The sequence below is a fragment of the Balearica regulorum genome, chromosome 19 (assembly GCF_011004875.1).
Source record: "Balearica regulorum gibbericeps isolate bBalReg1 chromosome 19, bBalReg1.pri, whole genome shotgun sequence".
Lineage (NCBI taxonomy): Eukaryota > Metazoa > Chordata > Aves > Gruiformes > Gruidae > Balearica > Balearica regulorum.
The window spans coordinates 10,173,860-10,245,948 of record NC_046202.1 but is presented as its reverse complement, the minus strand read 5'-3'; the positions used below and the strand labels follow the sequence as shown (position 1 = coordinate 10,245,948).

The window sequence follows — 72,089 nt, the reverse complement described above, 5'->3', positions numbered from 1 at the left end:
GGCTGCATCCCCAGCAGCGTGACCAGCAGGTCGAGGGAGGGGATTCTGCCCCTCTACTCCACTCTGGTGAGACCCCCCTGCAGTACTGCATCCAGCTCTGGGGGCCCCAGCACAAGAAGGACATGGACCTGTTGGAGCGAGTCCAGAGGAGGCCACAGAGATGATCCGAGGGCTGGAGCACCTCTGCTATGGAGACAGGCTGAGAGAGTTGGGGTGGTTCAGCCTGGAGAAGAAAAGGCTCTGGGGAGACCTTAGAGCACCTTCCAGTCCCTGAAGGGGTTACAGGAAAGCTGGAGAGGGGCTGGTGACAAGGGCAGGGAGTGACAGGACAAGGGGAACGGCCTGAAGCTGAAGGAGGGGAGATTCAGATGAGATCTGAGGAAGAAATTCTTCCCTGTGAGGGTGGTGAGGCCCTGGCACAGGTTGCCCAGAGAAGCTGTGGCTGCCCCTGGCTCCCTGGCAGTGTTCAAGGCCAGGCTGGATGGGGCTTTGGGCAACCTGGGCTAGTGGAGAGTGTCCCTGCCCATGGCAGGGGAGTGGAACTAGATGGGCTTTGGGGTCCCTTCCAACCCAAACCATTCTAGGATTCTACGAATATGAAAATTAAAATTTACAGCAAAATTAAGTACTTGGAAGACAGTAACTGTTCCTGCATAACTCTGGTATATCTAATTACTGTTGTAATAAAACCTCAGTAACAACCTGCACTTTCCAGGCCAGCCCTAACCCAACCCCAAACACCTCTTTCTTGCTGCAGTCCCCAACCTGGCCCTCATCCCTGTGAGATGATGCTCCCCATCCCTCCCCACTATGTTCACTCATCACACTCCTGTGCAGCCACCAAATTTAAGAACTTTTAAGATGTTATGACAGGCTAGTCCCCTTTCTTGCTGTTCGTGCATGCAAAGATTTTATAGCATGGCTTACAACGCAGAGATCAAAAATAGACACAGGCTTGCTCAAAACCGATACAGATCTCTCAAATTCAGGTTTTCTGCCAACAGACTGTCAAAGTTCTGTACCTGACACAGGAGGAAAGGAAACCCTCTAAAACCTGTCCATGACCTTGGGGTTTCATTTCTCTGAAGCTTGGTTCATAAAATATCTACTTTGCCAATCCAGACAATTATTCAGGGTTTGTATAATACTTTGAAGGCACAAGCTATATCCTAGAGTTAAAATATTCTCACGAACAGGGTTCAGATCTTTTCCAGCCTTAACTCAGCAGGAGTTTAAATACTATTTGCACTAACATTATTGTGACAATAGCCTCTCAGACTAGATCATCAGCAATGTCCAAACTTTCCACCCATGGCATGCAGCATAAAAGTCATCTACTTGAAATAAGCTGGCAGAATTAGAACTATCTTCTATATTTTCCATTACCAAGGCACCAGACAATTTTTACAAACATCCTTTCAGCAAGGGACTATGTCAGTTTACTGATACAATAATCAACATAAATCTGCAAAACTCTTTTGCTGACATTGTTGATAGGGAACAAAACACAGTGTTAAACACACTCAGCCCTCATTCCCCCAGTGCAGCTTATCTGGAGCTGCTGTGTAGAGAGGATGTTGTGATTTTATGCTGGTGTATCCAATTTTATATTGAAACCTGCTGTGTATGAGTGGAGCTATAACTGTGTTGTGCCCAAGAGCTATCCTTACTATGCACTGACTATGCTGTAACTACCTCCATCGTATACTTATAAATGGTTCCAAGCAGCGAAATAACATCTGTATTGATCTAAAGAACATTTTATTGATTAAAGACTGCAGAAGAAACCATGTGAAATGCAGGCCCATTATTTAACAATGTCTTTCCAGCACCTGTGTTAGAAATATAGGAACATGAGGCTGTTAAATTTTTTATCAAATGGCTCCCAGTGAGATTGCTGTAATGATGCAAAGTCAAATTGCTAAGCTTTGCGTTTGCTTTTGGTTCTCCCCCCCCACTTCTACTCTCTTCTGTAGGGGGAAAGGAAAGATTTACAGAGGAAAAAATGCTTCTGGATATTGACATTAAAAGGATAAGACAGGATTAAAGTGCATGTCCATACTTTCTACTGCAAGATGGTACATGGGTCTAGGACAGCAGATCAGCATGATTGAGCAACCTTTTGGGGAGAACAGCTTATACAGATCTCCACTGGCCTACACTAACACCTTTCACCGTGTTTAATGTCAAATTAAAAAGATATTGTGTCATGTTGAAGGGCCATCCATCTTCAAGGCCTTATACTTATCCTTGCACGTAGAGCAGGTAGAATGGCACATGAGGGGCAATTATCTGATTTTAAAGAAACCCCATTGACAAGCATACCCGAGTGTTTTCAGGTATAGCACAGAGCTGGAAAAGCTTGGCATTACAGGCACAGAGAGCAGCACAAGGCTGCCTTCTGGCAGCAGCTAACAATTTACCATACCTTTTAGTTCACGTCTTACATTCCTGTTTTGTTCCTGAAGATAAATTCAGAAAACACCAACTGACATCTCTGCCAGGAAATGGGAAATGTAAGTAAAACCCAACAGCCTCTTGGGAAATCCAAATTCAAAGGCTTTCAGACTCAATCTCCACACAGCTCTGAACTCCCCAAGATTGTGGGACTATGTTCTTGTATGAGAAATCCAGTATCAATTGTTTTACCATTGATGTTGTGAGGGGAAAGATACCACAAGAAGGTGATGAAAATCTAAGTCAGGAAATAGGATGAAATCAATGCTTGGGGGAACAGAAAGGAAAGACTGTGATATGATCCAGGATTCTGACATTGTTCAATGAAGGTTTGGCAAGCTATTATGTTATGGACACATTTTGAACATTTCTAGTTGTATTTATTGTAAGCAGAGAAAAACCTAGTGATTTTGATATCACAGGAATGCTAATATAGATTTATTTATATAACAGTTGGGAAAGAAACTCATTGTACAGGAACCTGAGGAATAACAGCCTTGGTAAAATTAGTAAAGTCAGCTCCATAAAGATAACTTCCCTTTTTGTTTTTGTTTGTCTGTTTTTCCCTATTTCCCTTCTGTAGCCTTTTGAAGAAATTAAGATGAATTATGCCAGAATGAGTGAACCCAAGCTAGACAGTCAACTGAAGAAACTATTTTCTGTTCTGGCATTTTTCTATACTAGAAATCAATACCACTTGCCAAATGATATCTTCTAAAATACCTCTTGCCAAGGGGAGACAGAGGAAGCCTGTGTCACAGCACACAGCAGGTAAAAGGAAAGGACCTGAACTGCAGCACCTCTACCTCTAAAGGCTCATTATAGTCTTGGTAAGTCCCTTCACATCTCTTTCCATACCAGCATTGTGTATTTAATTCAGAATGGGAGACTCAGCCCTAGCTGAGTTAGAAGGCCTGTTTTGAAGATTAAAAGTATTATCAAAATACCGTTACCAGAGCTGGAAAGGAATTTGTTTTCCCAGGCTGTATATTGTCATTTCAATCTTATCCCAAAGCACAGTTGGGGTTTGTTGTTGATGGTTTTGGGTTTTTTTGGGGTTTTTTTGAATACACATATCTATTTAGCCTTTCTTGCACACACCCTGCCCAGTTTTGGATTGCATTAATAGCCATATCGAACCTTTAAAAACAACAATCTTTTTCAGCCACTGTTTTTGAGTTATGCAATTTAAATTTTGTAATAGTTTCATATTGGTATTTTCAGGAAGTAGAAACACTTCATAAAAATTACTTCCCAGACTACTTACAAATTAATGCATTCTTGCAACTACCAAAAAGACCCTCCACTTTTTCAGGATAATAAATGGTAGGGCACATTTTTTAGAAGGGATTTTGCCCTTTAGAAATAATAGCATATGCAACTGGAAATTTAAGAACACTTTGTTCTATGCGTGAAAAAAAAACATATGGTGATTTGTAAGGATAAGTTTGAGCATTCTCTCAAGTAACAGGTTAAGCGTACAGCCTGGATTCAATCTGGACTCCTCCTCAGGGGAGGCTGGAGGTCCTCTTCTGACTAAGGCACTGAATTAGGGCCCAGTTCAGCTGGGCGTAGTTCCTAGCTAGACTTCAGATATCCTAAATAATTTTGAACAAATCATTTCCCACCTGCTTTATCTGTGATGGAGGGATAACAAGACATCTATCTCTACCTTCTATAATGGAATTAGGACCTTAGAGATTCATGGTTTCTGGGGTATATGGTACTCAGCATAAGAAGTTATACTTAGAATAAATTCTGGGCCAGCCTGACAGGTAGTACTGCAGACAATGTGGGATCTTGTATTGGGTCTGGCTGAGATGGAGTTAATTTTCCCCAGAGCGGCCCTCACAGTGCTGTGCTGTGTATTGGTAGCAGCAAGGTGCTGATAACACACCAGTGTTTTGGCTATTACTGAGCAGCACTGGCATTGCAGCAAGGCGCTCTCCAACATTTCTCCCACCACCATTGGTAAGCCAGGGTGGGCAAGATCTTGGGAGGGGACACAGCCAGGACAGCTGACCCAAACTGACCAAAGGGATATGCCATACCATATCACATCTGCTCAGCAATAAAAAGTTAAGAGAAAGGAGAAAAGGGGGCAGGTGGCATTCATTATTTACAACTTTTGTCTTCTAAAGCAACCACTATGCATACTGAAACCCTGCTTCTGGGGAAGTGGCCAGACATTGCCTGCTGATGGGAAGTAGAGAATAAATTTTTTGGTTCTCCTTTGCTTCCATGCACAGCCTTTTGCTTTATTAAACTGCCTTTACCTTGACCTATGAGGGGTTTTTTCCCCTTATTTTTCTCCCCTCCCATCCTGCTGAGGAGGGGAGTGATAGAGCAGCTTGCTGGACACTTGGTGTCCAGCCAAGGTCAACCCACCACCAATCTGTAAACTCTGAAAGAAGTCTGAAGGACAGTGAATGTTCTAACCTCAGCAATTTTGCCCCAGAAAGTGTATTGCTCAATCCCAGTTATGGCCTGAGCTGCTTCTGCAATGGCTGAATCAAACCAAAGGACTCAGAAGGAAGACCCTGTAGATCGAAATCTTTCAGTGACACACAGCCACCAAGGAAATGGCTGAGTCTGGTAGTGAAAATGCAATAAAACTGCAGAGATTCACCTAAGTAAAATAGAGCAGAGGTATATTTACAGCTAGACATGAGGTCTTCCCCCTTGTGGCTCTCCTTGGAATGTTTCAAGGACCTGGAAATCAAAGTCAGAGTCAAGGATAGTACTGGAATGTGCTCTGGCTATTCAGCCTGGCAAATATGCCCAGAACCCCTTAGGAACGTTTAGACAATTTAATGGTGGAGGGTAATGCAAATGGTGTGTTCAGAGCATTTACAAAACAAACTGATTCTCTCTTACTGTTTTGCTACTGGAAGGAGACTTTTTCAGTTACAGTTCATTAACTGCTACTATTGAACGGTTCTTATTTTAATTTCTTTGATCTAATTCAGACAGGTTTTTTCTTTTTCAGCATTCAGCCAGAGTGTAAGTTTTGGGTTAGTTAATGAAATACATAGCTAATTTACATTTATGACTATTACAGGACACCTAGAAACATACAGACAGTCCAACCACTCAACAGGCTGAACACAGTAATCTCATCTCTTTGATGAGAAATGCTTCCTCGTGCAATGGGAAAGCTAATAGCCCACTTCTTTGGAAAGAGCTTTGAAACACCTGAAACAAAACCCAAACAAAACTGAAACAAATACGTGGTTTTGGAAGAACTATGGGGACACTTAACAAACATGCAGAGGTTCAGCAGAGCCATGTAAAAGGAAACTATGGTGATCTCAGATAGGAAAAGCAATTTCCAGTCTGGCCTCAGATCCTGTGAGAGCTTCCAGTAGTCGGGACCTAAAGATCCACATCTGAAAATCTTAGAGACACCCAAGTGTTTCCAAGTCTGAGATCTGGGGTACTTGAATCTAATAGGCTGAAGTGAAGACAACTTTGGAAAGAGACTGAGTCCTTTGCTAACTTAGATTTAATTCAGTGTTTTATCACAAAGGTATTATCTACACAGTGTATGTTCTCACAAGATCCAGAGAGATCTTGTGTCATTTTCCTGTCTTAGGATTTGAACAGTCTGCAGGAAAAGTTAGCTGCATTACCAGAGAAAGCAGACTCCAGAGTGGAATAAAATGTTCAGACACTTGAGGAATAAATATATTAGTGATATTCACTCTCGTACCACACTACATACCAAGTATGGCCCTATGCAGAGCTAAGTGATGGATGGAAGTCCTCTGACAGACAGTGATTATTGTGTAAGAAAGAGGCAGGAATCAGAGCCATGCCCACATTTTTCTTCTTTTTTACTTGAAGGATCAAAATCTCTGAACCAAACTTACAACCAGTAGTGCCATGAGTCAGATGTAATAAATTGATGGCTTCTATTAACTAAACAGAAGTTAGCTGCATAAAAAAGTAACAGCTCTTCTTATCTTTAGTATCTCCTGATGCTTCCTCATGATTGAAAGGCAACTTTAAAATCTTTGTATTAGAAAGCATGAAGAATGTTCTCCTTGTTCAGAAGGAGGACTCAGGTTAGTACAGGGAAACAAACACACAGAAAACCCCAGGAATCCCAAGGCAAACTTGCTGCTTTCCTCTTGTCCATCACAGGAGGTACACGGTTACACAACAGAACAAACCTGAAATAAGTAAAACTGATCAGGGAAAACCACATGTCATTGCAAACACTGAGAAAGACAAGGTTTCTATTCAAGTTTATGGCACAAGCCTGACACTACTTCAGTTCAATTTTCTGTAATAGAGGCAGACGGTCTCTGAAAGGGCAACAGCAATAAATATTGATGGACAAAATTTGTACATTGAAACTTTTTCCTAACAAGATCTCAGATCCCGGCTCCAGGCACAATTCTGGGATGAGGGATCATGCTGCAGGGTAGAGCATTATCTACACATAGTACAGCTGCAATAAAGAAAAATATCGAGAGTATGAAAAGCCTTTGGAGTTCACATTTTTAGGGGGGCAGTTTATAAATAAAGCCACAAATGCTTCCAGTCAAATTCCTGTTGGTTTATATATGAATAGGGGAAGTGAAATAATTGTGGGAAAGGTGGAGTCTAAGGCAGAACAATTGTTTTTATTATTTCAACTGCAACCACTCCAAACTAGTTTCCAGCTAATTTCATTGCAACTAAGCATCTGGGATTTTATTATCATTTTTAGTAGTCAAAAAACTCTTTTTCTATCCCACTGAAGCTTCTCCTCTGCCTCTTGATCTCCCAGAGCATTGTAAATGTGGGACAATGTAACATAAGCCTCAAAATAGTCCATTACTTAAACAAACGGATGGGGTTATTTTCATTTATTTCATGGCAGCCATCCTCCACCCTTTGCTTTCCTTTGAGGTCATTTTTTGATTGTCTTGTTTTGAAGCCAGGCAATTTGTCCCACACTCACTGCTGTTCCTGGGCTAATTAGAATTTTAAAAGTAATTTAAACACCCTTTGCAGCGTGCTGTTAATTCCCTCCAGATTGCTAGGAACATTAGCTTCAGTGTTTGTTTATTTTAACTGACTCTAAAATATCAAACACATTAGAGGTTGTACCAGATTTGGGATAATTCACCTTTAACAATAAATTCATTACAGAAGTAAGCATCCTATTCAATTAGCACTGGCTGGTGCTCATGGAAAGCTCCACACCCCAAGAAAACTGTGTGGCTGAAGCACGTGGTGGCAGACCTCCTTGCAGCAAGAGGCCAAGCTGAGGAGGCACAGCCTTGGCAGCCTGTAGTGACCAACACAGGGTTGCACGGGGCATCTGCAGAGTTTGCCTCCTCATCACTAGCACAGGCTGGAGTCACAGCTTCTGGGACAACCCTGCTGCTGTCACCTGTGCTGGCTGGACTGTCACTAGCATATGTGGGCCACCTCACACAACAGGCACACCTTGGTCTTTCTTTCCTCTTACTCCTTCAGGCCCAAGCAGCTGGAACTAAGTGTTAGTTTCATACAGGAACTTTCCCTGGCAGAAGTCAAACCCTGACCTGAGCCCACAGACAAGTCCAGAAGAACCACAGCCCCATCAAGCCTAAGGTACACCTGCTGTCCTGCACTGTGACTCAGGGGGGACCCCAGAGGGGCCATCCCCTTCCCTGTGCCAGCTGTCTGGGCTGCAGGCAGTGCCAGCAGGCACGTGGAGCTCTGAGCACTCCTCCAGGCTCCAGTTAGCCGGCGCCTTTAACAGAGGCACTAACAGGGACAGTGTAGCATGGTACAAGAAACCCTGAATCAGATAAAATATGGAAATATTCTAACCACCTTTACATCGATACCTTTAACTGACAATTACTATATGCAAATTGTGTAAACAATTAATTGTATAAGAAATAATTATGATATAGCAAGGACTAGTGCCAGATATTTGGGAAAGAATTAAGTGGAAAAAAATTAGCAGCAGTTTACAAAAAAGAATTAATACTATAATATATTCACAGTCCGTAGAGTCATTTATCTACTTCAACATATATCTCTGAAAAGAGAAACAATTCTATGAAAAAAATCACTACTACACAGTCCTGCACTTTGCAAATACCCTATTATTTGCGCAAACAAAAGTTAGTGTATAATTCTCAGTAAAGATTTGACACCACTTTCCACAATGAGCATTATTATAAGCAATTAAAACTGAACTACACTTGTCAGAGAAGTGCCTACAGTACATATCGGTGAGCATTAACAACCACTTCTATCCGGCATGTTTGCTTATGCTTTAATACTCCGATTAAGCCAGCTAAGAACATGAAAGCAGCTGTACCTGGGTTCACCTAGCCAAGTACCCTCTCTTCAACAAGGCCCATAAGTTGACACCTAGAGATGCGTAAGAACTGTGCAAATGTATATGGCACTTCCCAAGTACTCTCACAGCCTCTGATGCTTTCAACTTCAGGAATTTCTTGAATCTAACATTATTTGTCTTCTAGTAACACTCGAATGCTGTGTAGGCTCTGTCCCCCACATACTCTTTTTGCAAATACAACAGTCTTTGGAAAAAGAGTTTCACAGACCTACTAACACTTCTTCTGTCTTGAACACAGTTGCTACAATTTTTAATGACATAATTTTATTTTCCATCTATTCCTTTCCTAAAAACTCTTAATGTTTTTGTTATTATTTCCTTTTCTGGCAGCTATAGAGTAACGAGCTGATGTTTTCATGGAATTCAAGTGTGCTCCAAATTGCAGCACACATTTTTTGTACAGCTATACTACTCCAGAAATGAACAGTTTGACTTCCTAATGTGGTTACCAGTACACCATTGTAGCTTTAAAGAGACCAAATACTTTTATACCAGTGTAACCATATCTGTACTTGAGGCTGCTCTAATTGGATTGCATGTTAGTATGCCAGTTTTAAACTGAAATACTTAGCAAGGCACAAGCCAGCACAGAGACAAGCCAAAACCAAACTATCATTTTACTGCCTAAGAAACACTGGCTTGGAGCAGCAGCATGAGTCCATCAGTACTGCTTCATCAGAGCCAGTGCACCCAGCTCTGCTGACAAAAAACACTCCCTTACGTCTCCTTTTTATTAATAGTCTGTGCTTTTGTTTACCTCCAAAAGAGCTTGTATACACTACTCAGTCTAACACATCAAAGTATTAATGGAGAGTTTTTAAACCATCAGGCTGGCATTGAAAGTTGAGAAAGAGAGCTTCTCCCTTAGGTTTCCATGGTTACTGCATCTCCAAAGTGCAAATCAAGTCACTTATGTCATAATTTGCTCCAGGTAGCTTCCTGAGCTGTCACCAAGGTATCATCCTGCTTTGTATTAGTAACTGTACAGCAGGGACAGCTAGTATAACCCTAATCCTTCTCACTGGTGTTCCCAGGCAGCATCTCAGGGGTGGCCGAAAGGTGTCCCAAGCACGTCTTGCAGTGGAGTGAGCTGAATTCTTCTGGGGTACAGCCAACAATAGCTGTTGCCATTGAGTTCAACAGGACCCACGTGGGCTTTTGCAGATTTTAGGTCAGGTGTGTTCAAGATTCAAACTTGGTCTGGCAGGAGGGCAATGAGATTTTGTCTATAGCTGAATCAGCTTTCAACTAAGACATATTTATTGAAGGCTTTTGTAAATCTGGCATTTTTTAAGAGAAAGCACATGGCAGTGGATAGCACCGCGGGCCCAGGTCGGTGACCTCTCAGGACTGTATTTGACACGCTTAAAGGCCTTCAGGGCATCATTGTACTTCTCCAAATCCAATGCTAAAGCTCCAGAGAGCCTGACAGACTAAAGCCCATGAGAACCCACTTAAAAAGCTGCATAAAGAAACATGAGAAACCACACAGCAGCTTGTAAAATGCACATTTATAAGCATAGCTGGCAGATAACAGAATAATAAGACAACAATAACTACATATAAAAAAGTCCTTAGAGCAGCTGAGATTACAGGCCTAACATATTTTCTAGCTACCCAGTCCCATGGATAATCCTGCAGTAACAGAAATCACCAAGGAGACAATTCAGGCCCATGGGATAGCAGCCTGTGTAGCGGAGATGCAGAAGGCAGTGCATTACAGACTAAAGCTTACAGGAATCATTTCATTTAAATAACGTGCAGGCAGCGGGGCACCATGGTTCAAAATGCGTAACATGTTTCAGGTTCAATCATGAGATGGAAAGCAAGAGCTTCAGCAGATCAGTCTACAAGAAACAGATCTAAACACCCATGATGAAGAACGTGAAAATTCTGTTAAGTATTCAAGGCAATAGTCTGCCATCCCACCCCTCCCAGCACAAGGTGTCCTGTTGCAGGAATGGAAGTGCACTATCCAAAGTAGATGATCTCCTTATGAAGAACAATCACACACAATCAAACCAAATAGTCCTTAAGTGAGATGTAATTTCAAGTTTCCTAGATTCAGGTATCTTGAAAGGCCAATTGCCAAGCTGCTGTCAGCTGAGAACAAGCCCTGCTCAATCATCTGAAAGGCTAGAGGGTGAGGTAGTCTTTATACATTTTGAAGGATCATGGCTTAAAGAATTAATTCAGACTGAAGTACACTACCAAAGAAGAAATACAGGGAGGGAAAACCACCATGATTAATAAACAAAGAAAATAATGTGAAATTTACTTCCTCCAAGCACTTTACTACAGTTAAAAATGTTTTAAGTTCTGATCAGCCTAGCTATGTTTATCTACAAACATATAAAATGATATTATATGTCCCTTCTGGTGGATAAAATGGCAAATAGTTAACAGCGTGCAAAAATAATCAGGGCAGCAAGCAGAAAAAAGCTCTTTTCTACTAGAATTTACACATGGAACCTAGAAAGAGAGACTAATTGCTCCCTGGGACCCTCTGATTAGCTAAATCTGACTTGTAAACAGCTGCAAGATCATGATATCAAGGAGTGGGTACCTCTGTTTTCTGTCTCACTGGCTGCCTATGACACATTTTTCCCCTGATTTGAGCTGATTGGGTCTCTCATTTACCAATTAGGGGATGAGACTGAACAGGGAGGAACTGAGAATGATTAAAAATCTGCTCTTTGCTATTTCTGCAACAACTGTGGACCATTCTCTTCCAAATTAAATCTGGCTTCTGGCTGACAAGCTAACTGGCAAATGCAATATCATTCCCTGAGTGCCAGAGTGCATCAGCTGTACATGTGCCATTTGTGGTCCATCTGCAGGAAACATGACATGCCAATTGCTTTCGGGTGGGCTGGGAGAGGGATGAAGCACCATCAAGAAGCATGTCACTGAGCTCTCCTACTCATCCCACCCAAGCAGATAAGGTTTGGGAATCTTGTGAGACTATGCTTTAAAACAACTTTGGCAATTCACACTGTTTCCAAATGCCAGCTTTTGTCAACAGGTCTGGTTATTAAAGTATCATTCTTTAAACAGGAAAACAGTGGCAATGAAATCTTTCCATTGTTTAAAAATAATTATAATGCAATCTAGGAGTTCTGGCAGGTGATGTTGTGGGAAGTTTGTTTTCTGTTTGTTCACTCTACCTCTTGGGCTAGGGAAGGGTGTAAATGAACTGAACCCACCCTCAGAAAAAAAGTCCAAACACAGCTATTTAAAATTTACTCTCAGCCAGATGGGAAGTAAAACATACATTCATAGGAAACCCATATTCTCCATAGGATAATTCTTGGGCACAGGCCTCCCGCAGGAAGGCTTTAGGCCAATTTCATAACCTTTATAATTTTATAATCTCTATCTTGGGAGGGAAGTAGTACTCTGAGGAGAGCTCTCTTCAGAATAACATGGGTTTCTTTCTGACTAATTGTTAACTCTTTTTCCAGAGGGAGAGAAATGTCATATTATATTTTATGATGTCACAGATTTTTTCAGCATGAGAGAATACTTTAGACAAACAACAGCACAGAGGAAGCAATGCCAAACAGAATTACAGCTCACTTCTCTAGCTCTGACTCAATGAATAAGTGAGCTGAACAGCCTTACTGCAGTAACTGAGACCCATTTGTCCCTTTCTAATTTGTCCTACTAATTGTCAAAACTGGCAAATTCAGTTCAGGAGAGATTCAGGAGGAAAACTGTTCATAGTCACCAGGGCAGATTAAAGCGAGCTGCCAGAGTTGCAAGGGGAAGCTAACAAGGCACCTGACTGTATTATGCTTGGAGTAAACTGGAGCTGTCAGTCTTGCACTCTTGAGTACTCTCATTTGAGCAAAGCACAAGATCTCGAGTGCCTCTTGTCCTCTGTGATTGCATCTGCACTCTAGTGCTGCCATCCTCTTGGAGTTTGACTAAGCCTCATGATCACTGAGAGCTTGTTTGCTGTTTTTTCAGCATACACAGGGTCGATCCATTTCTTTTTTTTTTATGCCCTTGTTTGCCTTGCCACAGCTGAAAGCAGATGCACACAGACACTGCCTGACATTGTCAATGGGGAAATTATGTCAAACACTGGTATCCATAATGTTGACTGCAGCTTAAGCCAAAAACTGCAGCAAGTGGCCTGACTGCACAGCACTGAATTAAAATGTTGTGCTTATTCATAAGCTTCTTTGACATTAATATGAATAAAATGGCAATAAGCCTGTATTTTATATTCTGTCATTTCACTCTGCATGACTAGTACTGTAACTTTGTATGCTCCCACTACACTCATACAGATTACACTTACAAATTGCCCCTCTGAATAGAGAGCACTGCACAAGGATGACAAGTATTGATTTTCAATCTCCTTCCAAAATGACTCTATCATTGCAAGTAAGTCAGGCAATTTGCCTCACTTTACACTTCAGGCTATAGGCCTCAGATCACATTGACAGGCCTGATCCTTCAGGAGATGTTTAATTAGAAAAGAAATGAAAGGAATTACTGTAAATCAGCACTTAGTCAACGGTGCTACAGAATTTTTAAAGCTCCTTCCCCCCCCCGCCCAATTTATTCTCTAATCCTCACCAGGAAGTTTTGAGGTGGTTGTTTCACATAATTAGAATTGCTGCCTTTTCTCTAGGAAATACCTCAGCATGGTCTACCGTGCTTTTTACTCTTCATTGCTCACTCCTCTACAGCAGCACTCACCGGGGCTGACACGGGCCCACCTTCCCTGCTATCAAGATTGACAGGGCCGTGCAGTTGCCTGGCACTTTTGCTTTCAGAGCTATGTTTAAACCTAATTACGACTAACATGCAGTAAAAACACATCTTACTGGAGGGGAATTTGAATACTGTTAAGCGCCTTGCACACTGAGAAAGCCACTGCATGCTCCTCTTGTATCCCTGCCCAAAAGCACCCCTTGCAGCACTGCTCTGGGATGAAGGCTCCCTCCAGCCCCAGGACCTAGATGAAGCCGCTGGTTAAATAAATATCTTCCAACAACAACTGGAGTTTTTGACACTTTGTATCATGGCGATTTGGGGGGGCGGGAGTTGTTTTGTTTTTGGTTTTTTTTTTTTTTTTAGCAAACCTTGAGTTTATAGGCTTCTTTACCCCACACTTACTCCTTTCTCTTTCACACACAGACCCACAGGTTTGCCCCTCTGGGAAAGGCAGCGCTCCCGGAGCCCCGCGTTTCTCCCCAAGCCCCGCGGCAGAGCAGACACCCGAGTCCCGCCGCTGCCTGACTGACTGAACGCCGACCCGGCCGCACGCGAGGGCACGCAGCCGCGCGCGCCAGTCCTTCCCGCCCGCCGAGGCCCCACGGCCCTGCTGCCACCGCGGACGACGGCCTGGGAATGGCCGAAACGCTGCGGGTTCGTTCCCGCCCGAACCCTCTCCGCCCTCGGCCCGCTTTGAGTGGGGTGCGCACGCTAAGAAGAAGCTTTCAGCGACAGGGGAAAAAGGGCGCTAAAAGCCCCGAATACCTCTAGCGGGGGAAGGGGAGGCGAGCGGCGGAACTGTGGGTGGCGCCGAGGGGAGAGCGGGACGCGCCCAGGACCCACCACACCGCTAAGGGGAGAGCCCAACCGTGGAAGAAACGCGCTCACCTCCCGGACCAGCCCTCCCGAGGCCCAGCCGCTGTCGAAGCCTTCCTGCCTGTGCCCGGCTCCGTCAGTGGCGGACCGACGAGCTGCTGCCCGGCCGGCCCCTGAGGAAAGCCGCGGGGCGCCGTGCGATCAGGCAGGTGAGGGGGCCGCTCGGTGTGGTATTAACCCGCTCGGAGGGGACCTTTTAGACCTCACACCACTATAAAACCTCTGTTCTCCTCACCAGTACCAACAGGCTTTAACGGGACACCTTAACGCCGCGGTGCTTGCGGCACAGGTGGGCAGCCATGAGCGGTACGGCCCTCCACCCCCTTAAAAACCCCTAGGAGAGACTCCTCCGCCCTCTGAAGTGGGGCCTGCCCCCAGGTGGGGGGACCGGGGGCTTTTCACTTGGGCCCCGTGAAGGCTCTGTCCCCTGCTGAGGTAATTTAATAGCATGAACCGAGTTGTGCTCCTGTTGTGGGAGTGCACCTCACACATCCTAATGCAGCCCCAGTACAGGTGAATGCAATTTATGTATTGACTGAAGCTGCATAACTCCGGTTCCCCATAGCTAGCACTGCTGCACATCCATCCCAGGCAGCTCAGGCAAATGCGTGCAGATCCCATGGTTATGCATCCACCAGAAAGCAGGTACCTCCTGGAAACGATAATCGTGCCACACGGCAGTGCACAAGGTGTGCGCTTGGTCCTGGGATCGCAGGACTTTTGTCTGCTGCTCCACTGCATGTCAGGCTCTCAGCAAAAAAAAAAAACAACCAGGCAGCCTTGAGTCCAAAAGTCCCCCAAAGCATGGTGGAAGTTCTTGAAACGTGTCCATGCAGGTGTCTGCAGGACAACAGATGGCACAGTGTGGGAAATCCTGGATGTGTGGTAGTTTCACCATAGTGTTTTTCATAGCAAGTCAGTTCGTAGTTGTGTGAATGACATATCAACCTTACAATCTGAAAGGGCTACAGGAATAACCTCTGTGCCTTTTAAGTACTTGTTAAAAAAGGAATATCTCTAAGCTCAAGAGAAGGATGTAACACCTGTGACTGTGAAAGAGGTTTTAAAAAATTGCCTGCTGTTGGAATGCGGTAGGGAGGAAAAACCCTCCTACAATTTTATTAAAACATGTTACAAATGGTGAGTGCAATCATCCATCACCTTGTATAGATTACCTTTTCTTCTCTTTAGTGTGAGAAATGAAACCATTTGTTTACTGTAGCAGTAACACACACAGAACTACTTTCAAAGCTCCCAGCTGTGCCCCGTCTGCCACTCACTATGGAAAGGACCAAAAAAATCAACAAAAAAAAAGCAAGCCAACCATGGTCTGATAGTAGGCTGCACCTGATTGGTCTTGCTTGTGTAGTACAGAAGTACTTGAAGGAGGGGAGTGTTGTGTGAGCAGTTTTCAGCCTCACTGACACAGGTTCCTTGGTCATCTTGGGGTGGATGTGGCAGTGGAGGGCCATGGGGCTCCTCTGTGAGTGGTGGTAAAGACTGTTCTGTGACGTGAAGAGGAAGCATGCTTCTCTTTGAGTCAAGGACAGCAAAACCCTACAAAACACTTCAGATTAATTTCTATTATTTCTGCAAAAAGTGAGGAAAAGGTAATTTTATTTTTATAAACGCATAGAAAATGTGTGGAATCTTCAGTATTTCTTTGAACACAATGTTGTTAGTGTAAGCTCAGTCAAGCCTATGAACTTTAACTAGTGCTTTGCTATTAATTGGGGTCACTGAGGTCACCCAGATGACTTGGACTTCTTCCTTTGGTGTTGTGAAGAATTCTGGCTGCAGAACAGCCTACTTGCTATTGATGGATATGGCTTGCCAGCTGACTATGTACAAAGGCTTTTAATAAATAGATTGAGTCTCATTCTAAAGCATGTGATAGTTCAGCCCTGAATTGTTGCAGTCAGTGGAGGAAATACTCGCTGGATTATTTTTTTTTCCCTGAATGGTTCCAGGAGCTGAGAGTAGAGAAATCCTTGTACTAAATAATAATAAAAATACAACACTATGAACTACTTTAAAAATACTTCATGATTACAATATACTTTTCTACTCAGAATTCATTAGAACAAGAACCAAACACATAGAGTGAACCTTCTGTGCTTTATTACTACCACCATTAATATTTTCAGAAATTTCCAACTGCTTCAACCATTTGTTCTGGCACTAAAAAGGAAAGCTTTGATTTCTAGTGGTCTCAGCTAAAAACACCAAGTTGTTCTGTGAACAACAGAGCTAATGGAGTCGAGCTTCCTATGAAGTCGAGCTTTTTGTTCCTTTTTTTTCTTTCTCTTTCCACACAGAGTAACTGCAGCCTCCTTATGTGTCCTTTGTGAGAGGCACACTTAGCAAGACAGGCCAGACAGTGACCCCCACACAGAATATCTAACAACTGAAAGCCGCTCGCCTTTTCGCTGGCAGAGGTGCTCATTTGGGTCCCTATTCTAGCTAGATACTAATTGCCATAAAATTTGTAGGAATGTAATTATCTTTGAATTGTCTATTCCTGTGTAAAGTGTTGTTAAAATAGACTACCAGGTTCATAAGTTTCGGGGGGGTGGGGGGGTGGGTTGGTTTGGCTGTTTTGGAGGTAGATTGACAATGTGGTCACAAAGGCTTGTTTTCTTCAGGAGATCAGGTCACTGAATTTAAACAGCTCAAGTTTCTAGTCATTATCCTGGGAACTTCAATTATATTTTCAGGACATTCAGGAATGAATAATGCTTCCTCACTATCAAACAGTGACTTTACACATGGGGTTTAAAGAAGCGTAATGCACTGAAGGGAGCCCACAGTGTAGCATAACGGAATGATCAAGCGTACACAAGAATTTTACAGCCTGGGGTAAGAGGACAATGTACTTGATCTAAGACTCTTTCCACAGCTGTGGAGGGCTGCTGAGGTAGCTAGTACTCGCCGTCTACTTCTAAAGGGATTTGAAGTCTCTAGGACTGCACTGTCTCTCCCACAGGTAGTTGTGGCTTTGTGCTGGGTAGGGAGCTCCTGCACTCAGCGTCATCCTCAGCCCCAGCTTGCTGGAGATTGTTATTGCTGCAGAAGCTATGATAGCATCAAGCTTGCAGCTGATGGAGGGGATGTTTCTTGCTGCAGCTTCTACTAATGTTTTAGCTCTTTTGGAAAAGTATCAGCAGCCTAAAAGTTCCTTCATAAGTCTCTATAACCAAAACAAACTAGTTCTCTATGGGTCTCTTTCATGGTATGTCGGCAGTCTGCCATCTCTGACAGAGGGGCCGCGCTAGCCAGGTAACATAAACTTAGTTCTCCTGTCCAGACTTTCCCAAGCACCGGTGCAAATACTATTTTAAAGTTGCAGAGAACATATAATTCTTATAAAAATATCACTGCTTCTTTCATGCAGATGAGACCTGAGTGGTCCAGCCAAGTACCCTTCCTCACTTACACTCCCTTTCCTACTGGGCTGCTGCCATGGGACGGTTCTCCTCCCTATCCACTGGCAAGTACCAACAGAGACCTTCCCTTCTGCTCCCTGTTCTCAGGATTTCGGCTTTCCAACATTACAAGAACATGCAAGGAATAAAAGAATAATAAAATCTTGGCACCTCCTTAGGATTGTTTTTCAACAGATCTCTGCTGTGTTATGTGCAGCCTGTGATTGTAAAGTCATTTTGCATTTACAAATATTTTCTGTTAGAAAACAATGCTTTAGCGTTTTTCAAGTGTTCTGTAATTTTTTATACTTTTTTATTTAAAAAATATATCTATTGATCTAAATATGCCAGAATACAGGGCTGAATTTTCAGTGCGTAAGTTATTTATATATGCTGCAAAAGAGATTAGAATCATGCTTAATATAAATCCCTTTTTCCTTTTAAAGCTCTTACGACGTAGGTACAAGCTGTACTACACAAATGGGGAAAATGAGGACATGGGGAAAGTAAATTACTGAAGACCATGCAAAATTAGCAATAGTACTGATTATCACTAAGTATTCTGTTGCTGTTATCTCTGGAAGGAGGGGGAAATAGAAAGTGTATATTCATTTCAAAAGCTTCAGATCAGGAAGATTTTCTTCAGGAAAATGCTTTCTGATTGCCTGGCAGGAAAGACTGTTGGAGGGCATCACTGTGACTCCTTTGTTGTGCGATGGTTCTTAAATTCCATTACTCATGCTGCTATTTTGGTTATTTCTTGCCTAAATGCAGGCCCTAGCCCTCGATTCACTTTGGTGGATCACTAATACATGGGGTGTTGTGGGGCACTGTCTGCCCAGGGGCCTCCTGACTACGTGGGACGGCTTTTGGGGCTGAGCCATTTGGAGCAAGGGCAGCCGATTTTATTTCCCTGGACAGCACCATGCACAGTCCTGCCCACTACCATCAGCCAGCACCTTCACTTCCTCTGCTCTAAATTGGGAAGACTGAAAAATGGCCCAACCTTTCCCCCCCACCTGTTCCCCATCTCTGTCCCTTCCGTACCAAAATAACTAATAATCCCCAGTCCCATTTCAAAGGGATATACACCTCCTTGTGCTACTGCCTTACTTACTGAGATAACTTCTGAAGGAAACCTTTTCATTAAACCAATTTCAGCATGCTCTATTTAGTTTTTCAGAGATTCTGTGTGAGAGAGGGAGATAAGTGACACAGGCTATTTATTGAACCAGTTCAAAATACTGCAGTTTACTTAGAATTAAGTACTGAAAATGTTAACTTAATTGAAAGGATTAATTAGGTCTTTGTTCCTACTGAATAATGCATGTGACACGAGGGGAAAGAGGCAAGTATTTGGATGATGGAAGAATAGCTGGTTACTAGTTGCTCACCATCTGGTCAGAGTAAGTGCTGACCTTGACTTGCACCAGTTCCCTTCCCTCAGAAAGATCCTACTTCTTGTTTTCAGTTGTTTTCCTCATTAGTTTTGCAGTTTCCCTTTACACTTGTTCCCTGTTTTGAGCAGTTTCAACTGATAGTCTTCTCAAAGCACCCCAGCCCTCTCCCACCACTCCAATATGTTTCTGAAGAGGAGGATTAAAATTTTTCTTGAGGGGACTCTTCAGTCACAGGTTGTACTGGAAATCCCTTTTTCCTTCAGTAGCTTATTGCTCTGCTGCTTTGTCCCACATTCCTGCTCACCTTAGCCTGTATATTTGGGATTCTCCCTCCTGTCTGGAGAAAAGACTTGCTGTCATTCCAGCTGCACTTCAGCCTGTGTGGTCTGAAGCAATCATTCTATTTAAGCTGCAGTTTAAAAATAAAATCCTCTCCACAAAAATTATAGTGTTGCATTAGAAAATACTGGATGTCTACATATTGCATACATAGACTGTATTCTCTGCACTGAGATAGCTGCACCATCTGCTCTCCTGCTCCCTGTTCTTACTCCTGCAGACATTAGATAAACATGTTGAGAGAGCAGCAGGCTGTTTTCAATCATGACATATCTGTGCTGTGTTTACAGTCAAAAGCCTTTATTTACAGCTCGGTGAAGAGAGAGGACTCATAATCAAGGGCAATAAACTAGATCCATAGCAGTTTAATGGTTCAAAGGGACGGGAACCATGTATGTCAAACCTGTCACTTTAAAATGGAGAAGACTCCAATAAGAGAAGAGAGGATGCAATGCTTCTTGGTTACCATGAGATGGCTTTCAGTGCTGTGGGTTGGGTTTGGAGGCACAGCAGTGGGGCAAGTATGCACTGCTTCTCATGGACATCATAGAGTGGCTGGAAAAGAAATTCACTGGCATTCACAATGCATAGCGCTGAAGCAGCATGAGATGCTGGCAAGAATATTTGGAGGAAGACATCCCACGCTGGGATAAGTTGCCACAGCTGCTGTTACTAGAGAAATGGATGTTGGGTCTTCCTCCATGCTTGAAAACGAAGAAGAGCAATGAAAGGGAGGGAGTATTGGTAGGAATGTCCTGTAATGGCCTAGACATCAATCAGTCTGTCTCATGCCTCACTGCAGACACCCACAGAATTCAGTGTCCACCTGTCAACATGAAGCCAGTCTTTATCAACTGACTTAGCCCAATACCAGCTCAGCGTACTTACAACAACATTGAGTAGCTTCTACATCTAAACTAATAACCTAAATCCTATCTGAACCTGGGCACTGAGTGGGCCTCTGCGATGTGAAGACATAATGGTGTTCAGTTAACTCTTCAGTACTGTAAATGCAGGAATGGAGTTAACATGAAGTTAATGTGTTGGATTGGTTGATTCATCTTTGCAGGAGTTGTAATGGCTCTGGGATTCAGTCTCTTGGTTTAGAGCTAGTGTTCATACCGAGGTAACTAAGTGGCCAGACTGATCTAGGAAAAGATTCCTACAGCATAAGCATGCAAAAAATCCCATAGCCAGGTTTTTCAAGCTGAGGTTCTCGAGCATTATGTACACATTTTCCCCTGCTCATTCCATCAACCTTTCTAATTTTACTTGTTTTCTCTCTGATCCTTGGAATTCAATTGTACTGATTTCCTGAGCATTAAACATACATGAATGTTCCCCTAGTCTGCTTAATGGCCCTAGCAAAAAGTGTTTCGACTCATTGGCAATGCAATTGGAGCAATCACTGAACACAATCTACTCTTTCACGACTGGATGTTGGAAACAGTTGTTTTTTTTTTTACAGTGAGTGAGCATGCAAAGTTATGATATTAGAAATGGCGCCTGAGAAGTGACAAATGGGCTTCAAAATGCAGCATAATGATCATTATAAGATGCAGTTGTATTTTGTTCTTGAACTGCTACGCACATTTTATTGAGATGGGAGTAAAGATCCTAGAGAGTGAGGCTTCAATAGTCAACCCAGACCCAATTAGGGCTTTGGCCATGAGGCATTCATGAACTTTAAGTCCCGTATCTCTAGGGTGGTGCTAACAAAGGATGATGTGGCTGAGGTAGATTCGTGAAAAGTGTTTTAGGAAAGCTAAAGCTGCAGAAATCTCCAAGCCTGAAGCATGTCACAGCTACAGCCTTGCAGTTCCTGGTGTCTAGTGGCTGTCATGTTGCAAAATCTCAGGAGTCTGACTTCAAGTTAATGTTGAACTGACAGTCAATTTCTAAATTCTCTCTCAGTTTCTGCTGACCAAAGCCATTCTTGCACCAAACACTATGTACTATTTACACTTTTCTGCCAGAGATTAATAAAATGGCCGTAGTAACTGAGTCACAACCTAAAGTGCCAAAGACATTGGTACTTTAGACTGAACCTATTGTTCAGTCAAGCTGAGCACAGTTTCTTCACTCTGCTTCAGAAGCATATCCAAAGCTGTTCCCAGCTGATTTCTGCTCTCTGCAGGCCTACCAGTGGCTCTGTCTGTAGGAATTTTCTACTCCCTTGAGCTTCATCCAGGGAGTCTGTCTGCCACTGGTAGGTTCTCTGCAATCCCAAAGTTCGAACCTGATCATTCAAGCAGGCAGGCGGGGGAGGCCATAAAAACCCTCTCATGGCAGTTTCAGAATGGCAAAGATATTTTTCTTCCAAAGCTCAGTGTACTATTATTATATGGTGCTTCTTCGCCAGGCAGTGACGGCATTTGTCGGGAGGTCCTGCCTTGTTGCACCACATGGATACAGACTCCTGCCCTGGGTTCATTTGTAGCCAATGCACAGACAGGAATAAAGGAAAACTTTCCCCCTCACCCATCAGTATACTGATGATTCCTGTTCCTGGTGTGACTAGCTGAGCAGGCAGGACTCTCCTAAAGTTATGCTTATCAAATGCAGTCCAAGCTCCGAAGTGGAGAGAGCCGTGGGTTAGATGGCACAGTCGTGACATGCACCATGCCCCCCAGAGTTAAAGCCTTGATTGTCCGTATTAGTCCTCTGAGAGAGGAGAAATCATCTTTGCCTGCAGAGGAAGAAGTGTAATGCCCTGTGTCCAATTTTCTTTTCATTGCTGTTTTTATTATGGAAACAAAATGTTCACTGATTCTAAAATGAAAATGGAGAAAGCTAATTTTTGTAGTTCTTGCTAATAAAATTCTTAATGTGCTCTTCTCCCATTATCATAAAGATTGTTATGGTTTACTTTATCTCTGGAATCTTATTATTTTACCCAGAATTCATGGGCATTCCTTATCTTCAAAACTATTTTCATCTATTGAGATATTCCTCCTTTATCTTATCTTTATCCTCATAGTTAGTATGAACTTATCTTTATTATCCTACTTCTGTTTTCATAAACAATAAGTGGCTATTGATCACAAAAGCTTTAGGGTCTTTAAGAAGATGAGGCAGCAAAACTACTGGAAGCACTGGGTAAGAGTCAAAGAAGAAATTCCGGGTTTACAAGTAACCAAAAATCTGATGGATAGCAAGGTAATACAAAGCCATTTAAAAATGAGTAATGCCAGTAGTATTGACAAGTGTCAGCTTAATTTGCTATATTGTAAATGCTGCAGGTAATACACTGAGCTGAGGCCCTGTTCATACCGGTAAAATGCAGGTCCAGTGTGTACATCAAACATTATACGGTTCAGGGAAAGGTGTAGTATAATCTGGCTATACTACAACCAGTCTGACTGCACTGCCTCATGCCTGAGCATAATTTAAAAGGGGTTTCAGTGAGGGTTAAAGGATTGCTCTCCAGTCAGAAGCTGCTTTTCCCTCTGGAAATATTTTGTACCTTGTAAGGACCTAAGCAAAACTAAAGCATTGCAGTTGCAAAGATTTGTTGGGAAAAACCCCTTGAACTAGTATGCACTAACATCTGTGATTTACAAGCACAAGAATTGTTCTGAGAGCAGGAGAGGCAAGTGTGGCCTAAAACTTGCCTCCTGCTAAAGGGCACTTGCCGCACTGACGTGGGGCACAAAGCCACTGATATTCTGAAAACTGACAGTGGGCCTCTTTTTACAGTGATTATATTAATCCCCAGAAAAATAAGAATGAACAGGAATCCAGAATGATTTTTACCTCGTAAAACCTTCTTGCAGAGTGTAAGATGACTGTAGCATGTGGCCCAAACTTTGCACGTGTACAGCAGTCCCACTGCCTGCCTGCAGAGCCAAGGTGTACGTAGAGACTGCTACACTTGTCACAAGGTGTACTAGCGCTCATTCACCATTCACGGGCTTCTGCCACTGCCTTTGTTCGACCTGGTCTAATAGTCCCAGCTGATAACTAAAGGAGACAATACAGTTAATCTTAAGGCACTGAACCCTGTTTGACTGTATCTAGACAGCAATTTAAGAAAAGGAATTGTCAAGGAATTCTGTGAATTTGACTTCTGAAATCCTAAAGCTTTTATCTGACCTTTCCTGGGATGGCAGCAGGAGTCTAGTAATAAGCGTGTCATGAAGAAAGACTGAAACACCCCTAAGCTGTGCACCCCCAGGCCGGAATTCACCTTGTGTTTCCTTTTGATATCTGGCCAAATGAGTTGCCTTCTCCTGGAATAACCTGAAAGCTCGCAGCTAAGTGGGAGCCAGAGCGGTGATGGATTGCCCAGGCAGCCACAGCGATTCCAGTGTCAGCAGGTAACAAGGCAGCTGGAATCCTTCGTTTGCAAAATGTCCCCTCCATCTCCTTTGAGCCATCAGGACACGCAAAGCACATGAAGTACAGCATGAATCAGGCCAGCTTTGCTGACAGCACATGCTGACAGCAGGCTCTGGTTCAGACCCTCACTCCTGCCGTTAATCTTCCTTACGCTGAGCCAAATGGTCACAGTGGCTTTTCCTCACCCTCTCTCTGTTGAAAGAAAACTGTTACAATTGCTGCTGAGGTGAGAAGGAGAGGACAGGGCAGCTTGTGCGTCAGAGGATTGAATCACCACCAGAAGGGAAAACATGCAGCCCTTGTCCTGCTTGAGCAAGGCTGGCCTCCATGCACATTGCTATGGCAACTTCAGGCTCTTGGGTGACTTGATGCCATCAGTGAAACCTGTAGGTTGTACTGGCTGTGAAGACTTTTGAGGCCCTCGTCGCTATTCCTTTTCCCCACACCACTGAACTCGGACCACCACTGAACTTGCCAGCTGCTGTGGAGCATAGGCTGTAAGATTCCTGGAGACATAAGCTTTTCTGTTTTTTTCATTATAGCAGTTTCTGTTATAATGTCCACACATTACTAGTACAAAAAAAGACAACAGAAGGATAAAAGCTAATTATAGCTGTTGGCAAAAAATGGTGGCGGCTCTCTCCATGCTGGCAATAGTTCACTTGACATGTGATTAATGGTGGTTAGTGTGGGCACAGCCAAAGCTTGTACAACCCTAGATAAATAATAACGAAGTTTAAAAAGATATATGCTCCTTGAGTTAATAATTTTAACAGGCTGTGAGAAATGTTGCTGTTCTCATGGTAACAGGAAAGCTGTAATTTCATCTCTAATTTGCAAATGCTTGTATAATGTGTGCAGCTAGCTTTCTGACAGGAACTTTCTTTGCTCTTCTTTAATTGAAGCCTTTTTAATGAAGTGATATTATTGTGTAGTTTGGGCAAACAATTCAAAATGGACTAATTAGCACTAAATACACCATTGAAAAGTGTAGTCAGAATTATTTGGACTAAACTGGTATTGTTGCTTGCAACCCCTGGTTTCTCTATCAATAGGTGCCTGATACGGACGTACGTGGGTATCTCTCAGGGCTCTTCAGGCGATTCTGAATGCATTTGCATCTCACTGGAGACTGCATTTGTAGAGTTATATTCATTAGATGAGAAAGAAATGTATCCACTGGTCCTCATCTCTGTACTGCAAACGTGTGGTCACTATTTGAATAAATACCTCAAAAATAAAGACTCTCAGAGGTTAAAACAGCTCAAGGATTTGAACAGTCATTTTTTTCTATCATGGCTTTGATCTAGATAGAGATACACAAGGATAGAGAGTCTCATCCTTTCCATAGTAATCCTGAAAATATATGAATAAGGCACCTAAATATGTGCTGCAGGTGCAAGACTGAGACTTTCTTGGAAAACCAGCAAGAATTAGGCCTGTGATTCTTGAGCACTTTTGAAAGTGTTATCCGTGGTCCTTTTTAGTTTATTACAATGGCTTAGTCATGGAAACCAAATGACAGCATACATAATGAAAGCATTTCTGCTAGTTGTACAAAAGCGTCTCCATTGACTACTAATCTTAAACCATCTCCACTGCTCATTTTTCCTATTAAAGCTCTATATTCAGGTTTATTATTCTGTATCTGTTCAAGAACATTTAACTGCCTGATACTGGGACAGTTCCAAAGCAGTTTGAGAGTACTTAGAAATATGAATTAGTGTTTTGCTTATAGGAAAACAAAATGCGACCTTGCTTCCGAACGGATGTGCACAGGGATTGACCCGGGACCTCAGTTACCCAGGGGTAGGAGTGGATGTGTGGGTGGTTTGATGAGCCTCACTCACCAGAGGGAACTGGAGCAGAGCATGGAGGAGGAGAAAATTGCCATTTTCAGCTTCTTGTTTTTATCTTTCAGCATAGACAGATTGACATGTGATGAAACATACGCTTTTCACAGTTAGCTTTTCAAAGGCTGTGTTACTTCAGAATCATTAACCTGGCTGAGATCTTTGCATTCTTATCTGCTTTGTTGAATATTTTCATAGCAGCAATTGGTGGTGGCTTGCATATCCTTAAAGCTGCAAAGCTAGCATTTTAATTTATCCTAATTCAGAACCTAATTGTCTTGCACTGTTGGCTAATTAAATGTTCAAAGAAGTGATAAATTAAGCAGGTTGATCACTACAACACAAGTAATTAGTCAGTCCAACTGAATCTGAGCCTTGAAATCCACATTCCCCAAGATGACAGGAATTTTGGGGATGCGCGAGAAAGCAAAGCGTGTGCCAAGGTTCAGGAGGAAGAAAACTTCCTTGAATATTTCATGTAAAGTATCCAAGTCTCACATCAGTTTGGGGATTTTTCAGGCTGTTTATTTTGTGCATAAGGAATTCTTCTTCTGGTGGCTACTAAGAGAAAATAAAGATCGAAGGTAGCAACTTGAGATGCTGAGATTTGCAACTAGTTTCCTACAGGATCTGACATCTTCCTGTATTAGGCACACAGACCATACCTTGCGAAAATAGGTACAAGTGGGTTTTTTAAAAAAAAACAAACAAAAGCACAAACCCCCCAACCCTCTCAACGTTAGTTAAATACCTAAATAGGCAGTTATAAATGTAATATTCCCTGGTAGGGAGCTTCCATTCACAAAGGTTTTCATACAGTGTTTTACTAAAAATTCTCCCTGGGGTCAAATTAGTTAAGATCTAAAGACCAAAATGTATGTTCTGAAAAATCTCAGTCTATCTGTGCACCTGCTCAAAGTCTCAAGACAACTTTCTGCCAGGAAAAAATATCCATACAATGCATCATCATAGCAGCTTGATATTCTTCCTGCTAATATATCCAAGTGCTCTTTAGTCCTCCCACGCAGCCCACCCTGAACAAAGGTGCACATCTAGGGAAGGGGCATGCTGGTGCACTGTCCAGCAGCACCCCATCTTTAGGGACTAGCTGGAATGAGAACCTGGGGATGCCTGGGACAGGACACCCCATCTTGCAGCTGAAAACAGGGATGAAAAATAGTCAGCAGGGGTACTGAGATTGTTTAATTAAAGCATGTGGGGGACCTTATCTGGGAGTTCGCCTCATTAGTTAGGCAGGCATGGTGCTTGGCTCCTGGCTGCAAGAGAGAAGGATGCCTCAGAAGCAATCCTTGGTGTGACTCTGTGGAGCGCTGCATCCTTCCCTGCCCCTCTCTGCCCTGCAGAGCATCTGGCTGTTACAAGTCAAAATCCTCCACCCTGTCTTGCTTCCAAACTGCCGATCCTCTCTGTGGGTTCAAGTCTCAGTATGTTTTTTACCAAAACCAAATTAAGCAACTGTTTGCACCATCTCCACACACAGCTGTCTCACTTTATTTGCAATCATATCATTCATTGTTTGGTTCATTACTAGAGTTTTCTTCTCTCTTCCTTTGCATTTAGGACAGTGGGATTTGAGGTTTCCAGTCTTCTGCAGTGGAAATAACAAATAATAATTGTTAATGGTGCCTCTCAAGGGTAAATTCCAAACACAGATTTCCCACAGGCTGTGTTTTTCTCACCTATCTATAGTGGCTGTGGTGTGGGACCAGCCTTTAGATCATTCTAAAGCTGCTGCAACAGCTATACCACTCTCCCTCTTCTGTCTGCCTCTTCTAGAGGTGATAATAAGTTTCAAAGGTTTTCTGCTTGTCTTCTCACTGTCACAAAGAAAATGTCTTGTCATGGTTTTTCAGTTTATCTACTGTTTTCTTGTGTAGTGGGTTATAACTTGTTTCCTGAACTCAGAACTCCATCCTGCTTTGCTGAATCAGCTAGTATTTCGTATTGCAAATTATACTCTTAAAATTAAAGCTTTTAAAAAGTTCTAATATCTTTTTTATCCTGTGCTCTAATTGGTCTAGCTGGATTATGTTAATTATTTCTGATCAAAACTGCTTAATTAGCATGTCAGGTCAATTAGTGAGGGCCTTTGGGGTTTAAGATAGTTATTTTTATTTTTAGTTACAGTATAGGCAATCCATTGTTACACCTTTTATGTTTCCACAACTACCTTGAATTAATGAAAAGTTAACAGTCTGGGATATAAGGAAATGCTTCATAAGCATCCACCGATATCTTGCACTGGGGATCACTGGTACCTAAAATACTTCTTTAATGCTTCATCATTGAAATTGCTCTTGAAAGCAGAGTTCATGGCCTCGCAGCTGGCGCACAAGGGGACAAGCACCAGGAGAGCCATGTACAACCCTGAGCCGGAGGGACAAAGGTTAGAACAGGGAAGACTGTAACCACAAGTGTTCTCCCTTCCTGTCCATAAAATGCAGGGGTAACAGTAATTTCCCATCTGTGAGATCCATTTGAGGAACTCCTTGTAAAGTACTGAAAGGCTGCTAAATGTTATGTTTATTTCTCGCAGATAACTTCTTGTTATGTACCCATTCATACTCAGAGAAGCCTTTAGATTACATTGGCATAGAGGGTGTCAAAGAAAAGCTGTGCACAAATTTGTCTCTTTTTTTTTTAATATTCTAAATACTTGATTTATTTCTGTGCGTGTAGGTTTTCATCAAACCATCTTTCTCCTTAATTGAGCTAATAACTTTACTCCTGTCCTCCTCTTTGTTCAGTCTGGCAAGCAATTTCCCAGCCTCATCTCCCATCTCATATATCCACTTTTGATCTGATTATTAGCATTTAATCTTCTACAACATTCAGTGTATGATATTCAAACCCAGCCTTATTTAAGGAAGTAATACCTTTAGGTGTGCTGGGTGTCACACATTTCCTTTGTAAGGTAACAATTTTATCTTATGTTATTGCAAGTTATTTGCTCTCCATTTTCATTCCCCCTCCCCCTCACCCCCGCTTTTTTAACTGGCATATGACTCCTCATAAGAAGATATAAATGGAAATAAACCACAGAATGAAAGTTGAGGTAGGCATAGATTTGTGTATGAAAAACACCCAGTGAGCAAGCATTGGAGGATTTAACTCAGAAATACCCAATCTTACCCACTGCTGAAGAAGCTTTTACCTCCAGGTAGCTAGTGGATCCTTCTAGAAGGACTAGACTTCTAGATACCCACCCATCCCCTAGCCTTCCCTTCCTCCATATGCAATTCACTGAAATGGTTCCCAGAGGCCAACTGTTCAAACTGAGATCTGGATGGAAATTGTGAGATGCCGTTGCTGTGTGTCTGGATTCATCTGTGAGGCAGACCAGTCTTCATGCTACTCAGTCCAGATCACCTTGTGTACCTAATGTGGTAGTTACAGACTGTTCAGGCGGGTGATCAGCTGTCTTGGTAAGCCACGTGCATGCACCAAAGTCAGGTGGGTGTAGGTAAGTGGTTTCTGTACTAATTGCTTTTTATTCTGTTCCATGGCTGGCCCTTCAGCTTGAAGCATGGTGCATATGCTCAGCAGGAGAGGCATGCTGGAGAACAGAAGTATTGTGGTTTGCTCTGATTGCTTCTGACAACAAATACGTAATTTGTGGGCCAGCACAGACAAAACCTTTGGTGCACACATACATGTACAACTCACTTTTTGCTCAGAAACCTAACTGGGAGTACAGATCACCGAGACAGACCATTCAGAGTTTAAGAACATTTAAATGGGAAAAAAAGAAAGAAATGGTAAGTGATCTTACAGCCAAGAAGTTGTCTGTAATGCAGGAGTATAGTGTGCACTACTAGCAGTGGGCTGGTCTGCTGAGAGGACAGATCAACTGGTGTTACCAGAGCATGCTCACCATAATGCCGCTCCTTCTTCACTTACGCATGTCTTTCCTCAGCTATTTCCAGCTAAATTCCTACAGATCTGTTCTAAGCTTTTTCCCAGATGCAAATTGGCATTATATTTGTTTGCAGCTATAAACAAACATGAGAAATGGTGATGAACAATAGGTGCAGTCATACCGTAATGGCTGCTGCACTACTAACCCTTTCTCAGGTGATGACCTTCCTGCTGCCACACTTGCATGCTTGCAGCTATCAAAAGAGATCAAATAAAGAACCTTTTAGCAAACAAACAAAAAAATAATGGTGTAAATACAGAACAAAAAAGCAATAAAATAAATGGCCTTCTTGCAGTTGTAATTTAGTTGCCTTTCCATAGGTCTTGGTCCACAGTCTGCCTCCCAGCCTTCATCCCAGACACATCCATTCCCTGCTTCAGGAATCAAGGAATCAGATTATCAGGAACAACCTCCCTTTTAAACAGTTAACAGCCTGGAGTGAGCACTCCTCATTTTTATAACTGCTTAAGACTTGCTAGAAAACAGTTCTCAAAGTTAATGATTTGCTGCTGTGCCTTTCAAGTGCATGCCTAGCGTCCTTGTCTGTGAAGCCACTGAATGGTCATTCTTTTTGTTTCTAACTAGAATCCTGTCCCTATCCTATGTTGACAATGTCTGTTTCAAACACTAAATCACTTATCATTAATCCTAGGTGCTTCACATATGTCACATAATTAAATTCCCAAATTAACAGGGAGGAAGAGGAATTGAAAAAACATGACATTCTGAGCTCCAAGTCTTCTCTATGTAGCACGAAAATGGAACACAATTGCATCTACCATTTAGGTTTTCTTAGTTCAAACCTTTCCTGGAGTTACATTAAGAAAAATATGTTTTCCTTGGGTCTCATTTATGGCAATATTTTAAATACAAGATTTTTTTGTTCTATGCAAATATATTTAAGGGCCATCAGTGATCAAACTCTGAAAAACAGAGTACTTTTATGTGCTTCAGGGACCAGCGTAGCATAGCTAGAAATTCAGTAATTATGCAACAAATTAAAACTTCCTTTGTTTTCTTTCATTCTTTAAATTCATTCATTTTACAGTGCTCTTCTGATGTCCAAGGAGATACAAAAACAATAAAAATCAGCAGTTCACCAACAATGATTTACACATCAGACAAGTCAGTGGTATTCTTTAGGAAATTTTAACAACAAACAATGTCACTCTTATTATCTTCACATTTGGATGAGTTGGAAAGCGTGGGGTGGGATGTTTTTGCTGGGTTTCTGGCAAATAGCATTTTTAGTCTTGCTTCTGAGGTATGGGATGTTATGTGGGGGGTGTCATGTAATTTCAGACCTGATTATGATTGTGAATTGGTAGTTTTGGGACTTGACTGCTAACAGCTAAGATATTATGGGACATTCTGCACTGGAAGATTTGAAATGGCTGAGGGAAAACTGCTCCTAGTGATTAATAACACCTTTACTCTACACTTCCTCCAGGCAACATGCTCTGAAAATAGCGTGCGGGAGGCTTGGGCTATGCAGCCGGGCTCAGCTGAGAGCAAGAGGTTTGTGTGCTACAACACAAGCATCTACAGAATAGGGAGGAAAAGCTAAAGATGCATGAGAAGCAAGTTTCTTCTGTAATCTCGAAGGCCTGGGTGAATGACCATCTAGGTACTAGTTTATTCTAGTAACTGGAACATAAATGCCTTCACTCTGGCTGTCTAATCACACTGCAAGCTCCTCAAGGCATAGCTTCTTACTCCAGAAATAAGCAATCAGTATAGCAAGGCTGTGGCTTTACATCTTGCATACCACTGTACATGTGCATATATATCCTTGTACTCACAAATTCCAGTCATTCACTTGCAAGTGTCCTCCCCCAGGTGTCCAGCTCCACTGCAGAACTTGGAGGTGACTGTGTATGTGTGATTATTTTTTTAATTTAATTTTAATTTAATTTTAATAAAATTAATTTAATTTTAATTCAATTTTTTAAACACAAGGAACAAAACTACATCTTTTTCAAACATAGATCCAGCATTTACTGCTTCAGTTATTCTGAGGGAAATGGAGGAGAATGCATTCAGAAAGCTGGATGCATTTGGCTCTTATACCTGGTAATGCAGGTATAGTGGCTGGGCTTTTTCTTATTTAACATGCTGACACATCACAGTGCATGTTTCAGTATCATACCAGCACCCCATGGATGCTGATGAAAGAACAGTAGGTCCTCTTTATCCTCTAGCAAATCCTGTGCTATACTTCCCTACCATGTATCAGCACAGCCCAGTTGGCTGTTTCACCTATCATCAATCTACCTACATGCATATGCACAAAAGGGTCCTGAAAATGCTTTTGAAGTCTCTTTCTAATGGTCCTTGCACTCTAGTCCTACTACAAGCAATTGTGTCAAAAATAGCAGACTTTTATTCCAGAAATATATGAATCTGTAACTGATAAGAAAACTGCCAGTATGAAATACATACCATGGAAATACCCTGCCACTGTGCTGGTCTCCTTGGGATCCCACACTGCTGATTGATAGGCACTGGGAACAGTCTCTTTCCACATGCAAATACACCCTTCCAGCCAAAGGGGAGTCCAAACCTGCTTGTGTGAGGGACGAGAGAGCTTTAATACCATGCACATGTTGTTATCATTTTGTTATTCATTAGTGTTAATTGCAAGGTGAAGCACAAGTCATCACAAGTGATGGCAGCGGGTGAGGAAATCACCAAATTATCTTACAAAGGCTAGTTCTCTCCTCAGTTAAAACCATTTAGAGCAAAGCCCAGCCCTTTCTACTAGCTATGAGGAAGTTTCTTATCATCAAAAACTTAAACAGAAGCAGGACCAACACATACCTGGAGATGCGGATCAGCAAAAGTCTAGGCAATCCATTAGGAAATGGAGGTCTTTCTAATTACAGAGCTTGGTGTAACCATCTGCTTAGTGCAGCAGGGAGGGAATAGTTCAAAAAGAAAAGTATTAAGCTCCAAAAATGTAAGAATTCGACAGGCATGAGATGGCAATCTCTACTTCTGGGGTTTCGCACACTAACAAAGCTGTATTCAAGCATAATGAAAACATCTTCTTTCTTCTTGAAAAAACATAATGAGAATGCAGCACTGTGGATTTTTGTTTGGGGCTTTATTTTGGTTTCGGTGGTTTTTTTTCCTCTGAGTGTGTTTGTATAAAGTTTCAGGCACAGATTCTCTAACTTTTTATTGAAGTCTTCACAAGTACTCTCTCTTCAACAATGTATCTAAAGACATTTTGATGTGTAAAAGCTCATGAAGAGTGGTTAATGTGATAAAAGCAGAAGCTTGAAGCAATGACATCTAAAGAGAGTCTGTCTGAAGATCTTGAAATCAGATAGAATAAAGAGAAGGCTAAAATGACAAACATGTTTGATCTTATGTACTTAAACAGAAAATCATTTCTGAGCCCTGTCTTATCCTATAAAGAGCTGGTGAATGTCTTGGATTTAGATACATGTAGCTATATTTGCTACTGAGAAAATTACATACTTGCCCCTTTGCACTAGTACTGTATTTTGGGAGTTTGAGTTTATTGATTTAAAAACCCAAATCACCCACTTCATTCCTCCTCCCCTCTCTGCCTAAGAAAGTATTCAAGTGGAAAACAGAAGTCTGCTTTCTTGTACAAGGAAGGAATTAATTTCCTTAAGGAAAAGCAATGAAATGCCTCCAAAAATGAAGTAGTGAGATGATTTTTGGGTCAAGTAGGGAAGAGCAATGCACAGAGAAGGTAGCTGTTGAGTCAAGTGCAGTCATTGCAATGCCATTTACTGGGGGAAGGGCAGGTAATTAGAGTGAGATAAAACAATTTCTATGGCATTAAACCTGTAATTGAAGGGAGACTATGGAGGAATAATATGGCCTGAGCCCTAAACCTGTCATTTCTGCATTCAAGTCTGGAGCTCACAGATCAAGACAAGCAGAAAGCTTGGTAACAAGGAGGTAATGCTGATCACCCAACTGACCTTAAATTTATCACTGGACTTGTATAGGCACAGACGAGCTTAGACCTAGAGCCTTTCCTTTAAAAACATAGGCTCCATTCTTGCAGAATTAAAGGAAACTTGCTTAACATTTGCTCGTATTTTGAAATACTTCTTTCCCCAAGCCCATAGCGCATGTAAAGCCTTTAAAGATGTTTTTTTACACAAGAAAACTAATTTTACTTGTCTGCATTCAGGAGGTTCCTGGTTCAACCCTTCCAACTACAGAAAGGTTTTAGTATACCATGGCTATGATTCAGTAGTGATTTAAGTAGTTGCTTTGTTGTAAGTGCACCATTACACATACAACTCTGAGCTCCACATTCAGGGGCAAGAAGGCTTTGAAACTAGATAATGGTGTGTTAGAAAAATTCATCTCTATTAAATGCTGCCCTGTTCCTTCATCTTGCAAGAGGTGCAAAGAGAAGTGCAGAAGGCTGAGACTAGAGTCTCTAATTACTGATCCACCTGGCCAACAAAGCAGCCTTACTAGCCCACTCCCTTTCTCACAAATCTGCTTTTCTTCCCCCCCTCAAAGGACTTATATGTTATCTTTGGTTAGTTACTGCTGTCTCTGTCCAAAGCCAAGATGTGTCAACTTCTACATGTTCTTGTGAGCAATTCACCGTCCCAAATGCAAAGTATCTGCATGAACAAAATCTCTATTTTCATGCAATAAAAACTGCTAAACAGGAGGAAAGAGAAAGCATCAGCTCTAGATCAATGGAGTCTGGGGCCACCTAAGCCACTGTGCATGGGCTCCAGTCAGCAGACAGCAGCAGTTTTAATATGGCTTTAGAGACTCTCCAATTCCTTACGCACCCACTTCTCTGGTATTGTTACACTGAAGTTACACTTGAATGTACAGTATTTGCATTCCACTTGCTAATTCATGTTGCTTGTTCTCTCTAATCTCAACATCACAGCACAAATCCTTTTCATGCTCTATTTCCTATGCAGTGCAGCTTCCTGGTTTTGTAAACATTATTCTTCCCATTGAAGTTATTTCTATAGTAGACTATGGACGGACTCTAACCTTCTCTCACCTTCCCCACTTTTCAGGAGAAGCTACACAAACAAAAGTGAAAGGAATTTTTTTAATTACCTTTTTAATCACTTAGGGGCTACTGAAAGGTGCTAGTAACTTCTGTTCTTCCTCTTCTAAGACCTGTTTCAAAGCCGATGAAAGCTGTTACATTCACAGGGTTGTGGACAAAACTACTTCTGACCAGTAGACAATCAAAGTAGACATAAGGCATCACTGTGAACATACTAAGGAGACAGCTGAGGAAGATGAGAGAGATAGTCTGCTGAAGGCAGCCTTACACCTTCATAGAGAGAACCAATGCAGAGGAGGTAAATATGAATCCTGAAGGTGGTAGGGGAGCAGAAGAAAGGTCCGTAAGGAAAACAGAATGAGTCTGTGGAAGGCCATGAAGGGTGGCACGGATTTTGCAAGGTGCTTTTCAATATGTGTGGTGTCCAAAAAAAACCCCTGCCTTTTAACTCCTTCGGCTTTGCTGGTGAGGTGACACTTCTGCAGCTGCCATGCAGGCCCATTTTTCTTGAGACAAAGCCACAGTTAAATGTAGCTAACCTAAATCAGCACAGCTGGCTATGTAAGATGTTGCCAGCTGCCAACACTGACCAAAACATCCACTCATTCACTTTTTGTTTGTTTTCTGTGATGTCTGCAATGTCCATCAGAACTGGTAAATCTCAGCCTGTCCTGATTTAAGGTCTGGTTTAGCACCCCAAGAAAGTCATGTTGAGTCAAGTCTCATTCATTAGTTTTATATCTGCTGACTTTACACTAGGAAATGATTTCAGGATCCATTTCCTAGTTCTATAGCAGGGAATATAGGATTTCTTACATACGCAACCTGCAAAATGCTGTAGGAGAAAACAGTCTGTGCTGTGCAGTATAATTTAGACCATCTGTAATGACAAATCTTTCCAAGTTATATTTTTGCTAGGGCTCTCTGACATTTCTCTGTGCTGGGGTATGAGTTATATAATAGTGATTCACAACAGACATTGACAAAATTGTCCCCAGCTTCAGCAACACCGCAGCTCTTTAAATTATGCCTCGTCCGTGTGCACGGACACATGCACTGGAAGTTCTGATAGATCCACTTTTATTACCTCAATGTTTGCTTTTCACTCATACAGGAAACAGTATGGTTTTTCCTTTTGGCTGTAGGGCAACAAGTTTTATTTCTCTTTCATTTCCTTATGAAAGTATCCTTCCTAAATATGTCAGGAGACAGCAGCAATGCATTTTTGCGTGGCTTATAATTAAAAACTGTTTATGAACTTTACTTTTTGTGGTGTGCAGGGCAAGGAAGTATCCAATGTTATTGTTCAAGTCCACTTTATACTATATGCTTAATAGTAGATACACGAGTGAAGTGGAATTAGTGAGCATTAGCAGCAGCACATGCTTTAAATGGCTGCTCATTTCTTCTGTCTTTCTCCTGTGCGCTCAGAAATGGCTCAAAGCACGGCACACTAGAATTCAGCTCTGGTTTGTGTCTAAATTCTTGCTGATTTTTGCTGTGTTCTGTGAAGGTGCAAAACAGTTGCATTAGTCCTACAGGAACAGAGATTGTAACTTGTAACACATGAAGTCAGTTTTGAAAGTAGCTCCCTGTTGCTGTCCATCTGTTGAGGGAAAAGTAAAAGGCCACGGCTGGGCCTCAGCTGCAGAAATATCACTCTAGATGCTCCTCCAGTTGCCACTTCAGATCAGTGTAGTTCTTTTGCAAGTCCTGTGCTACATCCACTGGCCCGTTCTGGATGTCTCTAGTTTTTAGGCAACTGAAGTTCAATTTTTAAGCCTTCAAGTTGAGTTTCTGGCTCTGCAACAAGTTCATCTGAGACTTAGAGTAAATCTCTTGATTCCTCTGTAAAACACAGATAATGATCCTTTCTGTTTAAAGAGTAGGAGGCTCAGAGAAGAACAGTAGTTACTACATGTATGTCTAGATCCTAACACAGCAGAACCTCAATCTTAGCTGACCCTCGTGCACTAGACCATTGATACTTGTTTCATCTCTCCCTCTCCAAGCTGTCGGCATACTCTGGCCAAGAATACAGCCTGGAAGCATTTCAAGGGTGGAGACTGGGTATTTTAAAATGTTATTTCTGCTTTAAGCTAAGAAACTTAACCATTCTGGGACAAATTATTTGGTGCTACTCTGCTGAGATCATTGCCACTCCATGGTAGAAGAGCTGGATTCATTCACAGCTTATACAGACATTTTACACGAAATTGCTGACCCTTCCACTTGTTCACCTCCTGTTCTCTGAAGTACCACCATCTGCGTACTAAGTGGTATATAATATACAGCCATATTTTTATTCTCTTCTGGAAAAAAAAAAAAAGATGGGCTCAATTGTCCTATCTGCTAGACTAACATGTTGTCTACAGAATGGTGAGCCACATGTGGTTTTGCCTTACCTGTGGCACAGTTTAACTTTCTATACTGACTTGTGGGAGAACGTTAACAGAACACCTGTTTCTGCCTCTAAATGAAGGGCTAGGTCAAATCTCATCAGTGCCCTTAAAAGAGAACTACACTAATTTTCCCTTTTTACCTTTCTGTCACTAAGTAAGATTTATAAAATACATAATTATACTGCACAGATTTTCATTCTCTCTTGTACAGCATTTAAAATGTTTTGTTCACTTACCATAAGTTTTGTTTCAGTATTTATGGTCTGGATGCTTTTCATGTGTCTTAGACTACTATAGATGCTCCAAAAACTCCTTTCAAAATTTCTTATTTCTGAAACCACCTTTGTGTGTTTTTTCTTTTCACACTGCTCTCCAGAGTACATCTTCACAAAGTCACCTGCATTCTCTCTTTTTTTTCTTTTTTTTTTTTTTTTAAATCAGCAGTGGCGCTCAGAGTTTAAAAATAACAGATTATATTTTACTTGGGAGCATATAGTATGAACTTCAACCAAACCATTAGACTAGTTTGGACAAACTGCCTTTTCTCTGACATATTTTTCCAGATTTCTTGGGTGGGGAGGAGGGTAAGTGCAATGTGAGCGTGCAGAGTTGGGGTGAGGAGGGCACTTTGCACACTGGAGCCTGCAGGACGTAGAATTTTGTGCTTCGCAAATCATTGAGCTGTAGCCAATGCAGGACAGGAGATCTCTGCCACAGCCTGATGATCTTTTGGGGAGCACTCCATTTAAAAAATGAGCTGAAAAAGCATGGTCTAGTGTAAGGTTAAACTGTTCTATTGAAAATGGACAAACTAAAACTCATTTTCCAGGTTTGGCTGACGATACTGAGTAATAAACCAGGGATTTGAAATACTTTTCTATGTGCAAAAGACAGTTCAACATATGGAGGCTTTTAGTGTTGTAATGGCTGAGCAGATAAAAATGAAAGGTTATTCTCTAGTGCTTTTTCATGTCAAAAAAACCCAACTTGGGAGAGGAATCATCTCCTTAATCTTGTTGCCATGGGCAAATTCGAGTTCAGGAAACCAGTCTCTTCCCTCAGAGAGAACAACATTTCTGGGCCGCTCCTCCCAGCCTGGCTGTGAGCTGTGGCACTTCATGGAGGACGAAGCGACTGACTGTGGTTTAGTGCCATACAAATATGATTGCTTTGTTGATCATCAAGAAAGATGACGTGCCATTCACAAGCAGCATGCTGGAAAAAAGAATTTTTCATGGGATCATTTGTAGTTTACGATTTAACACAAAACCTGTTAAAGCACAAAAGCAGTCTGTTATAGTCAAGAAACCCTGTGCACAGCAATTTTTGGTGTTTATTTATGAAAACAATACAGTGTGGTTCCAGTGGGAGCTGATCAAGTTGCATAAAAGATTTAAGAGTCTATTCTGTAGCTGTAATAATGCTTTTAGCACTTTCTCAGATCCTTCCCTATATTCCAACATAGTGGTTTGTGCTAGTTTATCTTTTGGACCATAAACCATTTTATGCCTTCAGTATTTTGGAAGTGGTATCACGATAAAACAGATTTAAGCCACAAAATAATACACACATTTTCTGTTTGAAAATGTGTTAAATCTGTTTTTGAGAAACTAACTGCATGTGAAACTATTAGCACAGTATTGGTAATACCCTATCACAGTATTGGTAATATCACTCTAAAAGTGATGGCAGATTCTTGTTAACGAGTAATAGTGTTTTAATACAACTCTGTTGAAAAATTCATCACTGAAAAATCATGTTCAAGAAAAAAACCAGGATTCCTCTCTGAGACTTTAAGCAATTTATTTTGTTTTGGTTTTTAATAATTCAATCAAAAGAGTTGTGGAGCCTTTTATGAAATTAAAACTAAGGGGGTTTGGGGTTTTTTTTTAGTTTTTCTTTGAAAATATAATAGATTTTTGAGCCAGGCTTTTCTAAATGTTCAGCAGGTAAATATGTTAAAATTAACAACTCTAACATTTAAAATAATAATAATGGAGGCAGGGTGATACTGTCGTGAGTTGATGTTAGCAGTTTGCATCATGGGAGCATGGCCTCAGACAGGGCAATTCCAATGTATTATTCCTGTGCAGAGAATTCAGGTATTGTAGCTGGAGTGAAGCATTAGCATCGATACCCATGCTTTAATAGGTACATGAGAAATAACTCCCTCTGCAGTGCTTAGGAGAAAGTAATTCCATTTAGGACTACATAAATTTTCAGTTTGTTAATTAGGTTAAGAGAGAAAAGATAGCATTAGGAACTTTTGCTGGAGTTGTATTAGCTTCAAAATTGCAAAGAAATTGAAAGATAATTTATGTTTTCCAATAACTTTTGGCAATTGTCTCTACTTCCAAACCCAAGCCCCAAACCACTAAAATCTTCACATAGGCACGTGTTCCTATTTCACTCCACCACCATTAACCTCTTTGGTTTTTTCTCTTTTTTTTAATCATTTGCTTTTCATTATCATTTCTCAAAGACAAACAGTTTGTGAAGTAGTTATTCAAATGTCTAAAATAGAATTATTCTGCAATCTGTCATTTTAGGAAGCATTAACCAGAGTAGATGTACTCAGCCCAGGTATGCCGGGAATATGAATATAGGAATTACTCCAGAGAAATGCTGACATCATGACCTGTCATCACGTTAGCTTTGGTTGGGACGCTGGGAACTGCTGTTAACAGGTCACCAATTGGCAATAACTGATAAGATTCACGGAGTCTCACTGAAAGACTTGAGTGTGGAAGAATGGTCAGGAATATTTTGATAATGCAGATGGGAGTTGAGTCTAAATCAGGAATCAGTTTTCTATCAGAAAAGTTTTATCAGGTTCAATAGAGGGAGATTAATCCACTCCAAAACCTCACAAACTGGTGCTTTAGACACACACGAGAGGGAAGCCTTGCAAAGTGGCCTTTGAATTCTCAGCTGAGGATCCTGATCAAGAGAGGGAGTGTGAATGTATGTGTGTCTTGCTGACGACCCCCTCTTAGCCTGTAACTGCTCACAGATGAAAACACTTCTGTTCATCTACCCCTAGGTGGAATGTGAAGGACTTGGATCACTTCTGAAAGAAGCCATGAATTTTTAGCTCAATACCTCTGTTGGGGAAAAAGGACTCTACCCTTTAATTCTAACCCACTGAAGTAACAAAGCTGGCAAGTGGCTCAGACCAATCCTTTTCTTATGAAGTTACACCTGCTCCTAAAAATGCTACTTTCAGACCTGAGTAGTTGAGCTTGTCCAATGTATTCACCACATGCCAGTTAAACAGAAGTTTGGATGAGGTATCAATGGTACCTAGATTTCATCTCTCAGCATGTTTCTGTAGGCATTCACCCTCTTTCTGACGTTTCTGCTTCCAGAAACCCAACTTTAGGGGTTTAAGTATTTCCAGTAGATGAGCAAGGTAACAGTTTGTCTCAAGTACAGGCCAATAAGTGAGAAATAACATCAGCCTTTGTGTAATCCTTGTCCACTTTCCCTTTGCTAGCAGTTGAAAGCTGGCAGTTCAGTTTTGTTGTCTAGCTAGTGATCACAGGCAGGTCTTGGAGCTTTTGAACCAAGCCCAGTCTAACATGGGCAATGGCAAACCAGAGCAGGTTTATCTGGAGGCAGGCATGAGTAGTCCCCTTCAGAAGACCTTCGATCAGGCTCTTTGTGGCAAAGGCTCCTTGTGGGCTGGGCTCGATAACCCAGTCCTACTTGCCACCTTCCTGAGGGGAGCAGGAAGCAGAAAAGGGTGAAATTTGGGGTGTGGATGAGAAGAAGAGTTTGAGAACTGCTCTTTCAATCTCAGGATACAACCTCTCTTTTCTATAACTTGTCAGAGTGAGTGCTGAGCCATGTAACAGGGGTTCACTGGTGCTGAGAGTATCCTGGCATGAATAACCAGCCTCACATACGACACAAGGCAGTCACAATTGCAGCATGTCCAACACAAGCACAAGGTATGTACCTCAGCACATTCAGGAGTCAGCTCCACAGTGGGGACAATAGCCTCCAGCTATACTTACGGTTTCCTTTTGATTTTTGGTCCCTGCTTGTCATCTGTAGCACATACTGAAGGGAACAGCATGCACCTCATTATTTAGATTTACTGTTCTATTTGTAGCACCTCAGAGCAAAGCAGAAGGGTTTAATAATCCTCCCCCCACCAACAAAGGGCTGGGGGAATCAGCAGGAAAGCACAGTTCCACTGTTTGCTTCCCCTGGCGGCGGGGGCTTGTTTCAGCTGCTGCCTGCCTGATGTTGCTTTGTGTTCTGAGAGGCATTTGCTGCAGTCACTTGGTGATTTTGCGGTAGAGCAGGCATCTGATCAGACTTTTAACCTGGGGGAGGGAAGCAAAGCAAAATTCTGGTGAGTTAAATTACCTTCTGCTGCATACGATCATCCAGCATAACACAGCTCAGCAATAACATTCATGTTGCCATTAATAGAAAACACTTCACATTGCACTCCAGAGATGATTTTTTTTTTCCTTTTGGTATGGAAGCAATCCATTCAGGCTGGAGCTGCCTGAACAAAGCCTAGGGGCTCAGACACCACCAGCAGCATCTCTCTAAATATCTCTGTCTTATTGTGTAATCTCTACACTGACTTCAAGGAAATGTGCCAATTGCTGAAGCTATAGGGCTCTGTGTGTATAAAACACGCACTTAGTTGAGTGGCCCTATGGGGCAAGATGAGTTATTTGCTGATTTACCTCAAGTAAATCATGATAATACTTCAACAGAATTGTCTTGGCTTCAACAAAATGTGTCAAAGCATTTTTAAATAGAACACTTAATCCGTGCCTCACTCCCTTGTGTCATGAAGTAAAGAAGAAAAAATGTGACTATGCACTATGCTGGTAAAAGGCTGAAAATTCTGATGAAACACTTGGGGCGGGAGGGGGAAAGTGGGGCATTTTCTAGGATGCTTAAAGATATCTTAAGTTTTCTAAATAGAGAAATGAAAGCTTGCCTTGGAAACTTTTGGTCATCTTGAAAAATAAATTGAAATATAAACAATAAGAATGATAATAATGATGTCAGAAGACCAGAATCAACATTTCATCTTCTATCTATATATGGACTGCTTCCATCAAGCTGACAGGTGCCTGTACACCTCAGAGGTAGAGACGGCTAAAGTGCTGACAGCAGAACAGTGATACTTGACTGAAAGGCAACTGGGTTGTCAGGCATCTGAATCCGGGTGGAGGAGTGAGTGGGACTTCCAGAGGCTGGAGACTGGTGGATGTGGGATTATATTACCTGCAATGTTACACTATTTTATGTCCTTGATCCCTAAAATCTTCAAGGGACAGTTATACCTCTAGCTAAAGGACACCACTCCTTGAGTCATTTTATTAATGTTTCTTTATTGTTTAATGACGGCTTGCACAGCTTACGGCTGTCTACTCTGTTAAAATTAGCAACCATGCTTTGTGATGGAAAAAGTCATCCTGTTTTCTCAACGGAGGTAAATCATTCACAAACCAAGAAGGGATGCTGCAGCCAGCCCTTAATTGAATCTTGTGGCATTCTGAATGATAATGCATGAGTGTCCTCTCTAAATCAGGAATGAGGAATTATGACACAGAAGGATAAACAGGATAAAAATGAAAATTAATGTTCCTGGAAAACAAATGAAATATTTCTGCAAATCTGTTTACTGGCATTTCTGCTCATAGACTCATAAGTTAGAAGTCTCTGTTATTGAACCCAGACCCATCAAAGATGATCATTGCCTAATTCCATGCCTTTTTACTCCTGGTAAAAGGCCATGGAGTTGCATAGAGCATTAAAAACATTAAGTAGTATGGTAAATAGACTGAGCTTATTAACCTCTGTATAAACAAGTAAGGTAGAAGTTGGATTATGGAGGGTAAGGCTCATGTTTACACACATTTATCTAACGTAATTAGACATCCAGGGTGGGGATGGGGTGTAAACCATAAATACAAGAGAAGAAAATTGATTTATTCTCTGAAATTGTCTGCCTTTTACAGTGAGATCTAAAAGTAGATCCTACCAAGTAATAATTTGCTATGTCATTTACAGCATTTAGAAATGAAAGCGGCAATTACCAGCCCTCTTTATATGTCAAAGGTTGCTAGACAAGGTTGGCTCAGCATTTCACAGCAAAGAGCATTCAGGTCTTTCAAATTCAAATCTCTGTCTTAATCAGACATCAGAGGAATCCATCATACAACACGTAGAAACCACACAGTTTATGGACAGCTCTTCTTGCAACAGTGTTATGAAGATTAAGGCTGGGTGACTTGCTTCTTTCTCGTTGCACAAATCCTTCCTAAGGTGGTTAGTAATTTGGAAAACTTACTCTATTTTTGGTTTTACTAGGAAGAGAAATAAAGAAAGAACTTTAATGCAGAAATTTTCTGATGTAGATCTACTCCACTACATATTTAACATTCTGCATGTTGCAATGACTTAATATTAGTTGTCGGCTAATATTAGTTATCATCTGTCAGCGACATGGACAGTGGGATTGAGTGCACCTTCAGCAAGTAAAAAAGCCCATGTGGTTTTTCATTAGCAAACCAACCATCTGAAACCTTGTATTTTGTCAAAGGTTGTCTGTTATTAGGAATTATTTCAAGGCAAGACAAGGGGCAAGTCTTGGCTGTACAGGTTGCTGGGTAAACTTGATGGAGATATGTTCCTATGTATCTCACCGTTCACAGTGGTAACCATTCTCTGTAATAAGTGTATCTGAAAACTAGGCTGTGATCTAAATTAAGTAACCTGAAAAGTGCTGGGACTGGTGAGTGCCTCCTGCTCTAAGAAACAAGGCTAGTTTTATTGAAGAGGATACATGAGGCTACTGAAATCCAACCCTGCCAGTCTTAACTGCAGCAGGGGGGAGATCCCCTTCTCTTAGTACTGGGGAATGTGGGGGATTCCTTCTAGTCTGGTACAAGGATGAAGGAATTGGTTTGAAGGCTAAGCAATCAGCTTGAATCTCTGATCACAGCTCTTGACATTCAGGAAGTTTAGTGCACTCATTTTCTCCCATTATTTATTACTGTGTACAGCTCTAAACTATAGGATGAAGCAGGGTCAGACAAAGGATTTCTGAATCCCCAAGGGCTTACAAGAAATCCTCTTGTTGGGCTCCTGTTTGATGTAGATTTCTTTTCCCTTCGTCTACACAGATTCCTGCTGAACTTCACCTTTTCGAGATTAATAAGGCCAAGTTTGTTCAGACCGTAAGAAGTGCAACTGCCTCTTACTCGCTACTTGCTGTGTGGAAATACCTTCATTCTTTAGAATCAGGAATGATTGTGGGTAAAAGGCCTTTCTTAGGTTTGGTCCAATGCCCAGGTGATTTACTGCATCAGTACTTTTTACTTGAGAGCTCTTAAAATTGAGTCCTGAATCCAAATTTTCAGTATCCCTAATTCATGCGTAGCTTGGGAGCAAACTGACATTCAGTAATCCCAGTTTTAACATTCTGCAACTTTACACACTTTACAGCAACTTCATTCTTCTGTACACGGGTTTAAATATTTAAGGATTAAGAAGAGGAGCTCACGCTGTCAGCTCACACTCACACAGCGAGTGCAGATGAACATTCAGAAGCTCAGAAAAAACCCCTTTGTATACTGATTTTCTTAGGACTTTGGGATAGCTCATTTCTGGCCCCAGTGGCAAGAGTGGGTCTGTCAGACTGCCTTCTGTGTGAAGGGACTGATCTCAGCCTAGGTGAGGACCAGGACAGCACAAATAGCGTGTGAGCATTTCCCAGGTTGGTCACCAACTTCTGTGTCAGAAGGCTCCGTACACCAGAGTCAGGGACTGCTTGTATCGGTGTTCCCCCTGCGTGAGCATGTACAGGAAACTCCTGATGCCTCTCTGACAGATTTTTTTTTTCTTCCTCTGTCGTCAGCTTATTCTTAGGCATGATAAAATGAAGATGAGAATGGTCATATAATTAATTTCATTATAAAAACATTTGAGAGTTCACTGGAGAGTTTATCTTTTTTTTCTTCCCTTAAAAAGAACACTACCAAGAGCTCACTCCATATAAAGATGTTTGACTCTCTTCACGTAAATAGGGAAAAATCACTTTTGCCAATCAGGAGAGTATCAGCTTTGCATTAGCTAGTTGGCTTGAACACAAAATGACCTTTTTACATTCATATGTATCCATCTCTCTAGAATTAATCATCCATTCAGCTGGTAGTTTATTTAAACATAAACACACAAAAAAAGGTGCAGTAAGAGTGTTTTCAGAATCCAAATATTTGCTTTCTACTTCTTTAACCACCTACCCACCACAAGGGTGAAAGCTGCCAACTGGCAGCTGAAAGCAACATTTTGTCTTCGATTAGTCATATTTGAATTTTTTTTTTATTTTTTTTTCCTGTGAAATAGTGCCGCAGGGACAAATGTGTAACAACAGAGGGCAAACTAGGTCACTTGAAAACCAGCTCCTGGGGCATGTCTGGATTGCGAATGAGTTCATGACTTTCGTTAGGAGCTCCCATTCTCCCATTGAGATTATATTTCCTGCCTTAGACAGATCACGTTCACTGAGCCAACAACTGCCTCTAGGCAACCAGGATATAACGCTGTGCCCTGAGCAGCACAACACTTAACCTTGTGGGATATTGTACACAGGGTTTGTGTGTGTGTGTGTGTGTGCAGAGAGGAGGGAGAGTCCTCTTAATATTACTTACTAACACTGACACCACAGAGTGCTTTTGCAGTAGTGTGTGCTCTCAGTTGTCTGCTCAGAGGGAAAGGACTGTGTGAAATGTTTCATCTCCCTCACGGCATGAGAAGGGTATTTTACGGCTATTAATGTTAATCACTTCTGCTAAGGCTAGGCCAAGGATGCCCAGGGACAGACCAGGATCACGTTAGATAGTTTATGGACACCAAAGGAAACGATGGCTTATTGAGACAGAGGCCGATTTATTAGCTAACTATTCATGCTACAGCTCTCTGTGAGCTCCAGGAGGAGTGGGGAACTGTCCAATATGAGAACTGACAAAAGAATCATGCAGACATGTGCTAATGCTGTTTTGGGACTTGGGGGTTGGTGGGTTTGCATGTGGTTGAGCGTCATTCCCAACTGGGCCTGCTGAGCCTTGATTTCACATTTGTCTTTACGAAGTCTGGAAAGCTTACCTGGAAAGACTCCCAGTGAAAGGACCTGGAGGTGACCACGTTCCCCAGCTTGTTTTTCAAGGTGGCAAATTCCCATAGGGCTATGTTATAAAAATGGCCTGGCCAAGGGGGGAGAGCCCATATCCTCCAAAGGCATGCTCACAATTAACAGGAACCTTGAGTGTTAACGTTGTGATCGATTCCCCTAGCACTCAGATAATTTCTATGACTAAATAAAAGCATTTCTAAAAGTAGGGGCTTTTTCTGAAAGGAGGAAAACAAGGTGAAGTGTCCTTAAATGCCTACTTTAGGTCTGCTTTCTGTGTTACAGCAGTGGTTTGCATTTGGAGTAGGGTTAAACAACTAGAAGGCTTTATAATGTGCTGTGGCTGGTGCTTCAGTGTGTGTGTGTTTTTTAAGCCCGGAATGACTTAGAACTGTAGCAGATTGACTAATCTACAACCAATAGATTATTTGGGAAGCTGCTTGAATGTCCAGAACCAGAATATGGAAGGTAAGAGTTGCTTAGCATTATTTAGCATGGGCCCACCCAAATTTGTAAACTATTTATTGTCACTTCATCTGACTACAAAGAAAGTAAAGGTGGTCACAAACCAAATGTGTTTATGACCTCAGAATGAAAACAAGTGAATCAGCACAAAACCCACAAGGTTGTTTTCAGGACTATCTTGAAAGCCTGCAATGCTATTCATATTCTTTGGCAAATGAGAAAGGATCGTTGCCCTAAAAGGGAAGGCTTTCTACTGAGTACAAGAGCTTCCTATTTGTGATCACAGGCCAGGACAGCTGGGAGATCCGTTCAGACACCACTGGCCACAGGCAGATAAGCTGTGGACACACAATACCTGTAGGTTAGACACCACAGCCTAATTAGCACCCTAATTAACACCATTAGCACAATAAGAAGGGGTTATCATAGAAATAACCATTTATCTTTAGGCCCAAATCTGCCAAATCTACTCAAAGTCTACTCAAACCCAAATTTTCTTTTCTTCAAGTCCTCACATGAGCTGGTGTTAGACTAATGTGCGCATAACTGACAATTCTAGAAAACAGTACAAATTCCTAAAACAGCACTACTGTACCAAAAAAAAAAAAAAAAAAAAAATAGAATAGTTCCAGTTGGAAGAGACCTGCAATGATCATCTAGTCCAAATCCCTGACTGCTTCAGGGTTGACCAAAAGTTAAAGCACATAGGAAACAAACCTCTCTTCCTTGCATCGCCTGCACACGTGAGAGCTCCCACAGTCTCCAGCACCGCGGCCTGTCCCTTTTCAAAGGACTGTGAGAGTAACCCCTGGCTTGCATGGGCTGCTTGGGTGACCTCCTCTGACACCTTGGCTCCTCCGAGCTGGCTCATCTCAGTAACGTCATTAGAGGTATAGCAGCTTCTGTATGAGAAATGGAATAAATTTTAATTCTTCTTTCCCGGCCTCCTCTCTGCCCTCAGTTTTGAGAACTCAAACAATCAGATATACTCAGCTTTTAGTTCTCAGTTCACGTACATTGCTAAATACTTGGATAGTTTCTCTGAGAAAAGCTTAAGAAAGTTCTAGAACAACTCGAATAGTCTTATTCATTGCAGAGTCCCCAAAGGATGTCAAATTTAAACTGAAGTCCTGCTTGGAAAGGAAATGAAAACAGAGAGGGAGAGGTTTGGGAGAATCAGAGGGTTTTTTAATTAGTCTGTGGTTGAGGCAGTGGAATTACATGCTGTAATACCCCAGTGCCTGTACGCACATTGCTCTCTCCAGGGTCAGCTCTGTGAATCTGCTGAGTGACAAAAGGAAAAGGTAACCTTATTACTTCCTCCTCCCAATTTCTAGTCTCAAATCCGCACAGCGCCGTTAAATTCTACTTTTACCTTTACCTCTCCTTGGCTTTACAAGGGTTATCCCACACAGCAGTGAGGAGAAATGACAGTTAGGTCATATACATATCTCGCTTCTGGACTCTTCAATCGGTATTGCAGTTGCACGGCCAGGTTGCTTCGCTTTGTCAAGTATTTAATTCAGTGATGACCTACTCTATCTTTTGTGTAAGAGAAACCTCCTAGATCATAACACCTTTTTTGTATTATGCCCCTGACAGACAGCTGAACATCACTCATGCAGCACTTGCTGCATGGATGAACAAAGCAGCTGCTGATGCTCTAATTTTCCCCAAATGAAACATGGCGTAAATAGTTTTCAGCACTTGCTCTCCAGACACTGCTCTTTCATAGAGAATGGGCTAAAGAAATGTACAGTGATGGCAAACTTGCCATCAGCATAATGCCAGGCATTTAGAAAACTGACTTGACCTAGTTTTTGATTTGTAGAACCAAGTGACATGCAGTTTATTATGTGCAAAAAACCCCCCCCCAAACCTTAATAAAAAAATTATGTAGCACACATACTCCTTCCTTACAGTCTAATATTTCTATCATGCTGTGCATGCTGCTAATTCAAAAGGCTGATATGGTCACAGACAGCCCAGCTTCTAGGATTTACCATTCAAACATACTTGAACTGGCATGAAAAATGCAATAAAATAATTCTTTCAGACAAGTTTAGAGAGAGGTATTCCCAAAAGACAGAATTCTGGCTTCCAGTCACATAAAGCTTACACTTTGTCAATAACACAGTGAAGGAAGGCATGAATGAATTTTATTTCATTGGACAAGTGACTTGGAATACAGATAAGGCAGGGTGAGCATATAAACCTTTAAATAAATGTTTTAGCACTATCTGGAAGGGAGGAATGCAATTGATTCCAATCTTTTCTGACAGAAAATCAGTTCCTCTAAAGCTCTTGGGGCAACAAACACTAAGTAAAAGCGTCTGTTACTAATAAAATCTTTAAGTACAACACAACAAAATGTTGTCATTTGCAACTAATAGGCTACAATTAATGCAAATTATTACTCTGTAGCTTAATTGAAATATTAAACTGTGATATGAAGTCTTTGTTTTACTATGACTTTAAGAGCCATGTAACTTTGAAGAGGGATCTTTAAAGAGCTCAAGAAAAACCCAGCAGAGAAATAGCTGACAAAGCCCCAGACAAAACACAGTGTAAACAACAGCATTAGGAATACAAAATACTCTGTTGCTCAAATGCTGGGCTTTTTCTCTAATGAGCAGAGCTATGTTACCTTGAATTGCTACAAACAGTTAATAGAAATCACTGGTCTATGATTATGCCTGACAACATTCTTTGTTCTGCTTTGTAGGTGTTACTTTATACAAAGTTGTTTTGTGGAAAATCTTGACCTTCCCTCTCTGCCTGTTTAACATGAGACTTGTGTTACTCTCTGCAGTGATACTACAAGCTGGAGCAGTAAAAACTGCTGTTAGAATTCTGAGTTTGCTTTGCAAACGCATGTTATGCTTCAGAATGAAGGGGTGCATTTAGTGTTTTAGGAGAGCCGTGTTTGGAACTTCTATGAGAGAAATCCACTGAAAGCGGCAATTTCTTTTACATCATAAATCTAACTCAAACCAGTATACTGAGTTGCACTTTTATTTGCAAAACCACAGGTTGTTAAAATTCCCAAATCAAACTCAACATTATTATCTTGGGGGCCCAAGGATGAATGGTATTGCTAGAAAAAGGGATTGTACTCAGTCGCAACCAGAATTTCAAATAAAATGGTACTTCATTCACACTGCCTATCTCATACCAGTTCAAAGGAGTCACTATAGTTTTAGTACTAAATGTTATTATCCTAATGCCTTCCATAATGGCAGCAAAAATTGGGGAATAGGAAAAAAAGTCTGGTGTTTGCACGAAGTACATTTGGTGGCTGCATTAATGTTGTTAGCCTAAAATATGTAAAAGTAGTAGTACTACTACAGTAGTAATCTGTTTATTAGTTGGTAGAAAACACTTTGGATTGGATTTGCTTTCAGGTTACTACTTAGTGAAATAAACACTTTCAAATTAAGTTAGTTATTATAACTAACATGTTTAAAAAAGAAACTTCAGGTACATGTGCTTGCAGTTGTTATTATCTAATAAGAGCACTCACAGTCTATTTCCATGCGTCCCCGGCCCAGGAATCACAGAATTTCAGGATCCTAACTTCTGCCTTCCCACCTTAATTGTTCTCTTTATTTTTACAGATAACTATTCAGCCTTTAGGCCTCAGAGTGGACAGGCTTTGGCACCGTACAAATGGCGCTCAATATTTAGAAATAGAAAATCATATTTCTATTTTCATATTTCTATGGTGAGAGAGGCAGTAGAATGTATTTCAGTATCTTACTAAACCAAACTTCCAGCACACAGGGTAGCTATTTCTTAAGGGGCTGTTTTTCAGTTTTGCCAAAGAAAGCATTCGGCAACTGCATGGGAAAAAAAAATCAAGTATTAAACAATGGCCAACATTTTACTTACAGCTTGTGGATAAGTCTATACAGTAATCTATACTTCTGCACTGCTGAACCCAAAATAATTGCATAAAATCTCCAGGGCTCAAGACTCATCTCAAAAACCTCTAAGAAATACATCCTAGAACTTGTAACACCAGCAAAGTGTGGAACACAACCCTTCTGCAGCCTCATCTCTGAATTGCTCATTTCTGGCGACGGGCACCACATGTATATGTTTTTAAAATAAATTTCTGGTTTTGAATGACACTAAAAAGTGCAAGTTTACATTCTGCAGTGAGATGCCTTGATAGATAAATCTATTGAAGAAACACTCTTGTACTTAGGGAGCATTTTTAATCATTAATTTTAACATTCCATCAACATGAACAGAATTTCCTGCCTAGTGACAGAGTACTTCAAATTTGAAGTTTTGAAAATGTTTTGAGATAATTTCTTTCATGTTTTCTGCTTTTATGGAAACCTTTCAAAAATTCTTCTTAATTTCAAATAGAGAGAGGCACCAAACTTTGGAAACTCTGATTTTCATTCAGCTCTAATGATCAGAGATCTCATCGGGTGGGGGTGGGGGGTGTCTTTTGTTTTATACAAAAGCTGCTCAACTAACTAATGATTCTATTGGCAGTGCTGACACTGTAAATCTTAAAAACCTTCTACCTTCTAGTAAATTGCTTAATGAGAACTTACTGAAGCTGATTGACATACCACGGAAAACTTTCCATGGAGTAATTTGCCAAATATTTCCATCTTCAGCTGAAGAATACTTTTCTTTCATCAAATGTAGTTTTTAAAGAAAGTTTTCCTTAATGCTGAGCTAGTTGTGCTTCTGTAAAGAGCTGGCTGCAACAAATGACTGGACGAAGCAGTGAACTAAAAGACAACTTGGATAAACACTTCATTAAATAAAAAAAATATCAAATACTGAAAACTGGTCTGACTTTCTCCATATTTCAGACAATGTAACTCTTTTGAAGAGTTGCATAAACCTCTTTTAAAGCACTCCCTGTTTAGTAGGAAAACATGCAACTTGGAACTCCAAGTAAGGTGAGGTGTGTTTGGAAATTTAAATTGGCTCCTGTGTATCCTAAGGTTGTGTGTACTGTCCTTGCCAGCTGCACCGGGGAGAACACACTCTAAATCTAAATTGTCCAGAACTAGCACCAGTTAGAAAAGGCTGACCACATCCACGCTGCGCCGTATTTGGCCTTTGTGCTCTCAAAGGCCCCTACAGCCATGAAACTTCCCTTTCCTTTTTGTTTTTGGTTCAAAATAACGGTGACTACCAGCATGGTGTGTTTACAGCATGATACAGAGAGCACACTCCTGATAGCATGTGGTGACATTTCAGTGCACAACAGAACAGCAAACAGCTACCTGTCTGCCATCAAAGAACTCTCCTGGGTGGAAGAGCCAGATTAGCATTGGATATATCTATACTGTCTGGTTCATAACAAACTAACCTTAAAACCAAGTTTGTTTTCCTCTAGGACTAGCTGGGGCTCACTCTAGAAGGCAGCATGGAAGTGAACTCATGTGCTTGCAGTAAGGGAAACAGCAAAGCGGGGAGATGAGGAAGACTTTCCCTTCTGTTCTTCCAGTGGAGGCATCTGGCATCTTCCTTGACTTGCTGAACCATCTCTTTCATTTCACATCCCTGCAGCCTTACCTCTGATTCCCTGTCCTTCTCCAGTTCTGTTGAGCTCCTTTACCAGCAAGGAAGCTTGTAATAATGATTTTTCCAAATATAGCTAGTTCAAAATATTAAATGAATGCAAATCAATCATTTGTGCATACACAGAGGGAGGAATCTGGTTTTGATCAACTGAAGCTTTTTTCAGAATGTTAAATCTTGAGACATTTCTGCTGACTTCATAAAATAATTAAAGCTTGTGTTGAGGGATTTTTATTGTTTGAGTTTTTTTAGTAGTTGTATCAAATAGTAAGGAAAAGCACCATTAAGATTTCAACATATCCAATTATGCTTGCTCTCCTAACAACTAACCCAAACTGCTAAATTTCTTGTCAACAGCAGGCAATGATTTACGTGGATGACCCTGACTTGCTGCACCTGTAAGTCTTTAAACAGCTACACTTTCAGCTGCAACAGTTTCCAGGAGCAAGTAATCAATCTTGAACATGTTGTTTCACAAAAATAACTAGGTGATTTTAAAGCTGTGTTTTCCCCATAGTGAAAATACCAGGCTACTGCCAAATCAAGCTAGCTGTCATCCCCATCTGCCTTCATGAAGCCAGTGGGATGCACAACTGAAGTCTGCAAGGAAATCACTTTGTGTCCCTTGAAGTTGGGGAACTGCACTAAATCAGAAGGCCCAGTGGCGCTAGAAGGAAGGATTCCCAGAACATAAGCCTGAAAACATACTGTTACCAGGCAGAGCAGCAGTGGTGATCTCGCTGTGTAATCCACACTGACATCTCTCTAGTGCGTAAAATACCAGGCTAGTGCCAGTGTCACACAGAGCACTAACGGCACGCTTTGCTCCTGCTGCTCTCACTCCCTGCTGAGCAGAGGAGGCTCAGGCTGAACTCCCGCCTTCAGGAGGGCAGTGGCACTCTGAATTAATTCTTCTTCAATTTACTCCAACACAGACAGCAAAGTAAAATCCATGTGCAATTTCAGCATGTATAGAACTACACTACGTGTCCCTCTAACACAGCCTTGAGCAGATAAGCAGTGTTATACAAACTGTACTGTTCTGAGCAGAGTGTAAATCAGTTGTACCTTGGAGTCACAGTCCTTACCTTCCTTTAGGGCCACAAAGGAGCCGAGGCTGGAGCAGACACCAAGTCTGCCTGCGCTGGCTTCTGCCCCTGTGCATTGCCTCTCTCCAGGCGATAAGGCCAAGGCTCCTCCATTCCTGCTCCCAACGGCAGATGGACCCATTTACTGTTATTCTGTACATTCAAGAAAGAAAAAGGCAAATTAATAGGATATAAAGATGGAAAAGCAAGGAGAAGGAAATTTGCTGAGTGATCTTAAGAACACTGGTTACTGTGCTATCTGTCCATTCACTCCCTGCTCCACAGCACTGCTAGGAGTTGGTACTCTTCTCTGATGTGGTTCATCTTGAAGGATGCTGCAGAAGGTTGTCGTGCTAGAGAAATACTACTCACTGTGCGGCTGGATATGAGTCAAGTTTTTTAGCATTTGGAATGAGCGAGGGAAGCCGATTTCTATTCTTGAATCTGACACTGACTCGCTGTTTGACTCCTCAGCTCATTTTTCTGTGTTCCCAAACTATAAAACCAAAAGTTCCTACCCATTCTCTCTCTTAACAGTATCAGCTCTTGGTAGGTAGTAGTTACTACAATCATAGTCTCAATTTGAAATGTTGCTAATAGTACGAAAAACAAGGTATGAAACATATAGCATTGCGTTATGGGTCAAATACAGCTTTAATTTAAATATTTTGTTGTAATTTGCTTTGCTTGGCTTTTCTTTCACATATAATAACAAATTGAAACAATTCACCAGAATCAAAGCAATGAATACAGCATAACTTTAAGTCCTGATCAGATTTTCTTTTAAAGAGGGGGTGTGTAAGGAAGGAAACACATAAATCACACTAACTGGTTAATACATTTGACACACCGTATACTAAATCAGTGAGGCCTCATTTACTTCTAGTCTTAATTCCAGCATCCCCCCCAAGGACCAAATAAATGTAAAACCTGACTTTGCTGCAGTAACTTATTCTACTTGTTGCAAAGTCTTACAACAGAGTGTAAGTGCAATTCCAAATTTCCCATTACCAATACTGAAAGAGAAAAGTAATTATATACAGTAAGAATAAAAATTTCCTGTGCTTCGGAAGCGTTTCTTTTTGACTTGTATTTGTCTTCTCAAGAGTAACTCTTACAACTGAAAGAGGAGCTTAAATTGATATTAAATACAGCTTTATGTATAACAAGGGCAATATGTCAAAGTGATTTTAAAAATAAAATAATACTAACAAAAGCCTGTCAGCAGGTTGAACAAGGGGCTGGGGCATGCCAAGTGAAATCAAAGTGTTAATAAAAGGCAATGCTGACTAAAAAAAATTCATCTAAAGAAATGAGGATACGGACAAGAAATCTGAGATGGTTTCCACACCATGGGGTTTTGGGGTTTTTTTTAGTTTTTCTGGTCAGCTGACTGGCTATTTGAATAGGTTACCTATTTTAACCCCTCACCACGTCGATAACATTAACTAACAGATATAATGACATTTTGTATTTGAAGCCATGCTCACTGGCTGATACTAAAATATTTTATATTAGTAATAGTTTTACAGTAAAGACTAGGATATTAGCACACAGCTACTTTAATTTACAGAAGAAACTTGAAAGGATGCTAGCACAACATTTGACAGGGCTTTTGAGAGATTACTCTGTGCCTGCAACACTACTCTGACCGAGGACAGGATACTGTGCGATTAAAATTAGAGCCTCAAAACACAGAACCCATATCTGTTACCACAGGAACAAAATGCTAGCAAGTTGAGGGTGTTTTGTAAGAAGTCATAATTTTTGTTTACTGTATCTGTTCAATTATTTAGGAAACCTCTGCATAATTTATTTCTTTGAACAAGATATTTCCATGCCTTGATGTTATTTTTTTGCAGAACAACCTGCTAAAAATTAAGCATGGCTAGCTTTAAATATGAGTGTGTGGATTTGGGGATTTTGTTTGTTTGGTTTTTTAAAAGAAAAACTTTCACTATTTTTTAATAGATAATTTTGTAGAAGTCAATATTAAGCAGTAGCAATACTCTGAGCAGTGTTGCTTGTTCTTCTAAAGGGCTTGTCCATAACCTGAATGTTGTAACTACTTACCTTTTAAAATCAGATCTGGTAGCTCTCAAGGCTACAGAGTCCTTTGTGCCAGACAGCAGAGAGCATACAAAATTTCCCTAAAAGCATTTCTGCATTTTTTTTCTAGGTAGCATTAATGTTCAGATATTAGACACAGGCATCAGGCCCAGAATCAAACTCCTTACCAGTCCTTCCCTGGCCCTGAACTCAGGTGAATATAGTTTTTCTCCCTCCCTGATTACATCACAGAAATCCACACAATTACTTTAAACCAGAACATATTCCTTGTTACTTCCAGTTAAAGGTGGTAAATATGTCCTTCATCATAGATCAGTTGACTGCTTTACCACATAGCCAACAGTTAGAGTTGGTTATAACTCACCACCAGTTTACCTAGAATGAAATGAAATTCTCATTAAACTGCAAGATGAAGGCAACTAGCCAACTCCTGAGTGTTTTTTTCTTTAACTGAGCAGATCTAATTTCAGATTTCTTGAACGTTCAGTCCATAATGTTCTCTCGACGGGAGCAAACTGTCATCCCTCGTAAAAACACTGTTCTCCTTCGTAACTCCTGTATTAAGTGACCTCTCCGTCCCTATTACCTACTACTGACTCGGTGATCAGAGTTTAAAATTCTACTTATTGAAGTGCAGCCACTACTCCTGGTTCCCTTTTGGGCTGCACTGCCACGTACATGGATACTCCCTGAGCCAGTTCTGAGAGGTAATTCGGTTGAAACTGAATATAGCAAAAACTGTTTTAACTTCAGCCATGCAGAGTAGTGCCAAAGCACGCCAGAGCAGTCTGGGAGTGTAGGGCAGGGCAGCAGCAGCCTGGATTTAGATCAGCTTAACCTGTAACAGGATTATATCCTAGAGTCAAAAGGCACAAACTTGTAGGACTTAAAAGAGGATGACCCTTACTGCATGCAATTCTGGGAATGACTTTACCATGCCCCCCTTTCTCTTCTGCATGAAGAGGCCTCTCATCTCTGTCACTTCTTTGTCAGGGCTTGGGAATTAGTGACTTAGTGAGAAGCAAGTCAGCACCATCCAGCTAAATCAGCCAGCCCTACCCAATTCGGGTGCAGGACACCGCTCCTGTGGCTTACTGGTGCTGTGCAGGTAAACAGAAGCCTGAGATTGAGGGCTAGTGCCTGACCCGCCTTTCTCCATCCTTTAGTCAATATAGTGCCATCCTTTTCTCTAAGAACCTAGGCTCTCCATATCCTCCGGCTCTACCTAGATAACCTCACTGAGAGACACGCTCAGGAAACACCTCCCCAGTTCAAATTACTTTGACATCTTACCTGAGCGACAAGAGAGCCTCTGGGCTGGTTGGATCACTCAAGACAGGAATAATTTTGGTTGTGGTTGAACTCGAAACTTGCTAGAGAACTTTGTCCAAAGAAGTAAAGCGAAGAAATGTAGCTGAAATGTAAACACACCCAAGTTAGGCAGCAGCTGGGAGAGTTTTGAACAAGCTGTGTGTATAGATCCCAATTTAAACTCAGTTCTGATTTGGATCTGGCCTGAGCACTTAGCTGATATACCTCTGTTTGAGCCAGCGAGTCTCAGAAGACATGGGATTCTACACAAATTCACATAATTTCAACTCAGTTGGACTCTTGTCTTTCGACACATCACACTGACTGCACACGCTAGGAAATAAGACCCACAGAGTATGGTAGATGTAATGAGAATTAAGTGTGACCAAAGATCAATGAAGTTCCAAACACTGACCACAGCCCTTCAGGAGAAAATACTTAAACCATGCAGCAACTTACGGTTAAACACATGCAATTTAAAAGCTACACTTTCATTGTCAAATTACTTAAGATCTCCTATTTTCATTAGTTACTTATCTTTCCTCTTTACATATAAAACTTGGACAAATAATGGTAGAGTAAAATGGGTTCTCTGTAAAAACAGCAGTATTGAGTGCTGAATTTGCAATTGCCTTTTCTCAGGTTGCCACTAAAACTTTTTTATCCTCCTAAACCTCAGCTTACCCTCCTCTGCGAGCAGAGCTAATGGAAGGAAAAGCAACACCCCTTCTCTGGCAATCCGTTGCTTTAGACAGCTACTGAAAATTCATTAACGTGCAAGTTACACAACATGCCTCTCCCACTCACAGGTACACTCAGCCCTCTCATTTATGAAGTTAATTTAGTGAGGTTAAACGATACAGTATATTTGACTGCATTTTCTCACCTCCAGCTCGAGCCCTGTCAGGCTTCCCAGGTAAGAAAAGGAACACTCTCCCTGCCTTGTTTTCATACACGCTACAAAAGGGATTGCATTACCCTCCCCCCAACCCCAATTATTAGGTTGTGGAAAGAACTCCAATTAAGTGGTTAGCCATAATAGCATGGCAGCCCTTTAGGAAACTGCTTATCTAAATAGAGATGTACAGAAGGCAGTTTTCTCTCTAATAGTGATGCATTTTCAATTTATGCAATACAAAGTGCATTGGTCTGCAGTGTCCCTGGCTACTGATGATTAATAGCCCATACACTGCAAGGGTCTACAAAGAAAAGTGCCAAGGGAAGCAGATGCAGCGGGTTTTATATTATCATGACTGCAACAAACTCATTCAGTGGTGTCAGCTCTGACTGCAGGATTCTGATTATGAAATATGATGCGTGTTGAATTTAATGGCTTTCTCTGCCCTTCTGGTGAGTTCACTGCTTTCCAATGTCATTTTGTGTTCTCATCTGAGTGGTAATAAAAGGAATATCATTGACTGTGCTAGCTCTGTAACCACTGTGTGTTTTACAATAAATTGTGTTTCAGGACCTTTCTACCCAGGAGAGTGTGCAGGGCCAGAAAGTAATATTCCCCAGTTTTCCAATATGAAGGCTTTCTGTGAGAGGATAGGAAATTATGCAGGACTGCCTTTCTCTTGAGGCATTCCTTATGTGAGCAGGACATCCCTTTTTCAAGTGGTTATGTAGTAAAAAGGTCAGTTTGGATTGCAAATAATAAAAAAAAAAAAAAAGATAACACCAAAATAAACAGCTACTGCTACAGAGCAGAAATTATGATACCTCGATGACAACAGGATAAAAGTTGTTCAAAACAAAATTTAAATAAGGAACCTGGCCACATATGATGTTACCCATGTAGGAACGTAAAGTCAGGGGAGTCTTCCAAAGAGGGGGTTTGTTTATCCAGCAAACTGTTATTTCATCCAACCTGTCAGTGGACTCTGCCCTGCACTACTGAGTTAAGAATCTCGCCTTCCAGAGAGCGGGTTTGCTAGATAGCTACAGGTGTTCTCGCAAACCCCTCTAATGCCTGCAAAGTCATTATATTGGTTTCTCAAACAAAATAAGCCTTGCTACAAGTGCATTGTGCCAGTATCAGCACTGAAGAGTGCACACACAAGACTTCCTCACACTGCTGACCAACACTGCCTCAACCCGGGGTGGTTTTACCCCAGGAGGGACTACGCAGACCTGTGCAGACAGAAAAGACAGAGACTCAAAGCTGAGACATTCTGCATTACCTGAAGGGATTCCAGTAGTTTCATCCCCTTTGCTCACATGCATCTCCTGCCTCTGTTAGCAACCTCAGGGGCTCAGTCGCTCACACAGCTGGATCGATCACGGGAAAGCAACGTAATAGATAAATAGAAAGAAACATTTTTTTAGAGATTCTCTTATAAATCAACCTGTCTGAACCTTCCCCTTGGCTTCTGCTGCAGGCTACAGCCAACTTGAAGCATTGCAGCCACAGCTAGATTACAGACTGTGTGAGCTAGAATGCAAGCCCCTCTATGTAGGCAGGGTGAGACACAAGCAGATTCTTCCTCTTCCACCCAAGAACACACACAAATCAAAGTATTATTCACTTCTGCACTTCACAATTTCATGACTGGCCAAATCTAGAGAGCAGCGATAGAACAGCAAGCGGTGCTTCTCACACAGAGCAAAACCATATCCACGGGATAGGCAGGAAGTACCTGAAACACAAGTGGTATTTTTCTCTTTGTAAGTGCACATTCCAAAGTTTACCTGTGGTGTTTTCTTAACTACAGCCCCCTCTGATAGAGTGTTGTTGCTTCTTAGAAACGTAAGAAATATTTTTCCAAGCAGGAAGACAGAAAGTCATACATTTACATTTCCGTTCACTAATGCCTGAATCCAAGGCTACTACTTTATTTTTTTATGTGATGAAACCAAACTGCAAAGATTGTTCCTAAGAATTTACAGTTAAGGTGGAAACTCGCCTGATCAGTAAATCTTCTGTTTTTCAGAAGACAAAGACCACCAACAAACCAGGACACGGTCCCATTAACGACATGGATAGATGCATGTTTCATCGCCAGCACTGCCCTAATTGAATTCTCTCTTCAACTGAGTAAGTTTTCTTTCAGCAGTTCAGTTGTATCCTGCACTACTTTATCTATAAGGTTTTCACAAAGAACCTAGGAATGAAACTTCTACTTTTAGGATAATGCAGAACATTTTTAACCTTGTTTTTGTCTCTTGTTGAAATGCCACTGGTATTCTCAATCATATTTTATGTATGAACACTTAAAAAGCTTTGCCTAAAGGACAAATGAGAATTTTCTTTTGTCCTTTCAGACTATACTTCATATATTTTCACATAAAAATGTATTGAAACAAGATTTAAAACTGTTATACATTTTATTGAGATCTACCTCCAGAGGGAGAAGAAAAGTACATTAACATTTAACATGGTGGCTTTGTCTTTTTCCCTTTCCTTCACTGTTTGCTGAAAAACTTGCAACAGTTGAAAAAGTAGAAATGTCAGACAGAAATCTGTGATCTGCCTCAAAATTAAGTTATGTATTGCCATAATAAAGCAGAGCATTTGTCCTCTCTGGGATTCTCAGTCTCAGTAAAGAATCATCAAAGGGGCTATGCATATTCCCAGATGAAGAGATCATAGAGAACGAGGGTCCTAAGAGTATTATGATTAGCCTGAGAATCCAATGGCAGTGTTTCCTTCTACACTGCGTGACCTTGTCTTTTGAGATTTATTGTGGTACGTGGGTACAAGAAGGTGCATGTCTCAGGGCGCATCTATGCACGCAACACAGCACGGTGCAGCAACACAGGAACAGCCACTGCGCAGCTTGCTCTGGAACCGATAGAGAGGCATCGGCTTCTGAACTCTGCCTGCCATTAACTGAGAAGCAAAACGAAAATCTCAAGCAGAAAAGGCTACTGTTTGCAAGCAGAGAAATTGCAGGCTTCTTGAAACCGATACAGAAATAACTACGACTGAAACATCAACCCTAAAGAAACTGCAGCCTTGAGTCTTCTCTGCGCAACAGCCCGTGAAGCGCTGCTCTTAAATTTAGATGTCTGTTCGTGAACAGTTAGACTGATTCAGCACTGAGAGGGCCAGAGTATGGCAAATGTGTCCACAATGTTCTTCCCAGGCCAGCAGAGACTCCGCACAGTGAGAATGAGTTCAGAAGGCCAAGGCACGAGAGTTTCAAGCAGGTAACAAAAGGGCTAGTATGAGTAAGATAAAAGTTCCTTTAGCAGCTGGGTTATGTTGAGTAGATAGGGATGGAGGGAAGGAAGATGTGCTATTCCCTCTGATGTCCAATATCAGACACATTTCTTATTCTGAATCACTTGCTTATGTTTGAAGTTGCAATTCTGGTCCTCAAGTTCAACAAAGCCTTTAAGCACCTGCTTTTATTGCATTGACTTCAGTGGGGCCTCACAGCAGCACGTCTGTCTTGAGCAGTAACCCAGGATGCTTAAAGCCAACTTTCTGACCCCGCGTCCCAACAAAACCACAAGGCACATTCCATGGTTACACCAATCCCTAAAATCCTGGTGTTCCTGCATAGTACATCCCTCAATTTGTAAACCTTTCGCTTCTGATGAATACAATTAGCCAGGTTTCTTAACAAGCTCTGCATTTCGGGAACTCCAGTACTTTCCCATTAGAAGCACGAAGCAAGGCTTGATTTCACATAGAATAGCTGATTGTCAACAAGTGCTCGTTAGATCCAAAGCCTCCACTCTTGCTGTTTAATTTATGAGAGTCTTGCGATTATGATAAACATGAGATGCTAGATCACTAGGGATGGTTTTGTTTGGGCTGGGCAGAATTTTGTACCAATTATGCCTATACAAGGGCATATGCCAAGAATTGTTATTTTGCTATTTTTTCCTTTAAAGACCATACCTGAAGTGCCCTGATAGGGAAACAGGGAAATCTGACAACTTTCCTGCAATTCTTTAAAGCAAACGAACAAAAAAACCAACAAAGTTTCTTCCCTTTTCCTTTGTTAACATTAGATTTTCTCCTAAAGTTTTGTTATAATATTGTTTAGCAAAACACAGCTATGAAACCCGGCATGCTTTAAAAGCAGTTATATAATTTGCTCTCTACTCATAGCATTCTGACATATTTAAATCACAGAATCCTAGAATGGTTTGGGTTGGAAGGGACCTCAAAGCCCATCTAGTTCCACCCCCCTGCCATGGGCAGGGACACCCTCCACTAGCCCAGGTTGCCCAAAGCCCCATCCAGCCTGGCCTTGAACACTGCCAGGGAGCCAGGGGCAGCCACAGCTTCTCTGGGCAACCTGTGCCAGGGCCTCACCACCCTCACCGGGAAGAATTTCTTTCTTTATCCCCAGATCTATATTTCTGTATCCGCAGAGTCTTTATAAAGATACCCAGAGAACACAGTGTCGATGTAATGGTGGGGGAAGGGAGCCCCATATTCAAGGCAGGCCCCAAGAGCCTTCCTTCTTATTTCACGTGTTTCCGTCTTATTTCACCTCCACCCAGTCACGGGTATTTTAACTGTCAGGCACCTCCATGCTTCTAAAATCTAGCTAGCAGGGCAGACCTGCTCAGCCCGGAGAGAATGGATGTACAGGACAGGAAGGATTAATATTCTTGGAGGTTTTCCTTAGTATGCAGGAAGCCAGCACAAAGACACTAATAACCTCTTCAAGCAGAGTACATTTTCTCACGGGGATAATAGCTCAAGGATAGAAAGACAGAGCTTTTACACTATAAAGGAACATTATCTTTCCTGTATGAAAACTAACCATTTTGGCTCTTTAGTGCAGAACTAAGCTACCTCAGTTTTACCTGTGCATTTGCACCTGCATAAGGACAATTCTGAAATGTCAACAAAATACGTTTTAAGGAGTCTATCTTATGCCTCCCCATTCGCACTTAATTTGTTTCATCACATAGGGATAGAAATTAAAGGCCTTCACTACAGTTTAGGCAGCTTGCCAATACCTATTTTATAGCAATAAAATATGTACAAATTAAGGAATCTCATGTGGAAAATTCATTCAACAGCCTCAAAAGCCAAATGAATGGTAATTACTTCAAACACAATGTGGTGGCAATCAGGCAAGATTGGATCATGCTTTTAAATGTATGTCTAAATTTTTAAGAACCAAGATAATTATGAATTATGAAAATAACTCAGACAATGCCACAGCAAAGACAGTGTTTATGGAATAAGAAAGAGATCTTCTTTAAAGAACAGAGAAGACTTAATTCCAACACCTGCATGGGAATAATCAGAGAGCAAATGTGTGGCTGATATTTTGTTTTATTTCCTTACTTTTAGCTATCATTTTATACTTTAGGATGGCTCATGGATGCCTTGAGGTACGGAGCAAGTGGAAGCATATAAAATAAAATACAAGTAAAAGGATTTATCCTGATTACTAAAAGCAATGGAAGTTCTTTCTAGTTGACATTCACATATATTGCAATGTAAAAATAAATTTGCCATCTTAGTTCTCTGTGTGAGTTTTCTTCAGTCTGGAAAACAAGCTTAATGCTCATCCACTTATGCAATGCCAACTGAATAAACACAAAGTGAGTTTGTTTCTCATGGGTAAAGCTGAGCAAATTTAGATCAATACATACGTTCCTTTTAAAAGAAGGCTGGCAAACACAACCATACCTTTGCTGTCTTTTTCAGAAGTCTCTAGGAAACCTTTCCATTCAGGAAAAAGCACAACAGAACAGGTCTAAATTAGAATTATATAATTCCTTTAGCAAGTAATGAAGATACAGGTGTAAGCCAAAATACATACGATATATCAGATTTATTTTTTCCATTGAAAAAAAATTGCCAGGACACGGGACTGCTTTTCTTGTAAATCTATAATCTTGTAAAATAGTGGTATCACAGAATAATTTCAAGTTGCCAAGGACCTCCAGACGTCTCTTGGCCAATCCCTGCTCAAAACAGAGACATCTTTAAACAGTTTGCTCATGGCCTCGTACTGTTGGATAGTATTGTCAGTACACACAGTACTTACATCTGCACCTAAAAAGGGCTGTTGACACACCAGAATGTGTGAAAAAGGCTACAAGAATTATGTGAAGTGTGGAAAACCTTCACCTCATGATGCATGTACAGACAGGTCTACACTGCACCACAATGACACCAAAGCTCGTAGGGTCAGTACAGCTGCTTTAGTGAGGAACTCCTCACAGGCTAGGGTAGGTTTCTGGCAAATTGCCTATGTGGGGTTCGCCAACCACAAACTCTCCTACCCCAACATTTCCTGCTCCCTAAAGAGAGATGGCAGAAGGCAACAAGCAGCTTTCCTTCACAGTTTGGCATCAGGGCTTAACTCTTCTTCAGAGTGGAAACTATACTGGATGAATATATTGTCTTCTGCTGCCTGCCAGAGGAGGTCTGTCTCCTGTTAAGGAAGGGCTAACAAAGAAAGGGACAGCAGCACTCACTGAACACAAGGCAAAACCCTCCTCCCACTGCTGAGGACCTGCATCAGCCTTGCCCCAGGTGTCTGTACTGGCATTGCACTGGGGTGCGACGTACCCTGAAGGAAGCTCAATCTATTTCGCTTATCAAAAAAAGCATTAAGAGGTCACTTGATCAATAGCTAGAATATGCTGTGTAGGGAGAAGCCCTTACGGTATAATGGCTTTTAATCTGAGAGGCAAAAAGTTTAAGGTGATCCAATGCCTAGAAGCCGAAATTAGGCACACTTGAATGGAAAATAAGGCATACGTGTTTGGGATAATTAACCACCAGAAGAGCGTTCCTAAGTGTACGGTTGGAATTCCATCTCTGAAATCTTTAGGAATATATGTTTTGCTAAGAATATGCCAAACCACAACCAGCTGTGAGGGGCTAGAAAACCTCTTGGACAATGCAGACTGTCAAACTGGTTGACAACAGTCATTTTGTGGGTAAACATCAAATCAACCATAGTAAGTATCAGGGGAGAAGGGGCAGAAGAGTGAAGTTTTCAACGGACAGCTGGGCATGTGTCTCCCTTGGAAGACAAATTAGGCCCAAGACTTTGAAAATCTCTCCGTAAGCACCCAGCACACTGGACCCAACTGCGTATCCATTAGATGCTGAAGGATTCAAGCTATAATTTGTTGCGGCTTACATAGGAATGCCTACAGGTTTGCCTCACTTAGGTCTGCTTTGCCAAAAGACATGTTCAAGGACTGAAAAGAGAATCTGCTACACTAGAAGTTTATGAAATTACGAATGGCACAAAAAAGTGAACAAGGAAGAAAAAAGTCTATTTCATACTATAAGAGCTCTGGGACACCAGTCACATTTTCTGGCAGAACAACTCAGATTTTGAAACTCATTGCCACAAGACGCTGTGGGTGTAAAAAAAACAGACTCAGAGAGGGATTGGACACACATCACGGAGAATAGATTGCTATAAAACGTAACAGTGCAGATGTAGCTTCTGGCTCAGGAAAGCTGTTCTCCTCTCCTCACTGGGAGCTGCGGGGGGCATTTCTGGGGGAAGCTCAGTCGGTTCCAGCTCTCTGTCAGTGCTTGCACACACATTTTCTGCAGTGTCAGCGCTGCAGGTCAAGTAATTTCTAAGGTAACTCCAATCAAGTCAGTTCACTCCAGGGGGGGATTTGTCCCATGAAATCATCTCCATTGCAAGAAGTCTAAGCCAGCACTCAATTTATCCAACTGTTGTACACTGTAACTCAATGCTAGTGGATGTAACCTATAGCATACAAGGTTGCAAATACAACACAGCCAGGAGAGCAGTACAGTCTCCAGAAACCACTTGTTAATGAAAAAAAATAAATAAGACCTCTTAAAAAGTTGGGGTTTTTTAAAGCAGAATATCAAGAGAGACCTATTCTCACTCTCTCAAAGTTAGATGAGAGAGGAAAAAGTCTTTAACATTAAGCACCAGAGTGGGATTTCTGTATGTTCTGTTTATTCCTATTTTTACCAGAAATTGAAATGGACTCGATAAAAAGGTCACTGTATTTTCCTGAGATGATTTGGTTTCACCAAAAATTAGCAGGAGAAAAAAGACGACAAATAAAAAAAACAAAACAAAAACTCAACCCAACTTCGAGTTACTCAGTTAGTGAAAATGGATATTTTCTTAAAAATGTATAAAATAAAAACAATTTATGACTTCCAAGCTCAGCCGTCAGCATTGCAATTCCGGACTGCAAAGCATTTCCACGTGTGCCCAGCGTGCAGCCACAGAGTCAACTGCTGGCTGAAGGCTGGGGAGTTAACACAATGCACACAAACAAGTACAATCAAATGGCTGAAGAGAATAGACTTCCCACTGTCACCTTCAGGATCTTTTTTTAAAAACCACAATTTTTAAGACATGTTTAAATCATATATGTGATGCAACAACCAATGCTGATGGTTTAATTCTAATTTTTCATGTAGTTCTGAGCTGATCCTGATATTTGCTCCATACCCTGAGCTCCCCATATACGCTAGCACGCAGGATCAGGCTCCAGAACACCGGCAGCGCAGGTGACGTGTGGGACCTTGTGGATGATGCGCTGGGTTGGGACTCAACATGTGGCAGCCCATCCAGGTGACCTCAAGCTTGTCCCAGTGCGGCAGCAGCTCGGTGGCATTGCTGCCTGTGCGTGATTAGCTCTAGACTCCTACGTACTGCGCATTTGCTGTGCAATGTCAAATCCACAGTGGGGTTTGCACTCGTGAGCGCTGGGAGAACACCATTTCCTAACATCTCTGTACAGTGCACCAACATCCCAAGCTGCTTTGAAAACCACAGTGAAAAAATTACCTGTTAAGGTCACGAACTACATAACTAGGCAGAGTATCCTGGCTGTAACAAAAGACCAGCCCAACTACTTCACAGGCAGCACTGCTGGTTGTTTTGTCTTGCTGCAAGTTAAGCAGGATAACACAATTGCTCAGTGTAACTTGAGAGTGAATCATTGTTTTCTGGGGAGTTATTATAATTATTTCCCAGGGAATCTGTGTTAATACCAGCAACAGCATGGCAAGGTCTGACATCAATTAGAAAAAGATAACACTTTGCGCTCTCATTGATCCCCAAACCTCCCTATCTTCTATTGCTGTAAACCAGCTGACGTTATCTTGGCTTGCTGTGTCACAAAACACGCTGCCCTGGGGCGCACGCAACCTTGAGCCACGACGCATGGCACCACAGGGGAGAGGGGGAAGATAAAGCTCCCTGCCCCTCCTTCCCGCTCCCTCGCCAGCTCCCAAGGAAGCTGTCCACCAGCTACTGCTTCACATGTATATGTATGTGCTGGTCTTTAATTAAAGCGATCTAAATTAGTCGTTTTTGAGAAGCCTGTCCCTGTGGGAAGGTCTAGTACTACTGTCAGATTCACAGTGGACTCCTGTGCCAGCTTAATGCACGAGTGAATATACCCCCGTCCAGGCTGACAAGTGCAGATGGATTGCCACCAGCTGGGGTTAGAGGTGACAATGATTGACACTGCAACCATCTCCCAGTGACAAACCTGGCCTACGTGACACACCTTGGTTTCTCTGATGAGTGAATTTGATCATACAGGCAGTTCAGCAGGTGCAGTACCCAGGGATTATTTTTTTTTAAGCTCACTGAAGTTTTTCATCTAGAATCTTTTTATTTCAGGTGCTCTTCCTCCTCTCAAGGCTATGCCATATGATGAACATATCTTTTCTCTTTTTTTCTTGAAGGTATAAGTGAAAAGCAAGCATTTAAAACTATTTGAACGCTTGGGGGGGGAAATACTTGTTCATTTTTTTATTTATAATTCCCTCCCTTTAAACCTGTTAAAAGAAGATCAATTAAGGCCAAGCGTGGGAACTCAGACTCCCCTCTCATTCCTCTTTGCTGACTTTTCAGCCGCTAACAGAGATACCTATTGTGAAACAGGAAAGAAATCACAGCTCTGGCAGTTCATAAACTTCAATACTAAAAACAAAATAAATAAATAAGGAAGCATAATAGCAAAGAAGAAGTATGACACAAAGGTAGCAGTGAGGAAAAGCTGGATATAGTGAATGTATTCCTTTTTCATTTTAAGTTAAAGTAAAAAAAATCCAAGAATATTTCACAGAGTATTTAAAAAGAGTGGAAAATTATGCTGTGTAAACAATGAAGATGTGAGAATATGCTTACGTGATGTTCTGCTGCTTGCAGCCTGGCGACACACATTTTTTGTTTCTCACCTACCACCTTTTATCTGTATCTCCATACAGCTGCTACCTGCATCCTGTATCTCCTCCTATTGAAAAATAAATATCATGCTTTTCCAGCCTTGAACTGCTAATAAATTTGTGACACGGAACTTAAACCAACCTTTTCTTGGAGAAAGCCTATCATAAGAGGCATTATTAAATTTGCTTCCCTCCAATATTCAGTTGCGCCTTGAATTCTTTTGCAGAACTGGCAACAGCAAATTCAACATGACGTCTCCTTGTTACGGATTTCCATTACATACACAGTTACTGCTGAACCTCAGTTTCTGAAGCTGCCAGGTGGGTGTTCTGTAGCGTAAGGAAAAGACAAACATAAGACTCAAGACACGATCTGAAAATGACCACAAAATACTTCTTCGTAGATATGGGAAGTGGCAGACGATGCCTTGACTGTGGAGGAAAAAAAACCAAGGAGCCTCCAAGGGTAATTCTTGTTTCATTGCTAATAGATGAAGATCCAATACAAGTCCTGATTTTCTAGGGGGTTGTGCATATGTGTGTGTGGTTTAATTTAAACAGCTCGGCATTTCACAAAATAGATACCAAAATTGATTCTGCCTACTTCAGGCTAAACATGTGAAAACGCTGACTGACAGAATCACCTAAGGGTAATAAATCTGCCAAGTGTTCTGTTAAACAGCTATTCAGTTTGAAATGTATCCTGGCATTCTAGAATAACAATGGGCTACTGTAATGTATGGTGCATTAATTATATAGTTGACAAGAAAATTACCCTTCAAGCCAAGATTACTAAAAACTTTACTAGGCTTTTTTTTACCCTCTCCTGTTAAATACAGTGTTCAGCGTAGCCCTCCCAGAGGTTTGCCCACCTCCTCCTGCAGGGTTAACCAGCACGGCAATAAAGCTCCAGGGAGATTTGCACTGATGTTTCACTGAGAACATTGGTTGCTTCCCCAAATTTTATTATAGCTGCTAAATGCTAAATGATGACTATCAACATAAAAAATGGCCTTGGCTTTCCTCAGTATAAGTTTTTTCTTACAAACATAATAAAACGTTGCTTCAATTTGTGACTGTATTTACATCTCACAACAGCGGTGCCTGCAGATCTCTGACAATCTGCCTGGAAAAAGACCCACATCAGCTTTCAGTCACTCACATATTGGTGAAAGAGTAGGAACTCTAGTTTTGGAGGCAATGCAAAGATGGTGTAAATTAGTATAAGAATACAACAGAAATGTAAACACACTGTTACAAATGGAACACAATTTGTGTGTTTTCCAGGCAAATACTCTGACGGTTCTTGAAATTTGTGCGGTTAGGGCTAAACGTGGATGCCCTCGGTAAAGCAGTGCAACGGGGCAGCTGCATACAGATGCCTCAGCTGTGTACCTACAGGTGCTGCCATGAGTACCTACCGGCAAATAAGCCATTTAGGAAAATACAGTTTAAAACCAAATGCTTCCCTAATAGCACCCTGACTACAGGATGTAGAAACAGATTCAAAGGTACTAAGGGTGCTGTATGTGACATGGGAGGGCTTTGTTCTGTAATAATTTCTTCTCCTATGTACTTTTATTCAGAAATTTTGGGATGTGAAAAATTCTGTGTATAAGATTTAAATTCCACAAAGATGACTAATTCTTAGTTTTACTACAGCAACTTTCTAAATACAATTACCAGTTATGCATTTGTTTTTTTCAGTTAGAATCTCTCTCAACACACAGCACAATTCTCTAGTGAGTTTTCAGCATTCATGCACTGTTGCTGATATGGAAAAGCACTTCTAGTATTGCCAAGACAGAAGTGCTTACTAGCAAAGAAATGTTTCAAAACTGTACTGAAATATACTCTATAGAGTTGACAACGACGTGTTAGGACTAAAGAAAATATTACACGTGCTGTAAATTGAGTTAAAATTCAAAGATCTCTTGTAAGCGTAAAACTGAACACTCAATTTCCTATATTTTGAGGTACAAGCATGACTTATAATCAAACTCATCTGAAAAATGACACCACTGAGATTTGCCACCCTGAGGAACAGTCTGTAAGGATATATGTTTTTAGCATAATGCCATGCTTCCTTTTAACTGGGTACAGAGAAATTCTTCAGTTTTAAAGCATAGTTTAAATAAGTTACATCTTTTATACTCTGCTTTACTGTAGGTTTTGTAAACTCACAATTAAAATAAATGAACTGGCATCACAGATTAAGAGACCACTCTAGTTTTGCCTGTTATAAACCCCACTTTACCAAATCACATTACCTTGTAATTTATTCTAATGTAGTATGTATTTCCCTTTAAAGCCAATTTCAATTCCTTAGACATATGTCTAAGTGCCTTTCTGATTAACCTCTCTGATCGAAAGCCCACATAGCTCAAGCAAAATCTTCCCATTTACCTCAACAAGCTGTTTGTTATTCTCCTCTCCAGAAGTTGTGATGAGCTTGGTACTATAACAGTGTTTTCGTTCACGGAAACCTTCACGTGAAACAATGGTGTGGACTAGATGTGTAAAGAAAGCAAATCAAAATAACGTACTCTGCTCTCATGATGACCAAGTGGGGCTGCAGCACCAAAGAAGAGAGATTTCTGAATAGGAAGGTCAGTTAATACTGACAGATGTATCCCTTCAGAATTGCTGTTAATAATCCAACGTGGGCCCAAGTTATAACCCAGTTCTAAATGTCTCCGACCTCGAGGGGAGCACAGCCTAGATGTAATAGCTCAAGTCCTGCAGCAGAACTCAAGTCTGTCTGGTTTCGCTCACCACCAGGCAAACAGCTTAAGACTTGTGTGTACCTGCACATTTACAGAAGGAACAGGGAAGGAGAGGAGACAGGATGCAAAGGATGCGTTATGATAACAAAAACAGCACAGAGAGAAAGGCAGCTTCATCAGGATAAATTAGTACCTGCCAAACATTGAAATACAAAACTTGAAGCCTCTCATTTCCAGTGTTTCAAACCCTCTTCTCTCCCCACTGTCAAAAGTGTGTATACACAGGCTGCACCAGAGCTTCCACGAGGCAGCCCCACTTCATCAGAGCTCTTAGGTACAACTTGACATTGAAGAGTCCTAACTCAAGGGTTTTGTGCTGGTTTAAATGTATTTCCATCATCCATAGACTTTGTTATCCCCACGGATAGGTATTACACACTTTAGAGACAGAATCATCTTTCTTTTAATCTCTGTAACATCACCTCAACACTTAGTAATGCATCAGAAAATCAACAGAGAATGGACCAAAGAAACAGGCCTAAAGTCTTCCTCACAATTTTCAGCTTAGCAATTCTTCCTTTATCGCCATCATCTTGATGACTGCCTATCTTCCACAGATACCCAAGGCAGTCACATTGCCTGGCTACATTCCCAAACTTGTCAAATTTCATCTGAAAATTAGGTACATTGTTTTTCCCATTGCTCCACTATGATTATCTGACTTGCCTAACAGGAACCAGAGCACTTGTTCCACAACTCCATCAAATCTACAGCTTTGAGGGTTCAGTCTTGACGACAGATTTCAAGCAGCAGAATGCCCAACACTCTGAAGCTGCTCAAGTGTTCAATTATGCCACGGTCAAAACTGTATCGCTTAACCATGTCTAGCTCCAGCTGCCCAACATCGCTCTTGTGCTTTCTAACTTTAGATTAAAGAGTCGTCATCATCACAGATCTCTTCCTCAAGTAATCTTTTATTCTTCTTTTCAAACAAGATAAAGAGATTAAGAGTCTAAGTCTCTCTTTAGATGGTGTGATTTTCAAATCTTTCTGTAACCCTTTCCCAAATCCTTTCCAATTTGCCAATATCCTTTTTGAAGTTCACACATCAAAATTGGACACACATTTCTAATAGTCAAATAAGAGCACTCTGAAGCTAATTAGTGCAGTTCTATTTAGCAGTTTTCCATTTTAAAGCTATGCTTTCACCACTCATTGCCTTTGGGCTGCAGATGCTCTGTTTGTCTGTGCTTCATTTGAACTGGGCTTTCTTTGGTGAGAAGGAAAAAAGTGTAAATGTTTGCTTTCTTTCAAACACAGTTTAATTCGTACTTGTAGTAGATCCTACGCAATTACCTTACATCTTCCAAAACGAGGTGTACTTAAGATTTTCATACTGGGGGGGCAGGGGAAGACACCAACATT

At 41.3% G+C, this 72,089-nt stretch overlaps 1 long non-coding RNA gene across 1 annotated transcript; it reads right to left on the bottom strand.

The window, feature by feature from the left end:
* Positions 1-39,587: 39,587 nt before the first annotated feature.
* Positions 39,588-56,916, bottom strand: LOC142604536 (uncharacterized). The gene is made up of 3 exons (XR_012838401.1): positions 56,796-56,916; positions 53,433-53,585; positions 39,588-41,488 (listed from the first exon to the last, which is right to left on the bottom strand). It is a non-coding gene; the product is annotated as an uncharacterized LOC142604536 (long non-coding RNA).
* Positions 56,917-72,089: the final 15,173 nt, after the last annotated feature.